This window comes from Heterodontus francisci, chromosome 35 (genome assembly GCF_036365525.1).
Source record: "Heterodontus francisci isolate sHetFra1 chromosome 35, sHetFra1.hap1, whole genome shotgun sequence".
Lineage (NCBI taxonomy): Eukaryota > Metazoa > Chordata > Chondrichthyes > Heterodontiformes > Heterodontidae > Heterodontus > Heterodontus francisci.
The window spans coordinates 29,232,863-29,304,951 of NC_090405.1; the positions used below are offsets into that span (position 1 = coordinate 29,232,863).

Genomic DNA, 72,089 nt, shown 5'->3' on the forward strand with positions numbered 1-72,089 from the left:
CCAGGATGAACATTTACCATCAACCACCACCCTCTGTCTTCTTTCAGCTAGCCAATTTCTGATCCAAAGCACTAATTCACCTTCAATCCCATACTTCTGTATTTTCTGCAATAGCCTACCGTGGGGAACCTTATCAAACGCCTTACTGAAATCCATATAGACCACATCCACGGCTTTACCCTCATCCACCTGTTTGGTCACCTTGTCAAAAAACACAATAAGGTTTGTGAGGCACGACCTACCCTTCACAAAACCGTGCTGACTATCTCTAATGAACTTATTCTTTTCAAGATGATTATAAATCCTATCTCTTATAACCTTTTCCAACATTTTACCCACAGCCGAAGTAAGGCTCACAGGTCTATAATTACCAGGGCTGTCTCTACTCCCCTTCTTGAACAAGGGGACAACATTTGCTATCCTCCAGTCTTCCGGCACTATTCCTGTCGACAATGACGACATAAAAATCAAGGACAAAGGCTCTGCAATCTCCTCCCTGGCTTCCCAGAGAATCCTAGGATAAATCCCATCTGGCCCAGGGGACTTATCTATTTTCACACTTTCCAAAATTGCTAACACCTCCTCCTTGTGAACCTCAATCCCATCTAGCCTAGTAGTCTGTATCTCAGTATTCTCCTCGACAACATTTTCTTTCTCCACTGTAAATACTGACGAAAAATATTCATTTAACACTTCCCCTATCTCCTCCGATTCCACACACAACTTCCCACTACTATCCTTGATTGGCCCTAATCTAACTCTAGTCATTCTTTTATTCCTGATATACCGATAGAAAGCCTTAGGGTTTTCTCATTTAGTACCTCGCCCATTTCCTCTGGCTCCACGCATAGATTCCCTCCTCTGTCCTTGAGTGGGCCAACCCTTTCCCTGGCTACCCACTTGCTCTTTATATACATATAAAAAGCCTTGGGATTCTCCTTAATCCTATTTGCCAATGACTTTTCATGACCCTTTTAGCCCTCCTGACTCCTTGCTTAAGTTCCTTCCTACTTTCTTTATATTCCTCAAGGGCTTCGTCTGTTCCCAGCCTTTCAGCCCTTACGAATGCTTCCTTTTTCTTTTTGACTCAGCTCACAATATCCCTCGTTATCCAAGGTTCCCAAAACTTGCCAAACTTATCCTTCATCCTCACAGGAACATGCCAATCCTGGATTCTAATCAACTGACGTTTGAAAGACTCCCACATGTCAGATGTTGATTTACCCTCAAACAGCCACCCCCAATCTAAATTCTTCAGTTCCTGCCTAATATTGTTATATTTAGCCTTCCCCCAATTTAGCACCTTCACCCGCGACTACTCTTATCCTTATCCACAAGTACCTTAAAACTTATGGAATTAGGGTCACTGTGCCCGAAATGCTCCCTTACTGAAACTTCGACCACCTGGCCGGGCTCATTCCCCAATACCAGGTCCAGTAGGGCCCCTTCTCTAGTTGGACTATCTACGTATTGTTTCAAGAAGCCCTCCTGGATGCTCCTTACAAATTCTGCCCCATCCAAGCCCCTAGCACTAAGTGAGTCCCAGTCAATATAGGGGAAGTTAAAATCACCCACCACAACAACCCTGTTGCTTTTACATCTTTCCAAAATCTGCCTACATATCTGCTCCTCTATCTCCCGCTGGCTGTTGGGAGGCCTGTAGTAAACCCCCAACATTGTGACTGCACCCTTCCTATTCCTGAGCTCCACCCATATTGCCTCGCTGCATGACCCCTCCGAGGTGTCCTCCCGCAGTACAGCTGTGATATTCTCCTTAACCAGTAATGCAACTCACCCACCCCTTTTACATCCTCCTTTATCCCACCTGAAGCATCTAAATCCCGGAACGTTTAGCTGCCAATCCTGTCCTTCCCTCAACCAAGTCTCTGTAATAACAACAACATCATAGTTCCAAGTACTAATCCAAGCTCTAAGTTCATCTGCCTTACCTGTTATACTTCTTGCATTGAAACAAATGCACTTCAGACCACCAGTCGAGGAAGGGAAGGGAAGTGTCGGAGATAGACCATTTAAAGGTAAGAGAAGAGTGGAAATCAGAAGCAAAGTTGATAAAGTTTTCCAGTTCCAGGCGGGAGCAGGAAACAGCACCGATACAGTCATCAATGTACCGGAAAAAGAGTTGGGAGAGGAGGCCTGAGGTGCAAAAACTTTAGGGTGGTTACAATGGGGGCCATTAGTTATCCTAATATAGACTGGAATAGTAATAATGTAAAGGGCAGAGAGGCGGAAGAATTTCTAAACTGTGTTTAAGAGAGTTTGCTACAGCAGCATGCTTCTGCTTCTATGAGGAAGGAGACATTGTTGGATCTGGTTCTGGGGAATGAGGTGGGTCAAATGGATGAAGTGTCAGTAAGGGAACAGTTAAGGCACAGTGATCATAGTATTATCAGGGTTAGGTTAGCTATGATGATCAATACAAATGGCGCCACCAGCTGTGGGCAGGAATTCGCCATCAAGATGTCATATGGTTTCAGAAACTCCAAAGCAGATGCCAGCCCTGCAAACAAGGTGGCAGCAGAGTCATTCTGCACCACGGGCAAGGGGCAAAGTCTTGTGTGGCACTTGTGGCAGACTTCGCCTTTCCAGAGTCTGCTTTTTCAGCCATCAAAAGAAGTGCCGCTGATGATGTCATCTGACCTCGGCAACGTTCTGAGGCTGCCTTCCCAACATCTCTTGCAGACGGAAGGATGCCAAACCAATCACCAATCAGATTAGCTTGGGAAAAGGACAAGGAGACATCCAGAGTAAAGATAAGTAATTGGGGGAGGGCCAATTTCAATGGGGTGAGAACGGATCTGGCCCAGGAAAATTGGAATCAAAAACTGGCAGGAAAATCTGTAACTGAACAATGAGCTACCTTTGAAGAGGAGATAGATTGGCTACAGTCGAGGTATATTCCCACGAGGAGAAAAGGTAGGACAAACAAAGTCAGAGCTCTCCGGATGATGAAAGAGATACAGACTAAGATGAGGCAGAAAAGGGTGTGTATAACAGATGTCACATTAGTAATACAAGTGAAAACCAGGCTGAGTATGGAACGTTCGTAGGGGAAGTGAAAAAAGAAATTAGAGAAGCAAAGACAGATTATGAGAAAAAACTGGCAGCTAAGGTAAAGGGAAATCCAAAAGTCTTCTAAGGACATATAAGTAGTAAAAGGGTAGTAAGAGGAGGAGTGGGGTCAATTAGAGACCAAAAAGGGGGTTTATGCTGGAGGCAGAGGGCATGACTGAGGTGCAAAATGACTACTTAGCATCTGCCCTTACCAAGGAAGAAGATGCTGCCAAAGTCAGAATGAAGGAGGAGGTGGTAATTGAGACACTGGATGGGTTAAAAATTGATAAAGAGGAGGTATTAGAAAGGCTGGCTGTACTTAAAATTGATAAGTCACCAGGATCAGATGAGATACATCTGAGGATACTGAGGGAAGTAAGGGTGGAAATTACAGAGGCACTGGCCATAATCTTCCAATCCTCCTTAGATGCAGGGGTGGTGTCAGAGGACTGGAGAGTTGCAAATGTTATATCTTTGTTCAAAAACGAGTGTAAGGATAAGCCCAGCAACTACAGGCCAGGCAGTCTAACCTCGGTGTGGGAAAGCCTTTAGAAATGATAATCTGGGGCCAAATTAACAGTCGCTTGGAGAAATGTGGATTAGTTAAGGAAATCCAACAAGGCAAATCATGTTTAACTAACTTGTTTGAGTTTTCTTTTGATGAGGTAAAAGAGAGGGTTGATGAGGGTAATGTGGTTGATGTGGTGTACACGGAATTCCAGAATGTGTTTGATAAAGTGCCACATAAGAAGATAGGACCTAGAAGCAGGAGTAGGCCATTCAGCCCTTCAAGCCTGCTCTGCCATTTGATAAGATCATGGCTGATCTGATGGTGGTCTCAACTAGAGGTCTGCTACCCGACCCGAACCCGACGGGACCCGACGTCATGTGGCGGGTTTGGCTCGGGTCGGGCCCATCTTCAGGGTATGGCTTTCGGGCTCGGGTCGGGTCGGGCCGAGTCCAGGTCGGGTTGGGTCGTGTCGGGTCGCGCTGGACACCCGTGGTAAGTGTTCTGCTGGTAAGTATTGAATATAGAAAACTTACCTGAGCTGGGAGTCCAGGACGAAACTGAGTCTGCGCAGTGAGCGAGTGACGTCACGATGACGTCACCACTCATGCGCTGCAGCTTCCTGCAGGTTCGGTGTCAGGAAGATAAGCAAAGGGATGGTCGGGTCGAGCTCGGGTCGGGTCGGGTTGGGTCGGGTCGGAATGGGGCAAAATCGGAGGGACTCGGCCGGGTCGGGCTCAGGTCTGCTGTGGTTCGATCGGGTTCAGCTGGGTTCTTTTTTCATGACCTGAGCAGGCCTCTAGTCTCAACTCCATTTTCCTGTCTGCCCCCCTATAACCCTTGACTCCCTTGTCTATCAAAAATCGAACCTAACATAACAGATGGAAAGATAGAGAGATGGATTGATGAGTAGGTAGATAGATAGATGGATAGAGTCATAGACAGACTCATAGAGATAGACACAGAGATAAACAGACAGATAGATGAAGAGACACAGATTTAGAGAGATAGGTAGATCAATGGATAGATAAACCGACCAGATTAGAGGCCTGATTTACACCTGCTCGATTTGAGTCCATGACGACTTCAATACAACAGAGAGTGAATTGGACAGGACGGGACAGGGTGTAACAGAGAAGGAGACTCAATTTCATCCATTCCCCACTGGCCAGGTTAACTTTGAATGCATCAGTGGGAGAACATGTTGGTTCTCCTGTAACAAGCGGCTGTAATCCTTAGATCCTGAAATAACATCGCTTGCCCTTGCATCAAATTAGTGGATTTGACCAGATGCAGAATACATTTTACTGAGAACAGTCATTAAACCGTGACTGGGTCCACTCTCTTCCATTGACACTAGTATGAGTGTAATGTGTGTAATACCTATACAGTGCTGTCAGGTCTTTGCAGATCAGAGGCATGTACTGTAAGAGACTCAGCCCCACACTGACAGATAACGAGCCATTTTCCGCTTCGTCTGGGGATCTAAAATGGACCGGGTCCGGAGGGACACGATGTTCAAATCTCTGGACATGGGCGGGAAAAATGTACCCAACGTGGCCCTCATCCTGATGACCACCTTCGTGTGCGGCTGCATCAAGCTATGTGTAGATCCCCAGTACGCAAACTCCAAGTGTCACTACGTGCTGAGGTTCTATCTGTCCCCGGTGTTGCGAAGGATGGGCCTGGTCACATTGCCGCGGAACGCTCCGTGCAGTTGGGACGTGCCGTACCACCTATCCTTCGTGGAGCAGTTTCTGCGGAAAAACACCTTTGACCACCGGTCCATCAGGCAGTGGTCTGCACGGAATGTCCTCAAGGCCCTACGGGAAAAGGAAACGGTGGATCCTGTCGGATGGTTCCCCGAGCAGACCGTCAAAGTCATTTGGCGGAATGCCTCATCACCAGAACTTTCAAACAAGCACCAAGACGTAGCTTGGCTGGTGGTGAGAAGGGCCCTCCCCGTCAGATCCTTCATGCACACCCGAAGTCTCGCCCCCTCCGCACAGTGCCCCCGCGTTGGCTGTGGTGGGGAAGAGACGGTCGCCCACCTCCTCCTGGAATGTGCCTTTGCAAAGCAGGTGTGGAAAGAGATGCAGTGGTTTTTGTCAAGGTTCATCCCAAGCAGCTCTGTAACACAGGAGTCTGTGCTCTACGGGCTGTTCCCAGGGACGCACACCGAGACAAACATCAACTGCTGCTGGAGGACTATCAATTCGGTGAAAGACGCCCTTTGGTCTGCCCGAAACTTGCTGGTCTTCCAGCGCAAAGAGTTGTCCACCACCGAATGTTGCAGACTGGCACATTCCAAGGTCCAGGACTACGTGCTGAGGGACGCACTAAAGCTTGGGGCAGCCGCAGCAAAGGCTCAATGGGGAAAGACCACAGTGTAAGGTTCCCCCACCAAGCTAGACTGAGGGGCTGGATCCATGGGAAACCCCTCGAACTGTATCGTTAATATTCTGAATTGCTGTAAATGTAAAACTGTAATTGACATGACAATTGAGAAACGGAAGGGTTGGGAAGAAACTCATGACAGTATTGAAGGAAACTGATCTCCCTTGCAATGTTTGTATTTTTTGGTGCTGTTTGGAAACTGTTTGGCAATGTAATTTTTACAGATTTTTATGAATAAAGTATATTTTGGAAATAAAAAAAAAAAAAAACTGAGTCATCATTCTTCCTACAGCATTTAAACAACTTGCTCCTGGAATGTCTGCAGGGAGTATGAGATCAGTGGAACTCCCAGAGAAATGGTGCCAATAGTAAACAGTGGCCTGTGTCTCCAGAGGATCCCCCTTGAAAATGGCAGCTGATATTCCCCACTGCCTGCATGGAATGCTGAATCTGAGACTGTCCCCTGACTTCCTGTACCTGTACATATTTATTGGATCCCTCGAAGGGTGTTTGTTTTGATCACCTGCTGCCGGGCCTGTCCACAGTAAAGGGACTCTTCCTGCACTCTGCTGGCTCAGAGTTGCTCACAGCCACCATTGCTCACTAATTGTGACCCTGGTGTGTCAATGGTGTGAGTTAAGGAATGTGAAGAAAAGTAGGGCGTGCAAATGTGCGGCACAGTGGCGCAGTGGTTAGCACCTCAGCCTCACAGCTCCAGCGACCCGGGTTCGGTTCTGGGTTCTTCTGCCTGTGTGGAGTTTGCAAGTTCTCCCTGTGACTACTTGGGCTTCCACCGGGTGCTCTGGTTTCCTCCCACAGCCAGAGACTTGCAGGTTGATAGGTAAATTGGCCATTGTAAATTGCCCCTAGTGTAGGTAGGTGGTAGGAGAATGGTGGGGATGTGGTAGGGAATATGGGATTAATGTAGGGTGAGTATAAATGGGTGGTTGTTGGTAGGCACAGACTTGGTGGGCTGAAGGGCCTACTTCAGTGCTGTATCTCTTTAAGAGTGAACTCTGGTCCCTCCTGCACTCGAACCACTGTACCAAATCTCAAAGATTCAAGTGACAGCAAACTGACAGTCCACCAATAAAATAGCAGCTCCCATCAGCACAAGCTTTAATTCACTGCGTGTAGACTGGACTTCCTCATCTGTTCTTTTGTTTAGCTGTAACACAGAGGAAATGAAGGAACATGATGCAAAGCTCGATGCTTTAGTGCCCTCAAGAGGAATTCTAAAGAAGTGCAAACAATATCCTTTAACTGGGAGATGCTGCTTGCTGGTTAAAGCATCTATAGATTGAGATTTCCTTGCCCATTATAATTCCCATCTTTATGAAAACCATAATTCAACATTATAAACATAGAATTAGAAACACATTAAGCATCAATTGGATCCCAGTTAAGCTTTGCTGCTATGTTTAAGTACAAGGGGCCACATTCACAAATTAAGGACGAGAGATAACAGGGAATGCAGGAGGATGTTTTTTAACTAAAAGGGAGGTAAGTCTGTGAACAGATTATCAATACCAAGGGTGAGGCAAGAAAGTGGAATGGGATCCAAGATGGAACCAGACATGTTCAAGTCGTCACGTGGGTTTCGGGGTTATTAGAAAAACAGCAAACACGGTGCACTGTGGTCAGGTGGGCTGGGAGCTCTCCTGCCTGAAACTGCTACTGTCGAGGGAATTTTACCGAACCCAGCAGGAACGAGACAAGGAGGATAAGATAACGGGGCAATAAGATGGTAGTGGGTTAGGATTTGTATAAGATGGGCATAAATGAGGATAAGATGTCCCAGGGGAGTGGAGGGCTAATTTCAATGGCAGTGTCATGTCCTCATGAGATAATATAATATATGGGGGAAGGCAGTGGCGTAGTGGTATTGTCACTGGACCAGTAACCCAGAGACCCAAGGAATTGCTCTGGGGACATGGGTTCAAATCCCACCACAGCAGAAAGTGGAATTTGAATTCAAATTCAATTAATAAAAAAAAATCTGGAATTAAAAAGCTAGTCCAATGTTCATAAAACCATTGTCGATTGTTGTAAAAACCCATCTGGTTCACTAATCCCTTTTAGGGACGGAAATCTGCTGTCCTTACCTGGTCTGGCCTACATGTGACTCCAGACCCACAGCAATGTGGTTGACTCTTACATGCCCTCTGAAATGGCCTAGCAAGCCACTCAGTTGTATCTAACCGCAATGAAGTCAATAAAAGGAATGAAACCGGACAGACCACCCGGCATCGACCTAGGCACCGGAAAAGACAACGGCAAACCCAGCCCTGTCGACACTGCAAAGTCCTCCTTACTAACATCTGGGGGCTTGTGCCAAAGTTGGGAGAGCTGTCCCACAGACTAGTCAAGCAACAGCCTGACATAGTCATACTCTTGGAATCATACCTGACCAACAATGTCCCAGACACTGCCATCACCATCCCTGGGTATGTCCTGTCCCACTGGCAGGACAGACCCACCAGAGGTGGCGGCACAGTGGTATACATTAGGGAGGGAGTTGCCCTGGGAGTCCTCAACATTGACTCTGGACCCCATGAGGTCTCATGGCATCAGATCAAACATGGACAAGGAAACCTCCTGCTGATTACCACCTACTGCCCTCCCTCAGCTGATGAGTCAGTAATCCTCCATGTTGAACAGCACTTGGAGGAAGCACTGAGGGTGGCAAGGGCACAGAATGTACTCTGGGTGGGGACTTCAATGTTCATCACCAAGAGTGGCTCGGTAGCACCACTACGGACCGAGCCCTAAAGGACATATCTGCTAGACTGGGTATGCGGCAGGTGGTGAGGGAACCAACAAGAGGGGAAAACATACTTGACCACGTCCTCACCAATCCACCTGCCACAGATGCATCTGTCCATGACAGAATTGGTAGGAGTGACCACCACACAGTCATTGTGGAGATGAAGTCCCGCCTTCACATTGAGGGTACCCTCCATCGTGTTGTGTGGCACTACCACTGTGCTAAATGGGATAGATTTCGAACAGATCTAGCAATGCAAAACTGGGAATCCATGAGGTGCTGTGGGGCATCAGCAGCAGCAGGATTGTACTCAACCACAATCTGTAACCTCATGGCCCAGCTTTTCCCCCACTCTACCATTACCAACAAGCCAGGAGACCAACCCTGGTTCCATGAAGAGTGCAAGAGGGCATGCCAGGTGCAGCACCAGGCATACCTCAAAATGAGGTGTCAACCTGGTGAAGCTACAACACAGGACTATCTGCGTGCCAAACTGCGTAAGCAGCATACGATAGACAGAGCTAAGTGATCCCATAACCAACGGATCAGATCTAAGCTCTGCAGTCCTGCCACATCCAGCCGTGAATAGTGGTGGACAATTAAACAACTAACTGGAGGAGGTGGCTCCACAAATATCCCTATACTGAATGATGGGGGAGCCCAGCACATCAGTGCGAAAGATAAGGCTGAAGCATTTGCAACAATCTTCAGCCAGAAGTGCCGAGTTGATGATCCATCTCGGCCTCCTCATGAAGTCCCCAGCATCACAGATGCCAGACTTCAGCCAATTCGATTCACTCCGCGTGGTATCAAGAAACGACTGAAGGCACTGGATACTGCAAAGGCTATGGGCCCTGACAATATTCCAGCAAAAGTACTGAAGACCTGTGCTCCAGAACTTGCCACACACCTAACCAAGCTGTTCCAGTACAGCTACAATACTGGCATCTACCCTGCAATGTGGAAAATTGCCCAGGTATGTCCTGTACACAAAAAGCAGGACAAATCCAACCTGGCCAATTACCGCCCCCTCAGCCTACTCTCAATCATCAGTAAAATGATGGAAGGTGTCATCAACAGTACCATCAAGCGACACTTGCTTAGCAATAACCTGCTCAGTGACGCTCAGTTTGGGTTCCACCAGGGCCACTCAGCTCCTGACCTCATTACAGCCTTGGTTCAAACATGGACAAAAGAGCTGAACTCAAGAGGTGAGGTAAGAGTGACTGCCCTTGACATCAAGGCAGCATTTGACCGAGTATGGCATCAAGGAGCCCTAACAAAACTGAGGTCAATGGGAATCAGGGGGAAAACTCTCTGCTGGCTGGAGTCACACCTAGCGCAAAGGAAGATGGTTGTGGTTGTTGGAGGTCAATCCTCTCAGCTCCAGGACATCACTGCAGGAGTTCCTCAGGGTAGTGTCCTAGGCCCAAACATCTTCAGCTGCTTCATCAATGACCTTCCTTCAATCATAAGGTCAGAAGTGGAGATGTTCGCTGATGATTGCACAATGTTCAGCACCATTAGCGACTCCTCAGATACTGAAGCAGTCCGTGTAGAAATGCAGCAAGACCTGGACAATATCCAGGCTTGGGATGATAAGTGGCAAATAACATTCACGCCACACAAGTGCCAGGCAATGATCATCTCCAACAAGAGAGAATCTAACCATCTCCCCTTGACATTCAATGGCATTACCATCACTGAATCCCCCACTATCAACATCCTAGGGGCTACCATTGACCAGAAACTGAACTGGAGTAGCCATATAAATACCATGGCCACAAGAGCAGGTCAGAGGCTAGTAATCCTGCAGCAAGTAACTCACCTCCTGACTCCCCAAAGCCTGTCCACCATCTACAAGGCACAAGTCAGGAGTGTGATGGAATACTCTCCACTTGCCTGGATGGGTGCAGCTCCAACAACACTCAAGAAGCTCAACACCATCCAGGACAAAGCAGCCGGCTTGATTGGCACCCCATCTACAAACATTCACTCCCTCCACCACCAACGCACAGTGGCAGCAGTGTGTACCATCTACAAGATGCACTGCAGCAATGCACCAAGGCTCCTTAGACAGCACCTTCCAAACCCGCGACCTCTACCAACTAGAAGGACAAGGGCAGCAAATGCATGGGAACACCATCACCTGCACATTCCCCTCCAAGTCACACACCATCCTGACTTGGAACTCTATCGCTGTTCCTTCACTGTCGCTGGGTCAAAATCCTGGAGCTCCCTTCCTAACAGCACTGTGGGTGTACCTACCCCACAAGGACTGCAGTGGTTCAAGAAGGTAACCCACCACCACCTTCTCAATGGCAACTAGGGATGGGCAATAAATGCTGGCCTGGCCAGCGACGCCCACATCCCATGAATGAATAAAAAAAATATATAATGCGTACCTGCCATTTTAGCGGCCATTTCACTAAGGTGCCAGAGAATGCCAATGACTCCCAGGGTCCTGCTCACAGGAGGACCCGATCAGTATTTATTACAAATATTCCTCATGGGTCAAGAGAAGCTGGCGTGCTGACCCCACAATATCATCCTGGATCTCCCCTCCCTCCCCGATTGCAGACTTCCTGACCTGTCCCAGCCGCACCCCACTACCCACCCCCAGATTTATGCTCACCTCACCAGGGACCGTTTTCCTGGGTCTGTTTCTGGTGGGAGTGTTTATGTGGGGACCGTTTCCATACTGTCCATTCCGTTAGAACCGTTTCCATCGTTACTTTTGCTATGGGTCCCAGTGACTGCTTCAACCCCCACCCCTTGGCTTCAGGTGGGAGTCAGTGTTGGCCCCGAGAGTTAAAATCTACCCAGGCCTCACGGACCTGAGTTAAAATCTGCCCAATGTGGCATTTAAGTTGGTTGATAAACAGGCAGTTCACAGAATGGAGTGAACTGGGCCTGGAGCAGGGCAGAGAGCCTGAGGACGCTTTCAGCAGAATTGGAGAGGTATTTGAAGGAATGGGTGAATGAGGGCAATTGTTTTTTTTTGTGCACGGCCCAATGAATGGCAGTCTTTCTGGCTCTGTAATGTATGTTATATATGATATGACATTTACAACAAGTAGATCCTTAAAAATCATCCCTGTGCTTTTGGGAGGAAGATCATTTTACACGCCTAATTGGAAAGGCAACAGTGAACTTCTGCCTGATTGCTATGTCTCTGCCTTAAACTCTTCCACACAGCATCCGACAGAACTTACCAGACTGTGTAAAACTGCCATCTAAATATCAATCTGTTCTTTAAATACTGTGGACATGTTTTTGCGGTTATGTTTTTTTATCGTGAAGCATTCAATACAGACATCACCCTGCTTCTACCAGAAACATGTGTGCGCCCCTTTCTCGCTGCTCTCTCAGACTGAGTCTGCTGGCACACAGCCGTGGTTCCCTTAACTCTCAGCTCAAGATCTAGCTATTCCTTCAGTCCACTGTCAGATCTTTATCTGTCTATATCCCGACAATACCTCCTTAACTGCCTAAACCTTCATCCACCATGACCTCACTCCAATACCAAGCAAAATTCTCACCTATTCTCATCGCCTTTCTTTAAGGACTTACCTTGTCAGCTCCTGAACTTGGTGATTTGGAAACATGTTTTCCGTCTTGGATTTTATCCCATGTTAAAAACCATACTCCTCCCCTCCCCACTCCGTCCTTTTTGGCTTCTATTGGCTCTCCGTCTTCAGTGCCTCAACTTTTAAATCCTTATCCTTGTTTTAAGATTTCTCCAAACTTCACAACCTCACCAATGCAACCTTCTCCGCCCCAAGTCCATACCTCAACTCATTTCTCTTCGAATCCTGGTTAGTGTTGGTGGGGGGCCGGGGGGTTGCTTCCATGCTGTCAGCTGTGGCTCAGTTGGGAGTACCCCTGTCTCTGAGTTAGATGGTTGTGGGCTCAACTCCCACTTCAGGAGCACATAATCCAGGTTATCACAGTGGGAGTGCTGTACTGTCAGGTGCCATCTTTTAGAGATGTTAAATCAAGGTCCCACCCTCTCCCTCAGGTGGATGTAAAAGATTCCAAGGTAGTATTTGAAGAGTAGCACTTTAAAACGTTAGAACTATTTCATTGGTGGCAAGTGCTTTGAGACATCCTGAGGTTGTGAAAGGTGCTATTGAAATGCAATTCAATCTGTCCTTCCATCATCCCCGACATCACTGTCCTAGGCCCAACCATCTTCAACGGCTTCACCAATGACCTTCCCTTCAACATAAGGTCAGAAGTGGGGATGCTCGCTGATGATTGCACAATGGTCAGCACCATTCGCAACTCCTCAGATACTGAAGCAGCCCGTGTAGAAATACAGCAAGACCCGGACAATATCCAGGCTTGGGCTGATAAGTGGCAAGTAACATTCGTGTCACACAAGTGCCAGGCAATGACCATCTCCAACAAGAGAGAATCTAACCATCTCCCCTTGACATTCAATGTCATTACCATCGCTGAATCCCCCACTATCAACATCCTGGGAGTTACCATTGACCAGCAACTTAACTGGACCAGCCATATAAATACTATGGCTACAAGAGCAGGTCAGAGGCTGGGAATTCTGCAGAGAGCAACCCACCTCCTGACTCCCCAAAGCCTGTTCACCATCTGCAAGGCACAAGTCAGGAGTGTGATGGAATACTCTCCACTTGCCTGGATGGGTGAAGATCCAACAACACTCAAGAAGCTCAACACCATCCAGGACAAAGCATCCCACTTGATCGGCACCTCACCCACTACCTTAAATATTTCCTCCCTCCACCACTGGTGCACAGTGGCTACAGTGTTCCACATATACAAGATGCAATGCAGAAACTTGCCAAATCTCCTCTGACAGCACCTTCCAAACCTGTGATCTCCACCACTTAGAAGAGCAAGGGCAGCAGGCACATGGGAGCACCTGCAAGTCACACATCATACCGACTTGGAGCTCAATCGCCGTTCCTACACTGTCGCTGGTTAAAACACCTCGGGCTCCCTTCCTAACAGCACTGTGGGTGTGCCTACACCACATGGTCTACAGTGGTTCAAGAAGGCAGCTCACCACCACCTTCTCCAGGGTAATTAGGGATGGGCAATAAATGCTGGCCTTGCCAGCAACGCCCACATCCCATGAAAGAATTTTTTAAAACTGCCTCTTTCTGACCTGTGCCAAAACATAGCTCATTTACCCTATGACCTCTCTGCACCCACTTCTATTTCCTGCTCAGGCACACAACCTGCAGTGATGATTAGTTATATGAAAGGCATTATTAAAGTGTCAGTTCTTATTGAACCAGGAATTTGAGATTTTTTTTGAAGTATTTCTATTTAGTTATTTGTTGCTTTCATGTAATATTTGTAGTTGTTTACCAGGTGAATATAAAAGAAAAGGAAGGAACTGAAGGAATAAAGCACCGTTCAAAGCTTCAAGATGTCCTAAAATGCTTCACACCCTGTGTCACTGTCATAACGTAATAAACACAGCAGTCAGTTTCTGCACAGCAAACGCTCACAAACAGCAATGTGATAATGACCAACAATCTAGTTTTAGTGAAGTTGGAGGAATGATTTCACAGGATGTGGCCATAACTGTACAAAACGCTAGTTAGGCCACAGCTGGAGTACTGTGTACAGTTCAGGTCGCCACACTATAGGAAGGATGTGATTGCACTGGAGAGGGTGCAGAGGAGATTCACCAGGACATTGCCTGGGCTGGAGCATTTCAGCTATGAAGAGAGACTTGGATAGGCTAGGCTTGTTTTCCTTAGAGCAGAGCAGGCTGAGGGGGGATCTGATTGAGGCATACCAAATTATGAGGGGCATTGATAGGAGAGATAGGAAGAAATGTTTTCCCTTAGCGGGAATTATTAGTCAATAACCAGGGAGCATAGATTTAAGGTAAGCGGCAGGAGGTTTAGAGGGGATTTGAGGAAAAATGTTTTCAACCAGAGGTTGGTTGAAATCTGGAACACACTGCCTGAAAGGGTGGTAGAGACAGGAACCCTCAGAACATTTAAGAAGTATCTAGCTGAGCACTTGAAAGTCCATAGCATACAAGGCTATGGGCCAAGTACTGGAAAATGGGATTAGAAGAGATAGGTGCTTGATGGCAGGCACGGACACGATAGGCCGAAGAGCCTGTCACTGTGCTGTATAACTCTAAGACTCCATGATAAATATTGGCCAGGGCGCCAGGGAGAACTCCCTTGCTGTCTTCCAGAATCGTGCCAGCAAACAAGACAAAGAAGATGGGCCTCCGTCTTAACTGAAAGACAGAACATCTGACAATGCAGCACTCCCTCGGTCCTGCGTTGATTCTGTGGAGTGGAACTTGAACTCAAGCCCGTATGGACTCAGAAATGAGTGTTACCTGCTGAGCCACAGCTGACAGTCTCACCAGACAGGCTCATGGAAGGCGGAGACAGAAGGAAGGTGCAATTTATTAGGACTCAGTAATACACTTAGGGAGGGAAAACAAGGAAAGGGGTCAAAGATGGAATGGGAAGATACAGCAGTGTGAGGGGGCAGAGAAACAACAACTTGAATTTATATAGAACCTTTAACATTGAGAAACGTCCGAAAGGATTCACGGAAGTGCAATCCCAAAAAAGTGCACAATCACCCGCCCACATCTCCACCGCCACTATCCCCCTCCCTCACCATCCACCCTCCTCCACCAACCCCCTCCCCTCCCCCACCTTCCCCCTTTCTCACAATCGCCCTCCCCTACCCTCCCCCTCACTCACCCTCACCCCTCCCACAATCTCCATCCCCTGTCTACCTTCCCCTTTCCCGCAATCACTTACCCCACCCCTACCCTCTCCCTCCCCCACCATCCCCTCCCCTCTTCGCGATCCCCTTCCCCTCCCCCACATACAGTAATGCATCACACTGGAAATTATTTCATGCATTTGTTTAAACTAATTCAAAGTATTTGTTATAATTGGTCATTTATCCATGTTACAACTTACAAAACAAAAAATAGACATGCAATTATTTAAGATTTACAATGAGACATATACCTGACTAAATTTATACACAGAATGATAGAACTATATAAGATTGCATCGCGAAAGAGGCCACTTGGCCCATTATGTTGATGCTGGCCCTTTCCTAAGGCAGTCCAAAAATAATCACTCTCTCCCACTCCCCCCCCCCTTATCTTTCTCTGCTGAAAATATTTATCTAATTTTGCCTTAAAAGTTGGAATTATCTCTGCCCCCAACTTCTCCCTGTTGCAAAACATTCCACACTCCAACAGCCCTTTGTGTAAAACCATTCCTCCGAATTCTCCCCCTTTCTCACGGTGACAATTTAAAATTGATGATCCCTGTCACCAACTCCCTACCAAGGGAAATCATCTTTCCCTGTTCACTCTATCAAAACCCTTCATAATTAAAAGTGGTTAGCGGTGGTTAGCACCGCAGCCTCACAGCTCCAGCGACCCGGGTTCAGTTCTGGGTACTGTCTGTGCGGAGTTTGCAAGTTCTCCCTGTGACTGCATGGGTTTTCTCCAGGTGCTCCGGTTTCCTCCCACAGCCAAAAGACTTGCAGGTTGATAGGTAAATTGGTCATTATAAATTGCCCCTAGTATAGGTAGGTGGTAGGGGAATTGTGGGGATGTGGTAGGAATATGGGATTAATGTAGGATTAGTATAAATGGGTGGTTGATGGTCGGCACAGACTTGGTGGGCCGAAGGGCCTGTTTTCAGTGCTGTATCTCTAAATAAATAAAATTTTAAAAAATTTGTACAAATGGTGATTATTGTAGACGGGCTTACAACCAAGAGCTTGTGTTTTGGGAGCAAACAGGTTTTACCAATCATAAAGGCAAACCCATAAAACACAAGTCATTGTGGGAAGATATTCTCCATTTGCGAAAGGAGAAATGTAATTGTCAGGTAATTCATGTACCCGGGCATGCCACAGGTTCAGTACATTCAAAGGGCTACAGTCTTGCAGATGGACAGGCAAAACATTCAGTCTGCATGACTCCCCCCCTCGAGAGGGGCCTGCCATAGTTCATGTAATCACTAGGGCAGAACGGGCAGCTAATCAGGATGAGGGACTGATTCAGCTATTAGACCCGACAAGAGAGAATCCAAACGAATATCCATCAAAGTACTTCTATTCGGAGACCCCGACTGGTATTGTACTGGTTAAGGGTGTCCAGGAGGTACCGCCGAATCACAAACGAAAACAGCTTGTAAAAGAAGCTCACAAGGGTATAGGTCAGGCACATAGTGGTGCCCGAACAACATTCTGTAAATTGACTCCTTTATATTGGTGGCCAGGTATGCTTAAAGCCTGTAAAACATACGTGGCAAATTGTGAGCCAGGTAATTCGATCAACAAATCGTCACGTATTAAACTGCCACCATTGGCTCCTGTGAAGCCTATAAATTAATGGAGAAATGATTTCATTAGACTACTTCCCCATCAATGGGGTATAAACATATTCTCGTTTGTGTTGATGCCTGCACTTCTTTCTGTTGGCTGGTCCCCACAAAAACTGTTTTGGAAACTGCACTTGTCAATGCTATTGCTGACATTATTACTGTAGCTGGTGCACCCAAAATCCTACACTCTGATCAAGGTGGAGCCTTCGTTTCCAAGGTTTTCAAAGACTATTGTGTGCAAAAGGGGGATTGGGTTAGAGCACAACACACTGCATTCTGTGGGACTGGTGGAACGTAATAATGCTATTGACCAAACTGTTGAGAATCACAGGGAATAAGTGGGCCGCCATCATTCTGGAGGTACAGTTATCACTAAATAATGTGCACATGTGTGCATCAGGGACAGTATTCCCTAGAACACTATTATTTAATGTATGGTGTTGAACTGCATACACACTTACTGTTCTCTTATTGCTTCTACGCTTTCTGACTCCTTGACCCAACGGCAACAATTAGATTTGAAACAAGAAATATGAAATTGATCAGAGGATCAGAGAGAAGAATAGACAAAAACAGGTAACTAACAAAGCTTGGCTTTGTTCAGGAAAGTTTGAAACAGAAACCTGATTTGAGACCTAAGTGGAAGAAACCTGTTCAAATACATTCTGCTATTAATGAAAGAACTGTCAAAATATTTACTAACCAGCCGAATGGCAAGCAGTCTTTTAAAATAGTCTCTGTAGACAACCTGAAGAGGTGTCCTGAAGGGTACAGGAATGAAGGAATAGTACAAGGTGCAGTCGTACACTGTCTTTCAGGACCCAGTCTGGAAGTTACCATTGGGAACAATGCTAGTCAAACTGCAACCAACTGCGTCAATAACTGTTCCTCCCCCTCGCAGGACCTCGTAGCACCTCAAAGATTGATTTCACAGGGAACCACACTCGGCGCAGCAAGCAATCGTCAAGTCACAATGAAGGAAGGAAAAAGCACTGTGGGAAGGGAACGAAGCACTGCAGACTCTTGGTGATAAGACTTGCTCTGGCATAAAGCAAGGATGAAGGTACTGGAGGATTCTTTGTTCCAGGTCTTCTGGCTGCAGGCAGTGCATGTGACCTGACAGAGATGTCTTACTGCTTGAACACCTCACTATGCGATTTCTTGCAGAGAAGCAGGAATAGAACATTTTACTGCATTTGCCCTGAGTGACATTTGGAAGGGAGGTAATGCAAGTGATGCTCTTATTCATCGTAACATTGGAAGAGTGCAATGGTGCAAAGGAAAACATGGTGGAATGGCTTTTCTTTGTATCGTCACATTACATTCTGATGGAAAGTACGCCTGTTATAAAGATAATCAGGTTCTGAATAACATTTCTATCCAGGTGACCTCAGAATTCCCTGATGTTCAGCTCTTTTCATTTTGCTCCTGGTATGAGGACGTTGCCTGGAATGTGACTGAAAACGGACTAAAGCACATTTTAGTTTATCTCAACAGGAATTTATTGGTTCAAGATCAAGCAGCAGCTTGATGTTCGACATGCCGAGATACAGTCATCTTATTGAACATCTTGCGAACTCAGATCGTGGACGCTTTGCATAGTTTTATTCTGAACTTTGTGATAGAATTAAAAGATTTATTTTTGGAGAATTTAGATGACCCATGTAACAACATGGATTATTATTGTTGTCGATGTAATCTTTTGCATTATTGCACTGTTTCACATAATAGTTTATGACACTTTAATGAATGTTTAGATTTTAGGCATTACTTAGTTTAAACAAACAATTTTTTTTTTGTTCGCCTTTATTCGGGTCAAGAGAGGGGTGTGATGGAATCTGGGTATAATAGGCTTAATTAGGTAGAATGTAGAAATAGTTAATATATTATACTCTTTAGAATTAAAGATTGAATAAATGGTCAGTTTTCAACACTGACATTCCCCTTTAAGAACATAAGAGTTAAAAAATTTCAAGGTCCCTGTTAGAATAGAATTTCTGTTGACGGGGATTTGGAAGATAAACACACACATTGAAATATCCTGTGTGATAAGAGGTAGCAATACGCTTAATTAGTTTATGGGGTCGTTGATGCAGACAGATCACTCAAAAGTTTGCTTCAAGGTACCATAAAAAGGCAATTATAAATAATAAAACAATAAATGGAAAGGACTTACAAGAACAAGAGGTCAAGTAAACACAATTATAAACATTTTGACCAGATAAATGCTCACAACTTCAAAAACAGGGGATTTCCAGAAAAACATTAAGTAGAGAGTTAGTTAATGATACTATCAAATGTGGATCTTTAAAGCAAGAGAATCACACACAGAAAGGTAGCACCTATATGCTAAGAGGTCATATGACACCTTAGAAACAGTATAAACATGAGAGGTTCTGAAGTGAAAATTAGAAGTGTTGAATTCCTCAAACAATACTTCTCACCCTATGCATTACTTGGGGAATTTAAGGTAAAAATTTGCTTTAAATTTTGATGGATATTCTAAGATATTTTGCTGTAACATTAGCAAGATTAAACTTTTGGATTCTATATTAGAAATAAGATTATGTGTTACATCTCCCAGTAATATTTGATATTGTAATATACTTATCCACTTAGAAGTGTATTGCATGTTAAATTCTTTAATATATAAAAGTTAATAAATCATCTCATATAGTATTCTGTAACTACAAGAACCCCCCTCTCTGTGTCTCTTTAGGTGGAGAGATACATATTGAAGAGAGTTCCCCAGGCCCTTATATCTGGGATATTTATGACATAGACATAATTATTAAAAATAGGCTATCTGAAAGATGGTAATATTTTCTGTTAAGTTTTCTTTCTTTGAGGGAAAGCTAGTTCAATTCTTTGGACCCAAATAAATGTCTATAAGAGTTTATCTGGTTTGAACTTAGTTAAAGGAGATTCATAGGGATGTACTCCTGATTTGGTTTGGTCCCTATAAGGAGTTAAAATCATAAATCACTTCAACACTAAGTGACAGCTGATGGAAGGGACTCTTTAAGGTGATACACAGCTGCGTTTGGCCAAATCTACCGCAGCTTTCAGTCCAATTCTTTGGGATATTTTGTCAGGTTTTGTTTCCACATTCGCGTTTAGTCACTTGATTCGCAAAAGACAAATTGGTGCAGGGACACTCAGATGATGAGACATGCTGTGTAATCAGGAAAAGCTAAGTGGCAGTAAATTTACAGAGCAATCCAAACCTGTCCGATATGAGAGCTGCAATTCACAGGAGCCATTTGATTCAAGTACCCGTTAAACCCTCACCGCAATATGGAGAGAAATTAGATTTCAGTAGCTCATAGCTTGTGGATCCTGCTCACACTGATCGGATGCTTAGATACAGAACAGCAATTAATACTGAGCAGATTGAAGGCAGGCCCTGATCTCCTCTCTCTCCCTTTCGATGATGGAAGCATTAGTGAACAGTGACTCAAAACACTCAAAGGCTCCTGTCCCCACTTTATCACAAGATGTTTCTAGGTGAAGGCTCAGTCCATCTAATTTGTATCTTTCCCATTACCAGCCCCAGCCCTAGTAAAGAGCTTCAGGGGTGCTGGCAACTGTCTGAGGCTTTGTGCTGTATTCGACCCTGAAATGAGCTTCCGATCACATATCAGCTCCACTGATAAGACTGCCTACTTCCACCTCCATAACATCACCTGATTCTGCCCATGCCTCAGCTCATCTGCTGCTGCAACCCTCGTCCATGCCCTTTGCCCCTGGAAATTTGACTATTCCAGTGCTCTCCTAGCTGGTCTCCCATCTTTTCCCCCACACAAAATTAAGCTCTTCGAAAACGCTACTGACTGTATCCTAATTCGCACCAAAGTCTCAATCATCCATCTCCCTGTGCTCATTGATTTACACGGGCTCCCAGTTAAGCCTCGAGTTTAAAATTCGCATCCTTGATTCAAAGCTCTCCAATGCCATGCCCCTTCCTATCTCTGTAACCTCCTCCAGCCCCACACCATAGGAACATAGGAATAGGTGTAGGCCATTTAGCTTTGATAAAATTCCATACCTTTTCCAATCTATCAACCTTAGATTTAAAATTAACAGTTGATATAGCAACAGTTGTCATTTGCGGAAGAGGGTTCCAAACCTCTACCACCCTTTGTGTGTAGAAGTGTTCCCTAATTTCAATCCTGAAAGTTCTGGCTCTAATTTTTAGACTACGTCTCCTGGTCCTAGACTCTCCAACTAACGGAAATAGTTTCTCTCTATCTACCCTATCTGTTTCCCTTAATACCTTGAAAACTTTGATGAAATCACTCCATAACCTTCTAAATTCCAGGGAACACAACGCTAGTTTGTTTAATGTCTCCTTGTAATTTAACCCTTGGAGTCGAGGTATCATTTTGGTAAATCAGTGCTGCACTCCCTCAGTGCTATAGTAAGGTGAATAAGTCTTTCACTGAGCACTGTGAGAGGATTCCTCTGTAGATAGAGTGGGCCCACTTTCACTGCCTCTGTCTTGGATACAACTTAACTTGCATAGATACAGAATTTCTTACCTGATATGCCGAGTGGGTGGGCTGGGTGGGGGAGAGGGGGTGGTGGTACAGTCATCCCTCCCCACAGTCCTGCTCAAAACCTGCCACTGTAAGATGCCCAGAGTGAAAGGTTCACACAGTTGATGCTGCTGTTAAATGTGAGACTGCAGTTTCAGAGATGCAGCATTATTATTCCACTGTGTGTTATGCAATCGACTTTTCATTTCAGAGACTGTTATGGTAATCATCCAATTTCTTTATTTCATATAAAAAGGCATCCTGCCTTGGAAGCAGATGCATTTGCTGACTAAGTACAGTACTGTACAAAACATTTTATATATGTGCTGCAAACATCTTAACATGTAAATCTGCTGCCTCGAGTTATGAGCAAACAACCTGTGCTACTGAAAGAATGGGATCCATTTGATTTCAAACCCCAACAACAGCATACAAATGCAAGGAGGTGAAGCTCAACTTTTAGCTTTATTTCCAGTTAGTATTAATCTATTTGGGGCTCTTCAAAGATTTACTGATTGACGATAGAGAATTTTTCACGCACAATCTCGTTATGGTTTACTATTGTAATACTTGACTCTAACACAAACAGAATGAGGAAGGTTAAGTGGTTCAATCTAACAGGGGCTCCATGCAGCTCCTATGTAGTAATTATTGGTAGTTAAAAGCAGGGTGATACAGAATTGGAACTCCTGTCTGCGACGTCACATTTAATCATCTCCTCCACACAGGGCCAGCAGAACACGTTGGTAATCACCTTTGGTCGCAACCTAAAGCAGAAGGATAAGAACTGGTTACATACGGCTGATCAGAAATGTCTGAAAGGCTAAAAGGTAGACATATTAACGGAGCCAGCTATTCAGCTCAGGCCTGTACACAGGGAATGAGTGTTAATGCCAATATTCCCACTGCATGAGCACAAAGCTCCTGTCACAAAAGACCACAGCTTAACTCAGAGAGAGGTTCAGTAATACAATTAATAAGCGCACAGACCAGTACAGACTCTCCCCCGATACAGATTAATCCCCCGATACAGACACCACCCCCGATACAGACACCACCCCCGATTTATATTTCCAGTTTAACTGCCGGGTGGTTTTTTGAAGATTTGGTTCTATGTCATGAATTGCCCTGGCACTGTGAAATTCTACTCCATGCCTTGCTCAGTGGGCATTGCTGGGAGCTGCACCTGGTCAAAGGAAATGAATGGCAAGCTGATACAAGTGCGAGTTCCAGATTAAACCCTGATTGACTCCAAGCTGCAAGTCTAAAGCCCAATAACTCTAGAACGGATGACTGAGGAACAGCAGTATCATCTCCCAGTGAATGGTCATCAAAGCAAGGCAGATTGATACTGGGAAATGGGATACTGTCCCAGTTAGCATGGATCTTATTAAGGAGGCCCAGGTTAGATGTGGCCAGGGTCGGATACAGACTGAAGGCCCCAACAATGTCCCCTCCTATTATTGCAGTTAGGTTTAATCCAGCACCGATAACTGGCACTAAGCAGAAATAGGAGAACAGGGTGATGTTCCCTGCTCTAATCAAGAGATGCGGATGTCAACTGCTCCCACAGCTCAGCTGAAATCGGCAACAGACTGGGGACTAACCCTAGGTCCTTCCCGGACTCCGTGGCTCAGTTCCTCATTCAGCAAACTTGTTAAACACTGGGCAGTCCTGCATCAATACACTGGAATCATCCAACACCATTGCACAGCTTCTGCTGCAGTTAGCAGCTGTCACTGGAAATGCAATCCCACTTGTTTGTGTCAGCCGTGTCTCATAGAGAACATTCCCGCCTCTGGGTATAAGGTTCAAGTCCCACTCCTGGGCCTGAACACAAGAATCCAGGCTGAGGGAGTGCTGCACTGTTGGAGGTGCTCTTTCAGATGAAATGCTAACCTGAGGACCAGTCTGCCCTCTCATGTGGATGCAAAAAGATCCCATGACACTATTTCCCAGAAGAGCAGAGATATTTATCCCAGATCGCAGAAACAGATAATCTGGTCATTATGGTATTGCTGTTTGTGGGAGCTTACTGTGCACAAATTGGCTCCTGCATTATAACAATTCATTAGTACTTAAATGGCTGTAAATTGCTTTGAGATGTCTGGTGGTCAAGAAAGGTGCTATACTAATGCAAGTCTTTGCTTTCTACTCTGTTATATGTTCCAGGGTGTAGCAAACGCCCACAGTAACCTTTAAGAAAGATGTGACAGTGCAGGCGGGAACCTTCCCCTTTGATGTGCAAAGACAGACAGACACTTACAGTTAGAAACTGATGCAGCGATACACCAGTTTTCTTCTTGAATTCTTTCCTGATTTGTAGCAGGTCGATTTCACAGCGAGTCACCATTATCCTGGTTAACACATCCTTCTTCAGGTCCACCTTCAGCTCTGACTTCTTGTCTCTCTACAAACAGTAAATCTCAGCTTAGTTTTCATTCCCCCTGTAAGCGGCTCGCTAGAGCGGACATTGGTTCTGTCAAGAAGATTGTTAGGACAAAAGGGGTCTAGCAGGAGATGAGATCTTTTACCTTCACCATCTGGGCTAATTTGTCAGCAAAAAACCCGGGAGTGTTCTGGATACATTGTACTGTAGAGAGACATGGAAACAAGGCAGGTTTCAGACAAACATTATCGATCATAACTATTGGGCGTACATCAAAATAAACCTGCCCCACACCACCCACCCCCACCACCCCCCCACCCCTGTCAGAACTTGTGCAGGAATACATGCTCAGAATCGGGTGGAGTTTCCAGGCCCGTAGCAACAGTGGAACTTTTCGGAATGGGTCTGCTTCACACCAGCTGCTTCTATTGGTCGTTTCACTTTGCGACGAGACAGGAGGCGTCTCCATGGTTACCAGAGCGCACACGGCCGTGAGCTTCACACCAGGAGCGTGGTTCTGACACTCCCGCGAGAAGGTGAACGTGCTGAGCCCAGACCTGTTATTCAGCCCCTCAATTCTGTTACACAGGAACAGAAGGAGACCATTCAGTCCATCAAGCCTGTTCCGCCATTCAATTAGATCATGGCTGATCTGTATCTTAACTCCAGCCTCTCGGCACTATCGGTATTCAAAGCCCCGAGCTGGGGAGTGGCGGGTGATGACATGTCCCACACTTGGCAGGAACACAGGTCAGAGAGAGACTCAATGAGAGTCAGAACTCAGACCCAGTAACACTGCTGCAAAATATTCACCCTTTCACCCTTCTCTCTCTCCCTGGGCTATTTGGTGTCTTGTACCTCCCTGAGTAGACATCCCTGGCAGCTTGAGTCCCAAGTTGCCCCTGTGTTGTCAGCTGGGGTGAGCAACTAACAAGCCAAGAACACAGTGATCAGTTTCCTTGCTCCGTTTGCAAAGGAACACTGTGGAAAAGGCCACAGTTGGCCCTGGGATAGCTTTACCCCCATTTCAGGCTCTGCAGAAGGCAACACATAGCTGTGTATCCTCAGAGCATATCACAAGACTAGACTGGGTGCTACCCAGGGAGACGCAGTGGCAAGGTGCACAGGCCAAAACTTCAGGATTTCAGGGTCTGACGTTGAGAGCCGAGGCAATTTCTGAAGGATGGTTAATCAATGACACATGTCATTTCCCTCTCAACCAAGAACTTAAACTGAGATGTGGAAGGCATTGGGAGAATAAAGTCCATGACAATCGTGCGAAAGATGAAGTGAGAGAGTCAAACTTACCCAGCGCCAAAAAATTATTTTTTAGATCTCCCTTGACTTCAATATCAATGCTGCGAATCATATCGTACTGACTGTAGGAATTATATCGCCCGAAAACTAAGCAGAGGAACAATCAAATTAGAACATTGCTTGTGAAAACAAAACAATTACTAATGAAAGTGAACAATTACTGGTGAAAATGAACCATTGCTACAGAAATCTAACCATTCCCAGTGTTGTTATATAGAGAAATACAAACAGTTTACATCATATCCATCTACGAAAACCCAAAGCGTTCATGTCGAGCATGATGGCACTGATTGAAGCACAGTGTGTGCTGGTTCACTATTTCCTGTACCGTGTGTGTGCTGGTTCACTATTTCCTGTACCGTGTGTGTGCTGGTTCACTATTTCCTGAACCGTGTGTGTGCTGGTTCACTATTTCCTGAACCGTGTGTGTGCTGGTTCACTATTTCCTGTACCGTGTGTGTACTGGTTCACTATTTCCTGTACAGTGTGTGCTGGTTCACTATTTCCTGTACCGTGTGTGTGCTGGTTCACTATTTCCTGTACAGTGTGTGTGCTGGTTCACCATTTCCTGTATCATGTGTGTGCTGGTTCACTATTTCCAGAACCATGTGTGTGCTGGTTCACTAATTCCTGAACCATGTGTGTGCTGGTTCACTATTTCCTGTACCATGTGTGTGCTGGTTCACTATTTACTGTACAGTGTGTGTGCTGGTTCACTATTTCCTGAACCATGTGTGTACTGGTTCACTATTTCCTGTACAGTGTGTGTGCTGGTTCCCTATTTCCTGAACCATGTGTGTGCTGGTTCACTATTTCCTGCACAGTGTGTGTGCTGGTTCACTATTTCCTGTACCGTGTGTGTACTGGTTCACTATTTCCTGTACCATGTGTGTGCTGGTTCACTATTTCCTGAACCATGTGTATGCTGGTTCACTATTTCCTGTACAGTGTGTGTGCTGGTTCACTATTTCCTGCACCGTGTGTGTGCTGGTTCACTATTTCCTGTACCATGTGTGTGCTGGTTCACTATTTCCTGAACCATGTGTATGCTGGTTCACTATTTCCTGTACAGTGTGTGTGCTGGTTCATTATTTCCTGTACCGTGTGTGTGCTGGTTCACTATTTCCTGAACCATGTGTGTGCTGGTTCACTATTTCCTGAACCATGTGTGTGCTGGTTCACTATTTCCTGTACAGTGTGTGTGCTGGTTCACTATTTCCTGAACCATGTGTGTGCTGGTTCACTATTTCCTGTACAGTGTGTGCTGGTTCACTATTTCCTGTACCATGTGTGTGCTGGTTCACTATTTCCTGAACCATGTGTATGCTGGTTCACTATTTCCTGTACCGTGTGTGTGCTGGTTCACTATTTCCTGTACCATGTGTGTGCTGGTTCACTATTTCCTGAACCATGTGTATGCTGGTTCACTATTTCCTGCACAGTGTGTGTGCTGGTTCACTATTTCCTGCACCGTGTGTGTGCTGGTTCACTATTTCCTGCACCGTGTGTGTGCTGGTTCACTATTTCCTGTACCATGTGTGTGCTGGTTCACTATTTCCTGAACCATGTGTATGCTGGTTCACTATTTCCTGTACCGTGTGTGTGCTGTTCACTATTTCCTGTACCGTGTGTGTGCTGGTTCACTATTTCCTGAACCATGTGTGTGCTGGTTCACTATTTCCTGAACCATGTGTGTGCTGGTTCACTATTTCCTGTACAGTGTGTGTGCTGGTTCACTATTTCCTGAACCATGTGTGTGCTGGTTCACTATTTCCTGTACAGTGTGTGCTGGTTCACTATTTCCTGTACCATGTGTGTGCTGGTTCACTATTTCCTGAACCATGTTTATGCTGGTTCACTATTTCCTGTACCGTGTGTGTGCTGGTTCACTATTTCCTGAACCATGTGTGTGCTGGTTCACTATTTCCTGTACAGTGTGTGCTGGTTCACTATTTCCTGTACCATGTGTGTGCTGGTTCACTATTTCCTGAACCATGTTTATGCTGGTTCACTATTTCCTGAACAGTGTGTGTGCTGGTTCACTATTTCCTGTACAGTGTGTGTGCTGGTTCACTATTTCCTGAACCATGTGTGTGCTGGTTCACTATTTCCTGTACCCTGTGTGTGCTGGTTCACTATTTCCTGTACAGTGTGTGTGCTGGTTCACTATTTCCTGAACCATGTGTGTGCTGGTTCACTATTTCCTGTACCCTGTGTGTGCTGGTTCACTATTTCCTGTACAGTGTGTGTGCTGGTTCACTATTTCCTGAACCATGTTTATGCTGGTTCACTATTTCCTGTACAGTGTGTGTGCTGGTTCACTATTTCCTGTACAGTGTGTGTGCTGGTTCACTATTTCCTGAACCATGTGTGTGCTGGTTCACTATTTCCTGTACAGTGTGTGTGCTGGTTCACTATTTCCTGTACAGTGTGTGTGCTGGTTCACTATTTCCTGAACCATATTTATGCTGGTTCACTATTTCCTGTACAGTGTGTGTGCTGGTTCACTATTTCCTGTACAGTGTGTGTGCTGGTTCACTATTTCCTGTACAGTGTGTGTGCTGGTTCACTATTTCCTGAACCATGTGTGTGCTGGTTCACTATTTCCTGTACCCTGTGTGTGCTGGTTCACTATTTCCTGAACCATGTGTGTGCTGGTTCACTATTTCTTGTATCATGTATGTTCCCTGGCTGTTTTATTACCTCTATTGAGATGAGGGATACTTCTCTGAGTCATTATCGAGGTCCATTTGTCAACATTTGTTTTTGGATTCTTCACTCCAGCTTCATAGAGTTCCTGAGTAGCGAAATATGAGGAATGTCATTAATGAATCACCTCACAAAATAAATCTGCCCCGGGCCTCCCTCTCTCACTCCGTCCCCGGGCCTCGCTCTCTCACTTCGTCCCCGGGCCTCGCTCTCCCACTCCGTCCCCGGGCCTCGCTCTCCCACTCCGTCCCGAGTCTTTTCCTCTGTAACTCAGCCCAAGGATGAATAAAACAAAGTGGGGGAGCTGCCGAACAAAATTAACAGCCGCTTGAACAAATATGGATTAATTAAGGAAAAGCCTGCACAGATTTGTTCGGGGCAAATCAGGTTTAACGAATTTGCTGGAGTTTTTTGATTAGGCAAGAGAGAATTGATATGGGTAATGTGGTTGATGTGATGTACATGGACTTCCAAAAGATGTTTGATAAAGTGCCACATAACAGGCTTGCAAGCAAAACTAAAGACCAAGGTATAAGAGGCACAGTGCAGCATGGGCTGAGTGACAGGAAACAGAGAGTCGTGGTGAACGGCTGGTTTTCCGGACTGGAGGAAGGTATATAATTGGGTTTCCCCAGGGGTCGGTGTTCGGACCCCTGCTTTTCTTGATATATATTAATGACCCTGACTTGGGTGTGCAGGGCACAATTTCAAAATTTACAGATGACAGTAAACTTGGAAGTATTGTCAACAGTGAGCAGAATGGTGATTGACTTCAAAAGGGTGGTGGACATGTGGCAGATGAGATTTAATGCAGAGAACTGTGAAGTGATACATTTTGGAAGGAAGAATGAGGAGAGGCAATATAAAATAAAGAGTACAATTCTAAAGGGGTTGCTGGGGCAGAAGGAGCTGGGGGTATATCTGCACAAATCATTGAAGGTGGCAGGGCAAGTTGAGAAAGTGGTTAAAAAGGCATATGGGATCCTGTGCTTCATAAGTAGTGGCACAGAGTACAAAAACAAGCAAGTTATCGTCAACCTTTATACAAATACTGGTTCGGCCTCAGCTGCAGTATTGTGTCCAATTCTGGACACCATATTTTAGGAAAGATGGGAAGTCATTGGAGAGAGTGCAGAAAATATCCAAGAAAATAGTTCCAGGGATGAGGGACTTCAGTTACCGGGTTGGATTGGAGAAGCTGGGGCTGTTCTCCTTAGAGAAGAGAAGATTGAGAGGAGAATTGATCGAGGTGTTCAAAATCATGAGAGTTCTGGACAGAGTAGAGAGAGAGAGAGAGAGTGTTCCCATTGGCAGAAGGGTCCAGAACAAGAGGACTCCAATCTAAGGTGAATGGCAAAAGAACCAATGGTGACATGAGGAAAAACTTTTTTACTAAGCAAGTGGTTAGCATCTGGAATGCACTGTCTGAGAGTGTGGTGGAGGTAGACTCACTCGAGGTTTTCAAAAGGGAATTGAGTGACGATCCGAAGAGAAAAAAATTGCAGGGCTACAGGGAAAAGGCAGGTGAGTTGCTTTTGCAGAGAGCTGGCCTAAACAGGACAGGTTGGATGGCCTCCTTCTGTGCTGTAACCATTCTATGGTTCCATAATACTATAGGCCTGAGCTCCGTGACCCGGCCCCGGGCCTGAGCTCCGTGACCCGGCCCCGGGCCTGAGCTCCGTGACCTGGCCCCGGGCCTGAGCTCCGTGACTTGGCCCCGGGCCTGAGCTCCGTGACCCGGCCCCGGGCCTGAGCTCCGTGACCCGACCCCGGGCCTGAGCTCCGTGACCCGGCCCCGGGCCTGAGCTCCGTGACCCGACCCCGGGCCTGAGCTCCGTGACTCGGCCCCGGGCCTGAGCTCCGTGACTCGGCCCCGGGCCTGAGCTCCGTGACTCGGCCCCGGGCCTGAGCTCCGTGACTCATTATGGAATGTGAGAACCTTGTTAGGAGAACAGCACAGAGAGATCACTGCCCGTGCCCCCACCCCCACCAGTTAGAGTCCTAACAGGAGGAGTTGGACTTCCTGCAATCTGGTGGCAATGTGCCTCAAACGCCCCAAACACTGGCCTCAGTTACCCAAACTAGCCGAAGCCCTAACCAAGAATCCCCAGGCCATAATGGCATCAGTCATTGTTTCAATGATGGTCACAGTGAGTGTCAGCGTGAGATGGAGCTTCCATGTAATCTACATTCACCACGCACTATTGAAGAGTACCTACCCGGGCATCTCCATCAATCAGGTCCATATCAACCACATTGGTGGGTTCCGATCGGGTGCCCTGTACACAGAAAGACCATTTGAAATGTCATTCATTTAAGGGCACAATCAGTTTCAAATTCATGTTACAGGGCACATTTTGCAGGATCTGGTTATTCCAGAAAAGCCTTGGTCAGCACGATAACCCAGTGATGCTCACATCTACCACCTGATCACCTTGTAATGATTGCTCTGTCATCTGCTTTGGACATGTTCCCCCTTTATACTCTTTTACCATTCACAGCCTCCTCTCTCCCTCAGTAGAACTGCTCAATTCCTTGACATTTTTTGCTGTTCTTCTCTCTTGTTTGGACTCTTGCAGTCTTAGTGAGATCTTAACCATTCCTTGTGGTTATTCCTCGCCCCTGTTACAGGCTGACAAGGAAGAGAGGTATTGACAGAAATTCAGTGTCCCTGAGGAGGAGGAAGCAATGCAAGACCAGCTAAGAACACAAGAAGCAGGAGTAGGCCATTCGGCCCCTCGAGCCTGCTTCGCCTTCAATAAGATCATGGCTGATCTGATTGTGGCCTTACCTTCACTTTCCTGCCTAACCCCATAACCCTTGACTCCCTTCAGCATGAAAAATCTAACCCATCTTTGAATATATTCAATGACCCAGCCTCCACTGCTCTCCGGGGAAGAGAATTCCAAAGATTAACAACCTTCAGAAGAAATTCCTCCTCATTCCCATCTTAAATGGGAGACCCCTTATTTTGAAACTGTGCCCCCTATTTCTGGATTCCCCATCAGGGGAAACATCTTCTCATCATCTATCCTGTCAAGCCCCCTCGGGATCTTACATGTTTCAATAAGATCACCTTTCATTCTTCTAAACTCCAATGAGTATCGGTCCAACCTGCTCAACATTTCCTATAAGGCAACCCTTTCATCCCAGGAATCAATCTAGTGAACCTTCTCTGAACTGCTTCCAATGCAAGTATATCCTTCCTTAAATAAGGAGACCAAAACTGTACACAGTACTCTAGGTGTGTTAGCTCCAATATCATCAAATCAGATCAGTTTTTAGCGCGAAGGGACTCTTTGGGACATTATATCCACAGTGGATTCCCTGCCTCCCGCCCTGACCTTAGGAAATCGAGGTAAATCCCACAGAGAAGTCCGGAATCACTGATCCCCTGACAGACGCAGTGCTCAATCACCCTGTCATTCCTGGATTGCAATCCCAGTGTTGCACAGCTGACAACCAATCCCAAGAAACCATCTCACCAGCACAGCCAGACATCGCAAAGCTCCTCGATCAGAGCAAGAAACATATAATTAAGGTCTTACCTTTGATAAAGCACAAAGAAGCTTGCAGAAATTTCCAGAAGTATCTCCTTCGAGGTCCTTCTTCATTTCTTTCTTGTAATCTGTAAAGAGGAAGGTTATAGCATCGCTGTTAGTGCAGATGCTATTCTGTGTTTTAATACTGGCTGGATTATTCCTCCCATTACAATCACGCTACCATCCCTAGTAAGGGCTATGTCGACCATTATAAACTTGTTTCTCTAATATTCCTGTGCCCACTGTTTAATAGAGACGTAAACAAGATAATGTCGCCATCAATCAATCTAATCATCTCCCCATGACATTCAATGGCATTACCATCGCTGAATCCCCCACTATCAACATCCTGGTGGTTACCATTGAACAGAAACTGAACTGGAGTAGCCATATAAATACTGTGACTACAACAGAAGGTCAGAGGCTGGGAATTCTGCAGCGAGTAACTCACCTCCTGACTCCCCAACGCCTGTCCAACATCTACAAGGCACAAGTCAGGAGTGTGATGGAATAGAATACTCTCCACTTGCCTGGATAGGTGCAGCTCCAACAACGGTTAAGAAGCTTGACACCATCCAGGACAAAGCAGCCCGCTTGATTGGCATCCCATTCACCACCTTCAACATTCACTCCCTCCACCACCAATGAAGTGGCAGCAGTGTGTACCATCTACAAGATGCACTGCAGTAATGCACCAAGCCTCCTTACACAGCACCTTCCAAACCTGCGAACTCTACCACCTAGAAGGACAATAGCAGCAGATGCATGGGAACACCACCACCTGCAAGTTCCCCTCCAAGTCACACACCACCCTGACTTGGAACTATATCGCCATTCCTTCACTGTCGCTGGGTCAAAATCCTGGAACTCCCTTCCTAACAGCACTGTGGGTGTACCTACCCCACATGGACTGCAGCGGTTCAAGAAGGCAGCTCACCACCACCTTCTCAAGGGCAATTCGGGATGGGCAGTAAATTCTGGCCTCGCCAGCAATGCCCACATCCCACAAACAAATAAATTTTTAAAAACAGAGCAAAGCATCATCACACCCGAGCTCCACAGTCTGTGCCTGCCTCTGAATTTGTCTAGATTACAAAGGGGTGGAGGGTGATGCTTCAGTTGTATAAATCTCTGGTCGGACCCCATCTGCAGCAACTCAGCTCAGTCCTGAGCACCACACTTCAGCAAGGATATATTAACCTTGGAGGGGGAACAGCGGAGATTCACCAGAACATTACCAGGGCGAAGAGAGTTAAATTATGAGTACAAGTTAATAGACTAGTCTTGTATTCCCTCGAGTAGAAAATATGAAGGAGGTATTTCAGCTGATTTACGAAGTTGATAGGTAGATAAATAGCAACTAATTCCTCTGATTGGGGAGTCCAGAACAAAGGGGGATATCCTTAAAATTATAGCCAGGCCATTCAGGGGTGATGTCTTCACACAAAGGAGAATGGAAATCTGGAACACTCTTCCTGAAAAGCTGTACAGACTGGGATTCAATTGATAGATTGTTGTTGGGTAAGGGCATTAATGGATAGGGAAGCTAGGTGGGCAGATGGAGTTAAGATACAGATCAGCCATCATCTAACTGAATGGTAGAACAGGCTCAAGGGGCTGAATGGCCTCCTTCTTTATTCAGTAAGAGCTTTTATGACTGATTAAAATAGTTATAGCTTCAGAGTGTCTGACCGAGATGTAATCTGACAACAAGTGATATGAGGAGGTGATCAAAAGCTTCATCAAAGAGGTGAGTTTTAAGGTGTTTCGTGCAAGAGGAAAAGGAAGTCAGGAGAGCAGCCAGGAGTACATTGGAATAGTCAAGGGGCAGAGTTGCGTAATGTTCTGGAAGTGAAAATAAACAGTCTTCGTGACTGAGATAATTTGTGGTCAGAAACCCATCTCAGGGTCAAACTTGACACCAAGGTTGCAGACAGTCTGGTTCAGCCAGGCACAGCGATGGAGTCGGTGGCTAGGAAACGGAGTTTATGATCGGGATCGAAGACAATGGTTTCAGTCTTCTCAATATATAGCTGGAGGAAACATTTTCTCATCTAATACTGAATGTTGGACACGCAGTCTGACAATTTAGGGACAATGGAGGGGCTGAGAGAGGTGCTGGTGAGGTAGAGCTGGGTGTCATCAGTGGAACCTGAGTCTATGTTTTCGGACAACGCCACTGAGAGGCAGGATATAGGTGAGAAACAGGAAGAGGCCAAGGATAGATCGTTGAGCACACCAGAACTAACTGGATTTAATTTTGGGAAATGAAGCTGAGCAGGTAGAAGGGGTAAATAGGAGAATATTTTGGCAGTAGTGATCATAATTCAGTTAGATTTAGTGTAGTTATGGGAAAGGACCGGAAGGCTCTGTCCAGTGGGGTTCCACAGCGCTCAGTACTGGGGTCCCTTGCTTTTTGTGGTATATATTAATGATTTGGACTTAAATGTAAGGGGTATGATTAAGAAGTTTGCAGACGGTACAAAAATAGGCCATGTTGTTGATAGTGAAGAAGAAAGCTACAGATCGCAGGAAGGTATCGATGGACTAGTCAGGTGGGCAGAACAGTGGCAAATGGAGTTCAATGTGGAGAAGTGTGAGGTAATGCATTTCGGGAAGGCTAATAAGACAAGGGAATACACAATTAATGGTCAGCTACTGACATGTGTAGAGGAACAGAGGGACATTGGAGTGCAGTGGAGCGCACTAAAGGTGGCTGGAGAAGTAGATTAGGTGGTCAAGAAGACATATGCGATACTTTCCTTTATTAGCTGAGACATAGAATATTAGAGCAGGGAGGTTATGCTGGAACTGTATAAAACACTGGTTAGGCCACAGCTAGAGTACTGCATACAGTCCTGATCTCAACATTACAGGAAGGATGTGACTGCACTAGAGAGGGTAAAGAAGAGAGTTACAGAGGATGCTGCCAGGAATGGAGAACTTAAGTTATGAGGAAAGATCAGATAAGCTGGGGTTGCTCTTCTTAGCAGCAGAGGAGGCTGAGGGGAGATTTAATTGAGCTGCATAAAATTACGAGGAGCCCAGTTAGAGTATGTGCTTAGACCAGATTCCTCCTCACTCACCCTCAAGATAAGCCTTGTTCAGGTCGTGGATTTCCTTGTTTGTGCGAGAGCACAAGATCTCAATCAGAGTGGCTTCAGTGGTTCCCAGCCCCTGTGGAAAGAAGATTTGAAAGTCTGTTCCCCTTTTGTTGCAAAAAAGTGTAAATATTTATCACAAGTTCAGCAGCAAAATTTACTGAGTGGAAATGACAAACTGTTAATAGCTCACACCAAAAATTTAGCTGCAGCAAAGGAGACTGAGAGACTAAACCATGGGATCTTTCTGTACCTACTGAAGCCTGTCCTTCACATGGGCATGTGACCTGCACATTAACAATTGCAGCAAACATCAAATCCACCTCCTGCTGTTACAGCCAACAGCCACCAGAGGGCACATTGGGACTAGCTGGCTGCCAAACACTGGGACTGTTCACTGTGAGACACTGGACAGCAGACTCACCTCCTGGAAAAACAACTGGCAAACTAAGCAACACGCCCAAATTCATTTATAACATGGCATTCAGTCCTCTGATTAATAAACACTGTGTTACCAAGCCAGGACCATGCTTGTTTTAGGTCTCTATGCTGAACCGACCGATCTAAGGAAAGCAGCAATGGATTGACGATCAATGTGAGTGAGTGAGTGGGGGTGGCAGTGTGTGAATAAAAGTGAATCAGTTTGTGTGAGTGTGTGTGAATCAGTGTGCGTGTGCGTGCATGTATGTGTGAGTGTGAATCACGTTGTGTGAGCGTGTGTGTATCAGCGTGTGTGATCAGCTTGTGTGTGTGCGCATGTGAGAATCAGTTCGTCTGTGTGTGTGTGTGAGAATCAGTTTGCGTGAGTGTGAATCACTTTGTGTGTGTGTGTGAATCACTTTGTGTGTGTGTGAGAATCAGTTTGCGTGTGTGAGTGAATCAGTTTGTATGTGTGTGAGAATCAGTTTGCGTGTGTGTGAGAATCAGTTTGTATGTGTGTGAGAATCAGTTTGCGTGTGTGAGTGAATCAGTTTGTATGTGTGTGAGAATCAGTTTGCGTGTGTGTGAGAATCAGTTTGTATGTGTGTGAGAATCAGTTTGTATGTGTGTGAGAATCAGTTTGCGTGTGTGAGTGAATCAGTTTGTATGTGTGTGAGAATCAGTTTGCGTGTGTGTGAGAATCAGTTTGTATGTGTGTGAGAATCAGTTTGCGTGTGTGAGTGAATCAGTTTGTATGTGTGTGTGAATCACTTTGTGTGTGTGTGAGAATCAGTTTGCGTGAGTGTGAATCACTTTGTGTGTGTGTGAGAATCAGTTTGCGTGTGTGTGTGAATCAGTTTGTATGTGTGTGAGAATCACTTTGTATGTGTGTGAGAATCAGTTTGCGTGTGTGTGTGAATCAGTTTGTATGTGTGTGAGAATCAGTTTGCGTGTGTGTGTGAATCACTTTGTATGTGTGTGTGAATCACTTTGTATGTGTGTGAGAATCAGTTTGCGTGTGTGTGTGAATCAGTTTGTATGTGTGTGAGAATCAGTTTGCGTGTGTGTGTGAATCAGTTTGTATGTGTGTGAGAATCAGTTTGTATGTGTGTGAGAATCAGTTTGCGTGTGTGTGTGAATCAGTTTGTATGTGTGTGAGAATCACTTTGTATGTGTGTGAGAATCAGTTTGCGTGTGTGTGTGAATCAGTTTGTATGTGTGTGAGAATCAGTTTGCGTGTGTGTGTGAATCACTTTGTATGTGTGTGAGAATCAGTTCGTCTGTGTGTGTGTGTGAGAATCAGTTTGCGTGAGTGTGAATCACTTTGTGTGTGTGTGAGAATCAGTTTGCGTGTGTGTGTGAATCAGTTTGTATGTGTGTGTGAATCACTTTGTATGTGTGTGAGAATCAGTTTGCGTGTGTGTGTGAATCAGTTTGTGTGTGTGTGAGAATCAGTTTGCGTGAGTGTGAATCACTTTGTGTGTGTGTGAGAATCAGTTTGCGTGTGTGTGAATCACTTTGTGTGTGTGTGAGAATCAGTTTGCGTGAGTGTGAATCACTTTGTGTGTGTGTGAAAATCAGTTTGCGTGTGTGTGAGAATCAGTTTGCGTGTGTGTGTGAATCACTTTGTATGTGTGTGTGAATCACTTTGTATGTGTGTGTGAATCAGTTTGTATGTGTGTGAGAATCAGTTTGCGTGTGTGTGTGAATCACTTTGTATGTGTGTGAGAATCAGTTCGTCTGTGTGTGTGTGTGAGAATCAGTTTGCGTGAGTGTGAATCACTTTGTGTGTGTGTGAGAATCAGTTTGCGTGTGTGTGAATCACTTTGTGTGTGTGTGAGAATCAGTTTGCGTGAGTGTGAATCACTTTGTGTGTGTGTGAAAATCAGTTTGCGTGTGTGTGTGAATCAGTTTGTATGTGTGTGTGAATCAGTTTGTATGTGTGTGTGAATCACTTTGTATGTGTGTGAGAATCAGTTTGCGTGTGTGTGTGAATCACTTTGTATGTGTGTGTGAATCACTTTGTATGTGTGTGAGAATCAGTTTGCGTGTGTGTGTGAATCAGTTTGTATGTGTGTGAGAATCAGTTTGCGTGTGTGTGTGAATCACTTTGTATGTGTGTGTGAATCACTTTGTATGTGTGTGAGAATCAGTTTGCGTGTGTGTGTGAATCAGTTTGTATGTGTGTGAGAATCAGTTTGCGTGTGTGTGTGAATCACTTTGTATGTGTGTGAGAATCAGTTCGTCTGTGTGTGTGTGAGAATCAGTTTGCGTGAGTGTGAATCACTTTGTGTGTGTGTGAGAATCAGTTTGCGTGTGTGTGAATCACTTTGTGTGTGTGTGAGAATCAGTTTGCATGAGTGTGAATCACTTTGTGTGTGTGTGAGAATCAGTTTGCGTGTGTGTGTGAATCAGTTTGTATGTGTGTGTGAATCACTTTGTATGTGTGTGAGAATCAGTTTGCGTGTGTGTGTGAATCAGTTTGTATGTGTGTGAGAATCAGTTTGCGTGTGTGTGTGAATCAGTTTGCGTGTGTGTGAGAATCAGTTTGCGTGTGTGTGTGAATCAGTTTGTATGTGTGTGTGAATCACTTTGTATGTGTGTGAGAATCAGTTTGCGTGTGTGTGTGAATCACTTTGTATGTGTGTGTGAATCACTTTGTATGTGTGTGAGAATCAGTTTGCGTGTGTGTGTGAATCACTTTGTATGTGTGTGAGAATCAGTTTGCGTGAGTGTGTGTGTGAGAATCAGTTTGCGTGTGTGTGTGTGTGTGAGAATCACTTTGTGTGTGTGTGTGAGAATCACTTTGTATGTGTGTGAGAATCAGTTTGCGTGTGTGTGTGAATCACTTTGTATGTGTGTGTGAATCACTTTGTATGTGTGTGTGAATCACTTTGTATGTGTGTGAGAATCAGTTTGCGTGTGTGTGTGAATCACTTTGTATGTGTGTGAGAATCAGTTTGTGTGTGTGTGTGAATCACTTTGTATGTGTGTGTGAATCAGTTTGTGTGTGTGTGTGAATCACTTTGTATGTGTGTGTGAATCAGTTTGTGTGTGTGTGTGAATCACTTTGTATGTGTGTGTGAATCAGTTCGTGTGTGTGTGAGAATCAGTTCGTGTGTGTGAATCTGTTTGCGTGTGTGTGAATCACTTTGTATGTGTGTGAGAATCAGTTTGCGTGTGTGTGAGAATCAGTTCGTGTGTGTGTGTGTGAGAATCAGTTTGCGTGCGTGTGAGAATCAGTTCGTGTGCGTGTGAGAATCAGTTCGTGTGTGTGTGAGAATCAGTTCGTGTGCGTGTTTGTGAGAATCACTCAGTATGTGTGTGAGAATCAGTTTGTGTGTGTGTGTGAATCAGTTTGCGTGTGTGTGAGAATCAGTTCGATGTGTGTGTGTGTGAGAATCACTTTGTGTGTGTGTGAGAATCAGTTTGTGTGTGTGTGAGAATCAGTTTGTGTGTGTGTGAGAATCAGTTTGCCTGTGTGTGAGAATCAGTTCGATGTGTGTGTGTGAGAATCACATTTTTATTTATTTAGAGATACAGCACTGAAACAGGCCCTTCGGCCCACTGAGTCTGTGCCGACCAACAACCACCCATTTACACTAACCCTACAGTAATGCCATATTCCCTACCACCTACCTACACTAGGGGCAATTTATATTGGCCAATTTACCTATCAACCTGCAGGTCTTTGGTGGTGGGAGGAAACCGGAGCACCTGGGGAAAACCCACGCTGTCACAGGGAGAACTTGCAAACTCCGCACAGGCAGTACCCAGAATTGAACCCGCGTCGCTGGAGCTGTGAGGCTGCGGTGCTAACCACTGCGCCACGGTGCCGCTGAGGGGTGGGAGACGAGTGGGTGAAATTAGCAGGCCTGAAAACCCTGCTTCTCTGGGACACTTCCTGCATGGCAGGTGGGCCAGGGTTTGGAGCAGAAGCCGGTTCTGCTGGATTCTGAGTTGTGGAGAGGGCCTGGATATTGTTTGACATTCAGAAGGAGGCACCATTGCCCCAGTAGACATTCCACTCCTTTAGCAACTGCAGGCAAATCAGGGAGACATTTGCTGTGCTCAGGATGGGCCTCAGCCAGTACTGGTCTGAATTACCCCTCAATCCACAGCCGCCTGCCTCAAACATGGTAAGGACCTCTCTCTCTGGCAGTGATGGGTCCTCTGTCAACAGAGCAGTGGCATTTCAGTCCCTGTGCTTTTATAGTCAGCTGTCACAGGACAATGGGAGGCAGTGAATCATAGAGTGGTAACAGCACACAAGGCCATTCGGTCCGTCGTGTCCATGCCAGCCACTCAACTTCTCCCACTGCCTCGCCTTTACCCCGTAACCCTGCAAACTTTTTCTGATCAGGTAATTATCCAATTCTCTTTTGAAAGCCTCGATTGAATCTGTCTCCACCGCACTCTCAGGCAGTGCATTCCAGATCCTAACCACTCGCTGTCCGAAAAGGTTTTTCCTCATCTCGCCATTGGTTCTTTTGCCAATCACATTAATTCGGTGCCCTCTGGTTCTCGACCTTTCCACCAATAAGAACAGTTTCTCTCTATCGACTCTGCCTCGACCCCTCCTGATTTTGAAAGCGTCTATCAAATCTCCTCTCAACCTTCTCCAAGGAGAATAGTTGTTTCAATCTATGCACATAATTGAAGTTCCTCATCTCTGAAAACACTCTCATTAATCTTTTCTGCACCCTCTTTAAAGCCTGAAGTGTGGTCCCTGAACTGTTGACCCTCAACAGGGTGGGGTGGAATACGAGCCTGGTCTACACAGTCTGCCTTCTAATTTCACTGAATCCTCCGAACCCCAGTATCGGCAGGAACAGTGAGAGGGAATTCCAGGGCTCCGAGTGGAACTGTCAGGTTCCAGAGCACTCACCTCCCAATTTCCAGTCTTCTCCACTATCATTCCACCCAAAATCCTCACCAAACAGAGAGGCTCCAGATTAAATCCTCACCAAACAGAGAGCCTCCGGATTAAATCCTCACCAAACAGAGAGGCTCCGGATTAAATCCTCACCTTGATGGCTCCCCTGACCTCAGAAGCATCATACTTGGCTGGAGTTTTCAATAGCCCCAGGATGACAGACCTCAGCGGCTCCGAGAGGGCAGAGTGCAGGACACTCTCCAGTTTCTGTAGGTACAAGAGGCATTTCATGGTGAACATAGTCACTCAGCACAAAGACCGATCTGCTGTGGGGAAGAGAAAGGCAGCATCGTGTTACCAGTGTCGGAAACCATGGGATATAGAGAATGAGAGAAGGGGCAGAGGAGAGCAGAGATCCACAAGGGAGAAGGTGGGAAAACAATCGTGGGAGTTTTGAGCTCAAAGTTTGAGGATGGAGCTATTGTACAGATGGGTTTTTAGAAAAGGTCCAGAAATATGTAGGTGAATGACAAGAAGTCCAATGTATATTCATATAGTGCCTTCAATATAATAAACCGTCCCAAGGCACTTCACATTATAAAACAAAGTATGACACCGAGCTGCCTAAGGAGATATTAGGCTGGGTTTTCCCATGGGCTTCAGGACTAAATATATAATGGCACAGTTCTAAGGAATGGACAGGGACAGAGGGACCTGCGAGGGGGTTCATGTGTATCAATCTTTGAAGGTGGCAGGACATATCGAGAGAGTGGTTAGTGAAGCATGTGGGATCTTGTGCTTCATAAACAAAGATATTGAGTATAAAAGCAGGGAAGTTATGCTGAATCTTTACAAAGTTCTGATTAGGCCTCAACTGGAGTATTTCATCCAGCTCTGGTTACCACACTTTAGGAAGAATGTGAGGGTCCTTGAGAGAGTGCAGAAGAGATTTACCAGAATGGCTCCAGGGATAGAGGGATTTTAGTTACAAGGTTCGGTTGGAGAAGCTGGGTTTGTTCTCCCTGGAGCAAAGGAGATTGAGGGGAGATTTTGATAGAGGTGTACAGAATTAAGACAGGCTTAGATAAGGTAGACAAAGAAAAGCTGTTCCGAATAGCTGACGGTAAAAGGACTGGGGGACACAGATTTAAGGTTCTGGGGAAGAGATACAGGGGGGATTTGAGGAAGAACTTTTTTACGCAGGAACTTGCTGCCTACGAGGGTGGTGGAAGCGGAGATGATGAATGATTTCAAAAGGAAATTGGATGGAGATTTGAGGGAAATGAACTTACAGAGCTACGGGGATAGAGCGTGGGAATGAGACTGATTGCTCTGCATGGAGCCGGCATGGGCTCGATGGGCCGAATGGACTCCTTCTGTGCCGTAATGACTCTATCACACTAAAAATGGCACTTTCCGCAGTGGGAACAGTGGCACAATCCTCCAGGAGACAGTCTCCTGATTGGCTGCTCCAAGCTCGCCATCTGATTAGGCACGGCGGGTGGGCCTCTGATGCTGCCAGTCCAAATAGAGGGCAGGCAGCCCCGGAGACTCAGCAGCTCTGGAGGCTCGGCAGCCCTACTGGGAGAGGTGGGCGCTGCTCATGCAGGTCAGAGGCACTGAGGCCACCTCAATGTGGCCTTCACTGGCCAACACAGAAGGGCTGCACTGAGGACTCCCGAAGCCGGTACAGACATTGGGATGGAAGGGAAACCAATCCAAAAGGTTCAGCCGCGGCTGTGATTGCAGCCTTTCATTCATGCGGCCCTGGCCTTGGAGCATGGACCTTCTGGCCCTGATGACCCACTCCCCCAGTCTGTCGCAGGAAGGCGACCTCCAATGAACAGGCGGCCTCCGCGTGCGATAGGGGGACTGCTCTGCTACTGGAAAAGTTCCAACTGCAAAACTGCAAAATTGGGGCCCTAACCACCCAAACTGGCTGCCTGCCCCAGTGGAGCGGACAACCAATCCTGGGAAAGATCCCCGGAGGTGGGAATGTATCAGGGTGCCATTCCCACACAGCTCCCCCTATTTTCCCAGCACCCCCACCCACCGACCCAGTTTCCACGGAGCTGGGAAAACCCAGCCTATTAGGTCAGGTGACCAAAAGCTTAGCGAACGAGGCAGGTTTTAAATAGTGTCTTGAAGGAGGAAAGCGAGGTGGAGAGGCGGAGAGGCGGAGGGAGGGTATTCCAAAGCGTGGGGCCGAGGCAACCGAAGGCACAGCCACCAATAGAATTAGAGGAGTGCAGATATCTCGGAGGGTTGTGGGGCTGGAGGAGATTACAGACAGAGGGATGGATGAGGCCATGGAGGGATTTGAAAACAAGGAAGAGAATGTTAAAATCAAGACATTACTTGACCGGGAGCCAATGTAGGCCAGCGAGCGCAGGAGGTGATAGTGAAACAGGACTTGGGGTGATTTAAGCTATGGGCAGCAGAGTTTTGGATGACCTCATGTTTATGGACAGTAGAATGTGGGAGATCATCCAGGAGAGCATTAGAATAGTCAAGTCTAGAGGTAACAAAGGCAGGAATGAGGGTTTCAGCAGCAGATGAGCTGAAACAGGAGCAAAGTCAGGTGCAGTTATGGAGGTGGAAATAGGTGGTCTTAGTGATGGCACAGGTACATGGGTAGAAGAACATCTTGGGATAAAATATAGAGTCAGAGTGTTTGGTTCTGGGCTGCAGTGACATTAACTGATGTGACACTGGCCCTCAAAATTCCTGTTAGAGTTACATTCATCCTATCAATCTGAAATTAGTCACCTTCACATTAATCCCCTCTACTCCGGAAATATTCTGTTTCATCCACATTGGGTTTTTTGCCCCTTCATTGCATTCCTCCCTTCTCCCTCTCCAATTCTCTGCTCCTCCCCTCTATTCCTCCATCCTCCCACCCTCTCTCCTACCCTCCATTCCTTCCCACTTCCCCTCCACTCCTCACTCTGCCACTCCATTGCTCCCTCTTCCCACTTCCCCTCCTCCCTCCCTCTCCTCCCCTCCATTCCTTCCCACTCCCCCTCGATTCCTCACTCTGCGCCTTCATTCCTCCCCTCTCCCTCTTTTTCCTCCCCTCCATTTCTTCCCACTTCCCCTCCATTCCCCCCTCCTCCCAGTCTCTCCATTCGCCCCCCCCCCTCCCCGTCTCTCCACTTCTCCCTCCTCGTCTTCCCGGAAAGACTCAATGTGTTAACTCTAGTCTGGCCTCTGACCTCACGGTACCCTCCCCCACATGGGCTGCTATGTTCTGTGCCCAACAGGGAATGATGGTCAGTGCTGACCAATAACTAGGACAGTTCACATTCTACACATTCACCTGATTGAATGTTGAATGCTCCACTACAAAGGGAAACTCACTCACCTTCTGCACCTTCCTTTCGAATGCAAAGGCAATATCCTGCCTTTGTGCATTGCTGCGCTTGGTCAATACATCAATGATGGAGTACTCATCGACACCTGCAAGACAGACAGAATATTACAGCTTCAGATCACAACATCCGGGGCTTTACTACACTCTAGAGGTATCTATCTGTATAGGACAGGAATGTGTATCAGTGTCTGTACAGAAAAGGGCTATGTATCTAACTGTACAGGACAGGGCTGTGTATTTATCACACAGGGCAGGACTGTGTATTTATCTGTACAGGATGACTGTGTAACTATTTGTACAGAACAGACTGTGTATCTATCTGCACAGGACAGGGCTGTGTATTTATCACACAGGGCAGGACTGTGTATTTATCTGCACAGGACAGGGCTGTGTATTTATCTGTACAGGACAAGACTGTGTATCTATCTGTACAGAACAGACTGTGTATCTATCTGTATAGGACAGGGCTGTGTATTTATCTGTACAGGACAAGACTGTGTATCTATCTGTACAGAACAGACTGTGTATCTATCTGTATAGGACAGGGCTGTGTATTTATCTGTACAGGATGACTGTGTAACTATTTGTACAGAACAGACTGTGTATCTATCTGTACAGAACAGACTGTGTATCTATCTGTATAGGACAGGGCTGTGTATTTATATGTACAGGACGACTGTGTAACTATTTGTACAGAACAGACTGTGTATCTATCTGTATAGGACAGGGCTGTGTATTTATCGCACAGGGCAGGACTGTGTATTTATCTGTACAGGACAGGGCTGTGTATCTATCTGTACAGGACAGGGCTGTGTATTTATCACACAGGGCAGGACTGTGTATTTATCTGCACAGGACAGGGCTGTGTATCTATCTGTATGGGACAGGGCTGTGTATTTATCTGTACAGGACAAGACTGTGTAACTATTTGTACAGAACAGACTGTGTATCTATCTGTACAGAACAGACTGTGTATCTATCTGTATAGGACAGGGCTGTGTATTTATCTGTACAGGACAAGACTGTGTAACTATTTGTACAGAACAGACTGTGTATCTATCTGTATAGGACAGGGCTGTGTATTTATCTGTCCAGGACAGGGCTGTGTATTTATCACACAGGGCAGGACTGTGTATTTATCTGTACAGGACAGGGCTGTGTATTTATCTGTACAGGACAAGACTTTGTAACTATTTGTACAGAACAGACTGTGTATCTATCTGTACAGAACAGACTGTGTATCTATCTGTATAGGACAGGGCTGTGTATTTATCTGTACAGGACAAGACTGTGTAACTATTTGTACAGAACAGACTGTGTATCTATCTGTATAGGACAGGGCTGTGTATTTATCTGCACATGACAAGACTGTGTAACTATTTGTACAGAACAGACTGTGTATCTATCTGTACAGAACAGACTGTGTATCTATCTGTACAGGACAGGGCTGTGTATTTATCTGTACAGGATAAGACTGCGTAACTATTTGTACAGAACAGACTGTGTATCTATCTGTACAGAACAGACTGTGTATCTATCTGTACAGAACAGACTGTGTATCTATCTGTACAGGACAGGGCTGTGTATTTATCTGTACAGGACAAGACTGCGTAACTATTTGTACAGAACAGACTGTGTATCTATCTGTACAGAACAGACTGTGTATCTATCTGTACAGGACAGGGCTGTGTATTTATCTGTACAGGACAAGACTGCGTAACTATTTGTACAGAACAGACTGTGTATCTATCTGTACAGAACAGACTGTGTATCTATCTGTACAGGACAGGGCTGTGTATTTATCTGTACAGGACAAGACTGTGTAACTATTTGTACAGAACAGATTGTGTATCTATCTGTACAAGACAGGGCTGTGTATCTATCTTTACAAGACAGACTGTGTACCTATCTGTACAGACAGGCTGTGTGTCTATCTGTACAAGACAGAGCTGTGTGTCTATCTGTACAAGACAGAGCTGTGTGTCTATCTGTACAAGACAGGGCTGTGTGTCTATCTGTACAAGACAGGGCTGTGTGCTTATCTGTACAAGACAGGGCTGTGTGTCTATCTGTGCAAGACAGGGCTGTGTGTCTATCTGTACAAGACAGGGCTGTGTATTTATCTGTACAAGACAGGGCTGTGTGTCTATCTGTACAAGACAGGGCTGTGTGTCTATCTGTACAAGACAGAGCTGTGTGTCTATCTGTACAAGACAGAGCTGTGTGTCTATCTGTACAAGACAGGGCTGTGTGTCTATCTGTACAAGACAGGGCTGTGTGTCTATCTGTACAAGACAGACTGTGTACCTATCTGTACAGACAGGCTGTGTGTTTATCTGTACAAGACAGGGCTGTATGTCTATCTGTACAAGACAGAGCTGTGTGTCTATCTGTACAAGACAGGGCTGTGTATTTATCTGTACAAGACAGGGCTGTGTGTCTATCTGTACAGACAGACTGTGTACCTATCTGTACAGACAGGCTGTGTGTTTATCTGTACAAGACAGGGCTGTGTGTTTATCTGTACAAGACAGGGCTGTGTATCAATTTTATCTTGCACCTTTCAACCTCAGGACATTCCAAAGCACTTTACAGCCAATGAAGTACTTTTGATGTGTAGTCACTGTTTTGATGTAGGAAACGCAGCAGCGAATTTGCGCACAGCAAGCTCCCACAAACAGCAATAAAATAGTGAGCAGATATTTTGTTTTTTTCTGCTGTTGGTTGAGGGGCAAATATTGTCCAGGACACCAGAGAGAAATCCCCTGTTTGTCTTTTAATAAAGGGATCTTTTACATTCATCTGAGAGGACAGATAGGACTTCAGTTTAACATCTCATTCAAAGATGGCACCTCTGACAATGCAGCACTCCCACAATACTGGCACCAGGGGTGTGTCGGGCCTGGATTATGTTGCTCTAGTCTGTGGAGAGGTGCTTGAACCATGTCTTACTGACTCGATGGCGAGAGTGAGACAGAGACTGAGTCGTGCTGACCCCTGGACTCAGCACAGTATGAACACTCTGCAGTTTGAAGGTGTTGCACTCCAAATGGTTACACACAAAGAATAATCCTCCACCAGTGCTAGCTCATTCACAGAGGCCCACGTCAGCACAAACCCAAAACTGTGAGCTCACCTTTGGTTTTAATCGCTCGTTCCAGCTCTATGGCATCAGTCGCGGCATCAAAATTAGGAAATGGCTTCACTGTGGCCCCAGCAGATAGCTGAAATACAAGACAAGAGTTCAACCCCTCCACCACAATCCGCGGGATCGCCTCAGCTACAGTCCTGGGAATCCCCTTATCCCAACCCTAGGAATGCCCTCATCTCAATTATGAGAAGCCCCTCTTCCACCATTCTGGGAATCCCCTCAACCCAATTTTGGGAATTGCTGCATTATAAGCCTGGGAGTCCTGTCATTCCAACCCTGGGAATCCCCTCATCTAAATCCTGAGAATGCCCTCAGCTACAATCCGCAGAATTGCCTCATTTCAACCCTGGGAATTCCTTCATCCCAATCCTGGGAATCCCCTCATCACAATCCCAGGAATCCCCTCATCCAAACCCTGGGAATCCCCTCATCACAATCCTGGGAATACCCTCAGCAAGAACCCTGGGAATTCCCTCATCCCAATCCTGGGAATCCCCTCATCCCAATCCTGCAAATCCCCTAATCCTGATCCTGAGAAACCCCTCAGCAACACCCTGGGAATCTTCTAAGCCCAACCCTGGAAATTCCCTCAGTCATAATCCTTGGACACCGCCCCCCCCGCAAAAAAAGACCCCGTCACCAATTTCCTACCAAAGCAGCTGCTTCTTGCTAATTGATTTTGGAATAAGGTTGCCAACTTGCCAGGAATTAACAATTAATCCCCCTGGACACAGTTTGAGAGAAACCATAGGGGCATTAGAGAAATATAGTTTTATTAATTTGCTTTGAACACTTTTGTTTCTTGGTTTTAAAAATGTTGGACAAGGAAGAAAAGGTTGTTTGACTGACAGTGGAAAATCAACCAATCAGGCAACAAGGAGTCTATTTGCTTTCCAATTGGTGAGGGGGTGGGGCAGCATGAGTTGGGCAGCCAATGATTAGAGTGTGGAGGGAGGTGGGGTGGGGAAGTGAGATGGGACACTATGTGATGACACTCCAGGAATACGTCCAACCAGAACTGGCAACCTTATTTCTGAATATAATTAAAATGAGGCAAAGAGATTGCATTTGAAGGAGCTTGAAGCCGAGACAAGGTTAAGGTAAAAAAAAATCAGGGTTTTCACAGTGGACTGCGTATTTCTTGTGAGCCGTGCTTTTAGTTCTGTTCATGTCAGTGTATGATTTAAATCAGAAGAGACTAAAAAGTTGGAAAAAGTAACTTGAAAGACAAAGACTGTAGTTGTATCCTGACCTCTTGTTCTAGCTCACACGAGTCAGAATTTGGCAGCTCACTTTAAAATCATCCTCACTTTATTTTATATTGGTGTCATTATTCAACTCCCGAGTGAGTCCCAGTCTGTGAATAGCTAACTGATCTCCATCTGATGGCCCCCCACCCCACCCTGTAAATGCACAGTTGAAACCAGGAGTTCAGAGTCTGCAGGATGTGACAAACCCCTCTCTCAACCTCCTCCATAGCACTATTGACTTGAACGAGATGTCTGTCACTCTGTAACCTTCCTTACAGTGCAAGGGAGGAGTACTTTCAGTTCAGTCTGGTCCCTCTGACAGCCCCTCTGTTTTGTCTGGCCCTCATCTCAACTGTTCCTAAAATTAGACGCAGAGTCCTCCAAACCTACAAGCTCACAGACCCAATCGCACCCAATGACATCTCAAACCCTAACAACAAAAAGCCCCGAGGAGTCCCAGCTCACACCCAACCTAGCTCTTTCCCCATGTGATCACAAACATCATAATATAACCTCTTTCCCAACTTCCCGAGTCCTCGTTAATGTCGTCGAGTGTGATTCCCAGCTCCTAGGCAGCCTCCCATGCCTGATCCCAGTTTCCCCACTTCCATCCTGGCTGCCAGCCTGCTGGATGCCCAGAGCTTTACGAAGGTAGAGATTGAATCCAGGACCACAGCACAGGAACATAGCGAGGTGGAGAATAGAGAAGAGGAGATGGCAAGAAGGTGAGATTTACAGAGAGAGAGACAGACAGACAGAAAGGAGGCAGAAACAAGCGCAGAGAGACAGAGAGCACATCAGCAGGTAAAGGGGCAAGGGTCAGAGTGGGGCAGAGAAAATTGCCAATAAACAGATAGAAGGAAAATGGGAAAGAACTGGATACTTGTTGAAAGTTTCTATCCTTGAGCTCTGCTTTATTTTAACTGCAAAAATTCAAGTCCTTTCCTATCAAAGTGCCAAAACTAACAAAAGGAAAGGGCGTGTCACTGAAAACAAAGACTGACAGGAGCAGTGGAAAGTGTGTGCGTAGCCATGGGTTTTACCTCTCACCTTCGGTGTAGGACAACGGGACAGCTCGATGACAGAAAAATAACTTAACATCTGGGGAAGAGGGGAAACAGGATGAGCAATCCTGTGCTCAACTTTCCAAAGACCCTCGGCAGATTGGGAGTGCTGGGCAGGAGCCAGAATTGCAATGTTCTGTTTGTGAGCTGAGAATTCAGGCTCTGGGAGCCCCCTCATCACCACAATCGGACTTCAGGTATCAGTGGGTGACTATACCGATGCCAAAATCAGCACTTAACCAAATTCAATGTCACAATGGCATGTGGTTTTGGCAAGGCAAATCTTGGGACTGAGAAACATCCCAGAGAGAAACTGCATTGGGAAATCTAGAGTTGAGAACATCAGTTTCCACAAAGAAGTCCCAGTCACTGTGAATGTGGGGAGTAACCCAGAGGATATACAGAAGAAGTGTTACCCAGAGAGTGGAAGGATTAAACTCCTACACAGCTCCTCAATACCTGTTTGAATCTTCAGGGTAATAAAGGAGGGTATGAGTGATGTTTTGCTAAATATTTATCCGGATGTTATAGATACTGGATTATGGGCTTAATAGTGCAAACTGGGTCCAGTTATTACAGGCTAGCTAATTGGTAGTAAGTAGATCAATTGTGAGGCCAGTTCTACAACACAGGGTTTTGGGGACCTCACCTCAAACAGGATATAGAAAGGATTCAGAGAAGAATGAGTGGGGAGATGCCATGCCTAAGGGGCTAAATTACAGAGAAAGACTCAAGCAAATAAACTTATTTTCACTGGAGAAAATACAGAGAGTGAATACAATCCAGGTCTGTAAGTAATGAAAGGCGTAGATGAGGCTTAAGTAAGCAAACTAACCCAGGCAGTGAGACTAGGGGACACAAAGATAAAACACACCGGGTTTGCAGATTAGAAGCCGCTGTATTCGACACTAAGTGCTAGTTCACAGCGCAGCTCCAACTATTAAAACAAAAGGAAGCAAAGACTTGCAAAATTAGATTGCAAAGTAAGCGGTGAGGACGCAAAGAGGCTGCAAAGGGATCCTGACAGGTTGAGTGAGTGGGCAAGAACATGGCGATAGAATATAGCGTGGAGAAGCATGAAGTTATTCAACTTGGAAGGAAAAATAGAGGAGAATATTTTTGAATGGTAAGAGAATGGAAGTGTTTGTCTTCAGAGGACCATGGGTATCCTTGTACATGAAGCACAGAAAGTTAACATGCACGAAAAGCAAGCAATTAGGAAATCAGATGGTATTTTAGCTTTTATTACAAAGGGATTGGAGTGCAAGAGTGAAGAAGTCTTACTGTAATTATGTAGAGCCTTGGTGAAATCACATCTGGATTACAGTTTTTAAAGGATATACTAGCCTTGGAATAAGTGCAACAAAAGTTCACTAGACTAATTCCTGGGATCAAGGGATTGTCCAATGGGAAAAGGTTGAGTAGACTGGGCCTATATTCTGTGGAGTTTAGAAGAATGAGCAGTGATCTGATTGAAAAGTATAAAATTCTTGGGGTTTAACAGGATAGATGCTGGGAGGTTGCTTCCCCTGGCTGGAAGTCTAGAACTAGGGGTGTCAAGAAAACATTCTTTGCCAAATGAGGATTTTTCATTCATTGGTTGGAAACCAACATTAAACTTTTAAGAAAGGAAAGCTGGGATCCGACAGTTAGCTTTTAAAAGGTTGACAGCCAAGATGGCCACTGCAATTTGCATTAAAATACCTCACATTCCAGGACATCGAATTGGAGACATGTCTAACAAGAATCCCATCCAGGATAACGGTTTGACTAACTGAGTAGATTATCCATATCACCCTTGTTAGCGGGACATTCAAAGCCATCTCAAAGCATTCATGAGCAGAGACGTACCTCCAGGGGGAAAACACTGACAATACCACCTGAGAGGGGTTTGGGTTTTACGTTTTGGACTTCATTAAAAACAAAGGGGATTGAGAGAACCATGTGACAGTCTCCCCAGGATGTGTAAAACTGGGAGTTTTATTACACACAGCAGATAAGCTGCGAGTGCCAATCAGGCAGAACCCCAGTGGGGCTCTGTGAGTTTCTCTCTTTTTCTCCAGATACTGCAAGTTTTTGAAATCTGTCTGTGACTACAGAACATCCAGGTCTACCATTGCCACAGACAGAGACCCTGGGAAGAAAGCCACCTACATCACTGTCTCCAAGAAAAACCTGAACCAGGTGGGCCATCTGCAAGAATACTTCTACCAGCCAGAGACTTCGGAATTACAACCTCAGCCAGAAGACAACTGATTTAACAGACACCTCAAACTGTATATTATTTTTAGTTGTTTTGCACTCTAATCCAACCCTCATCACTCCATAATCTATTTGTGTGTGTGTGTGTGTGAATGAAAGTGTAGCATAATTTATTATTTTATCTAGATTGGGTTTAGATTTTTAAGTGCAATAAACTCACCTCATTCTTGTTTAAACTCAAGAAAACCTGTCCAATTGGTTCTTTTATGCTCACAACAAAGGCAAAGGGTTAAGCACTGAAGTGGTAAGCACAGCCATTGTTTAAAAAGGAATAAGCCCTGTTGTGGTCAAACAAGGAGAAGGGCAAATGGGGAGCCTTGCAACCCCTTCTAACCTGATCGTAACAGGAGTCACAGTCTCGGGATAAAGGGTCGGCCATTTAGGGCTGAGATGAGGAGAAATTTCTCCACTCAGAGGGTGGTGAATCTTTGGAATTCTCTAACCCAGAGGGCTGTGGATGCTCAGGCATTGAGTATGTTCAAGAGAGCATTCAATAGATTTTTGGACTCTCAGGGAATCAAGGGATATGGGGATAGTGTAGCAAAGTGGAGTTGAGGTAGATGATCAGTCATTATCATAATGAATGGTAGAGCAAGCTCAAAGGGCTGAATGGCCTACTCCTGCTTCTATTATGTTCTTATTTCTATAATGCCTTTCATGACCTCAAGATGTCACAATGCACTTCACGGACAATGAAGTTACTATTGAAGTGTTTTCACTGTTGTATTGTAAGGAACTCTTCAGGCAATTTGCACACAGGAAGAAACTGCGACGTGATAACGACAAGAACAATATCAACAACTTGCATTTATGTATCGCCTTTAATGAAATAAATTGTCCAGACAATTCAGATAATCTGCTGTTTTAGTGACATTAATTGATGAATAAGTGTTGGCCAGAACACTGGGGAAAACTCCCCTGTTCTTCAATTATATTTATACACCGCCTTTAACACCCCAAGACTCTTCAGGGAATATCAAACAAAATTTGACACTGATTCACACAAGGCGATATAAGAGCCAATGACAAAAAACTTGGTCAAAGAGGTATGTTTTAAGGAGTGCCTTAGAGAAAAGTGAGGTAGAGAGGTGGAGAGGTGTCGGGACGGTATTCCAGACCTTAGGGCCTAGACAACTGAAGGCACGGCCAATGGTGGACCAATTAAAATCAGGGATGCACAAGAAGCCAGAATTAGAGGAGCACAGATATCTCGGAGGGTTGTGGGGCTGGAGGAGATTGCAGATATAGGGAGCGATGAGGCCATGAAGGGATTTGAAAACAATGGTGAGAATTTTTAAATCGAGGCTTTGCAGGATGGGGAGCCAATGTAGGTCAACAAGCAGAGGGGGTGACAGGGGAACAGGACTTGGTGCGAGTAAAGACATGGGAAGCAGAGTTTTGGATGACCACAACTTTACGGAGTGGGAGGCTGGCAAGGAACACGTTAGCATACTCAATTTTGGAGGTAACAAAGGCATGAGTGAGGGTTTCAGCAGCGGGGACAAAGTTGGACAATGTTACAGAGGTGAAAATAGGTGGAATTTAGTGATGGCACAGATATGAGATCAGAAGATCATATTGGGATCAAATATGACACCAAGGTTGCAAATGAGCTTGGTTCAGCTTTAGACAGTTGCCAGGGAGAGGGATGGAATTGGTAGCTAGGGAACAGAGTTTGGGGTGGGGACTGAAGACAGTGGCTTCAGTCTTTCCAGTTTAAAGTGGAGGACATTTCAGCTCATCCTGGACTGAACATCGAACAAGTCATCCGATGATTTAGAGACAGTGGAGAAGTCGAGAGAGGTGGTGGTGAGGTCGAGCTGGGTGTTGTCAGCATATATGCGGAAACTGGCACTGTGTTTTCGGATGATGTCGCCAAGGGGCATCATGCAGATGAGAATTAGGAGGAGAGCCAAGGATAGATCCTTGGGGGACACCAGAGGTAATGGTGAGGGAGCAGGAAGAGAAACCATTGCAGGTGATTCTCTGGCTACGAATAGATAGATAAGAGTTGAACCAGTTAAGAGCCAGCTGGACAATACTGGAGAAGCGTTGCAGGAGGATGGTGTGGTTAACCATGTCAAAGGCTGTTTCCATACTGTGGTTGGAGTTAAAAACCTGACAGGGAGGATTCAAACAAGGATTTGTGAGGCAACAACATGTCAAAGAGAGGACATGGAGGTAAGTGATGGGGCAGTAGTTTGCACGGATAGTGTGGTTATGGGTTGGTTTCTTGAGGAGACGGTTGATGAAGGCAGTTGTTTTAAATAGTGCCCCTCCTGAGAGGGTCGCTAGGGTCATGTACTACAAAGGGATATTACACCGGGAAATGAACTCTCGTACAGTGTAGTTGAACTGGGAGAGATCCTGGCTCTGTGATCTGTATCCGGGAATGGGGAGCGGAGACTCTGGTTGCTCAGACAGATGAAAGGCATGTTATTGCCACTGCTGCATCTCCTGTTCAGCTGTGGGAAAGGACATCAATGCTCCTGAGCTTTGCAGTGCTCAAATGGCTGAGTACAATGGGATTGTGGTGGACAGTATTTGGTGGGAGTTGATTCCAAGACAACATGTTGTGAATGCAGTGTTGTTTTTGAGGAGCTCTGAACCCCTGATTGTGTCTGAGGTTAGACTCTGTGGACGAGCCATGTGAGATTGTTTGTAGGAGGGAATTGTCTGCTCACAGGTCACCAGCTTCACATTTTATACTGAGAGGGAAGAGGTGATCAAAATGTTACAAGAGACCTGTCTGATATTCGGAAAAGCAATCATTGGCCCAGGGTGGAGCTCAGAGAGGAAGAGGATCATCTGATTAATCATTGGGAACGGAGAAAGCAGCTGAAATCTGGTGTTCCCGTTTCTTGTGCAGCTTCTGGGTAAGTGAGTAAGTCAGAAATAACAAAGGAATTTGTCATAATCAGAAATGGAGCGTCAGCCGAACATGACAGCTGGAGGTATCCAACCAGCAACCCAAAACCCTGCCCACAGACCACAGCCCCTCCTTCAGACCTACCCCAGCTCAAAGCCCACCCACAGCCCAAAGCCCCACCCCATTCACCACTCCAGCCTCACCCAAACAGTTTGAGATTAGAGTCAGGTACTCACCTCATCACAACCCAGACTCACTTGAGACAATATGTCGTGGATTTCTGCCATTTTGCTTACAGAACAAACTAGGACGAAAAGAAAAGAAAATCTCACCACAGTTTTCGACAGGCGGCATCCCACAATAACGTGGATTTAACAGCATTCCGAGCAGGGACTGCAGCTTTATTAGGACCTCGGTCAGGGGAGCATTCCATTTCAAAATGAAAAGCTTAGTTTTAGAGATACAGCACAGAAACAGGCCCTTCAGCCCACCGAGTCTGTGCCGACCATCAACCACCCATTTATACTAATCCTACACTAATCCCATATTCCTACCACATCCCCACCTGTCCCTATATTTTCCCTACCACCTACCTATACTAAGGGCAATTTCTAATGGCCAATTTACCTATCAACCTGCAAGTCTTTGGCATGTGGGAGGAAACCGGAGCACCCGGAGGAAAGCCACGCAGACACAGGGAGAACTTACAAACTCCACACAGGCAGTACCCGGAATTGAACCCAGGTCGCTGGAGCTGTGAGGCTGCGGTGCTAACCACTGCGCCACTGTGCCGCCCAGCTCCTCCACCAAATTGCTCTATTAAAACCCTAATACTGCACAGTGTGTGAGACTGTGATCTGTTTGAATCTGGGAGAGATGGTGGTGTGGTGGTAATGCCATTGGACTAGTATATATAGAGATACAGCACTGAAACAGGCCCTTCGGCCCACCGAGTCTGTGCCGACCATCAACCACCCATTTATACTAATCCTACACTAATTTCATATTCCTACCAAATCCCCACCTGTTCCTATATTTCCCTCCCACCTACCTATACTAGGGGCAATTTACAATGGCCAATTAACCTATCAACCAGCAAGTCTTTGGCATGTGGGAGGAAACCGGAGCAAACCCACGCAGACACAGGGAGAACTTGCAAACTCCACACAGGCAGTACCCGGAATTGAACCCGGGTCCCTGGAGCTGTCAGGCTGTAGTGCTAACCACTGCGCCACTGTGCCGCCCAGTAATGCAGAGGCCCAGGCTAATACCCTGGGGACACAGGTTCAAATCTCACCAGGGCAGTTGGTGGAATTTAAATTCAATTCATTAATTTTTTTAAAATCTGGAATTAAAAGCTAGTCTCAATAATGGTGCCTTGAAACTATCATTGATTGTTGTAAAAACCCATCTGGTTCACTTATGTCCTTCAGGGAAGGAAATCTGCCATCCTTACCTGGTCTGGCCTACATGTGACTCCGGGTACACAGCAATGTGGTTGACTCTAAACTGCCTTCTGAAATGGCCTAGCAAGCCACGCCCACATCCCATGAAAGAATTTTTAAAAATAAGACTCAGTGTTTGACCAGTCATTCTCCCTTCACTCCACTCTTCTGAAGCAGTGATGTTTCACCAGGTTTTTAGTGCAGTGGATAAGTAAAAACCCTTTGTCAGTTAACAATGAAAGTCACATTGTTCCTCAATGTCTGAATCAAGCTACTTGGAAGCCCGCGAGTGATGCTTGAACAAGCTGAGGAGCAGATTAAAACCTGTACAGGCCCAAGCATTCTGAAAACACTCCCTATTACTCAGGCCGAATGGAATGTGTATGTGGGCGAATTTCTCTAAAACCATAGCAACGCTTCAACTGAAAACTTCAACTGTTGCTGGCACAGATTGCTGGCAAAACTCATAAACCTCAAAATATGAGCAAACCAGCAGACATCGGGATGAGAATAAAAACTGCACTTGGGTCTAACTCATAATCCTCCAGTTAAAATCAAATCAAATGTCACATCTGTGTGCCATTAGTTAAAGAAAGCACTGAGAATCAATAAACGGAGTGGGGCCAAATTACTTCAATCCTAATTGAAAACAAGAGCAAATGCAATAACTGTTCTGGTAATTATCTTTGAAGAGTGTGGACCAGTGTGGTGAGAGACTTGTTCAAAAACAAAGGACGCTGTCATTCACTCACAACAGTTTAGCAATCTAATTCACACTTTCCAATCTCTTCAAAATACTGCAGCTCTTCCTGACCCCGTGTTTGTACTTTCTGCAATATCAGTATCAAACCTCAAATCAGTGTATTCACACCTATTCTGTACTAATGCTTTGTCTTTCAACACACCATTAACATATTGTTTGCCTTTGCTCCGTGACCTTATGGTCAGCTATGTGGCCTGGTCCAATCTGCACCTTCTCCTTTGTTATCTCTTGCCCCACCCCCACCTCACTTGTTTATAATCTGTGACTTTTCTAATATTTGTCAGTTCCTAAGAAGGGTCACTGACCCGAAACGTTAACTCTGCTTCTCTTTCCACAGATGCTGCCAGACCTGCTGAGTGATTCCAGCATTTCTTGTTTTTGTTTCAAACCTTAATCTGTTCAGACTTTGTTCTCATTTCAAAAACTCTACATTTCACTGATTAAATATCGGGGCCGCTAACAGCTGAAACAGCAAAACCTGTGGTTAAACAACATTCTCCTTCAAAAGCAAAATACTGCGGATGCTGGAAATCTGAAATAAAAACAGAAAATATTGGAAATAATCATCAGGTCTGGCAGCTTCGGTGGAGAGGAAAACAGAGTTAACGTTTCAGGTCTGTGACCTTTCATCAGAACTGGGAGCAGGTCACAGACCTGAAACGTTAGCTCTGTGATTCTTCTTTTCTTCGTCACTTTCAACGGAATATTTGTCAAACGCAAACCATTTCTTGTCCGAACTTGAAATGTTTGAAATTATGAAGAGAGGGGACAGGGTGTGTCAAAACAGACTGTTTCCAGTGATTGCATCTAGAACAATGGGACACAGAGATTAAATGAAACAGATTTAGGACAGAGAGCAGAGGCCGTGGAATGCACTGTTGGATTTGGTGGTTGAAGCAGAGACCAAGTTAACTGTTAAAACCAGGTTAGGTAGAAAAGAAAAGACAATAAAAGGATAAAGAAAGAAAGACATGCATTTATATAACACCTTTCATGGTCTTAGAACATTCCAAACTGCTTTACAGCCAAAGATATGGGAACAGAAAGAGAAAAGCAGGTTGACACCAAGGCTGCAGACCATCCCCAGAACTCTTCCAATGGGAGTATAAGGGGAGATCTCGAGCACTTAGTCCCCCCGCCCCACCCAATCCTCAGGAGTGTCAGCACACCCACCCCCTCTGTACCTCACTGCCAGCACCTACAAGCCAGGGAGACAATGGGAGCAATAGGTCTATGGTCTGAAGTTGTGAAAGTCAATGTTAAGGCCTGAGATCTGTAAAATGCCCAGGGGAATTGACGAGGGGAGTTAAAGAAGGAACTTGACAAGGTCTGTTCCTCTAGCTCGTGTTGAGCTTCACTGGCACAGTGGAGGAGGCCGAGTTCAGGGAGGTCAGATTGGGAGAGGAACAGTGGCTCAGGATTGCTCCCGTTCTTCAATGTGCTTGTACTTTGCTCGCATTAGAATCTGTAAGTTCAGAATTACATTTTTAAAAAGATTTCCCCGTGTTCTGGGGTCAGGCAGTAACCTCCTGTTTAAAAGGAGAGAATATTATTCACTGGTAAACCTGCTCCTCTCGTCAAACATCCCATTTGGCAATTTGGACGATTGGGTCTCATTCGTGGCCTAAATCCAAAACCAACTCTCACAATGTTCTGTAACATCGCCCGTCCCTGCCCCGCCTCAGTCTATTTCTTCCTGAAAGGCTTCGCCATGCCTTTGTTACCTCCACACACGACAGCACCAATACTCTCCTGACCAGTCTTTGGCCACCTTGAGCTCATCCAAAGCTCTCCAGCCTAAATCCTACCCCGCACCAAGTCCCATCCGCCAGACGCCTCCGAACCCCTCAGCGATATTGGCTCCTGGTTCCCCAACATATCAAATTTAGAATTCTCATCCTCTGTAACCTCCTCCAGCCTTACAACCTACCCCACCCTGGAACTCTCCACTCCTCTGACCACCACATGCTTCTTGTACAATCTCCTTTATTAAATTACAACTCTATGAAGTGCCTTAGGGCATTTTTTTTATGCTGAAGGTCCTATATAAATACAAGTTGCGTTTTGTCCGACTGCTGTAAGACATAATAAAATTTGTCCCTGAGGCATGTTGGAATGGAACATTTGGAACAGTTCACCAAGTATTCCCACTCCACCCCTCTCGCTTATAACAACTGAGCAGAAGAATCACAAGTTCCAGCATTATACAGAGGCACAGCCCTTACTACAAACAACAAACTCTTAGTTCTGCAAGCTATAGTGGGGGATCTTACAGTCACTAATGCACAAGCTTCATTACTTAAACTCTGCTCACTGCAGTTTTATAACGTTGATAATCATTGGCACTAACCCAGGGCTCTTCCAGAGGGTGCGGCATCCGATAGATCACTTTAGCCACACATTACTGTATTTAAGATTTCACAGTCACCGAACAAACCCTAATCTGTTACTTTCCAGAAAGGAGTTTAAGTCTTTTCATTCTGATCAGACAACGCAACTTAAAAGTTTGAGATGATTAGACACTTGGACAATTCACTGCATCGTGTCTTAAATCAATCAATGCTGCTTTAATAATGTTGCTTAATTTACTGTAGCTCACATATCCTGGATTCTATTGTAGCAAGGGCCAGAAATACAGACTTACCTGACTGCTCAGCTACTGAATAGAGACTAACTCTCCTCCAAACTTCACTCCAGATTCAGGGTGTGGTTTTTAAGTAGCAGCTGACTGTGGCCACATCAACACTTCAGTGATTCCCCACCCCTCAGCAAGCCTAGCCTCAGATATAGCTCCAAATCCGCTCAGGAGATTCAATCATTTCCTACCGAAACAATGATCCTTAAAACAGTCGGATGTATAAACCCCAAACTTACAGTCCTTCCAGTAAACGCCACCTCAAAGGTGGGGAAAAAATTGCCCCAAAAATACAAACCATACTGTTGCTGTGGATATGGAAGGTCGGTTTTTATAAATTTGAAGGAGCTTCTCTGATTAAAATTGGTTAAGATGTACTTTCCTCTTGCATTTTCTTTTACATTTGTCGCTGATTTCCTCGCCCATTTCTAAATATGTGTCATTTTCTACCAGAGCTTTGTTTCTCAGTCACTGCCCACACTCAGCAACCCTCTCTGAACAGCACGGAATGCTGCTCATTGCCATAACCTCAGGCAGAGGGAGGAAGTGACTGAGCATTCCCATTGCCCTTCAATTCGGCAGTCAGTGTGCAAACATAATCTCCATCTTCAGATCCTAAAACGTTCCTGCTACATCTGTTTAATCATAAAATAATTTCACCAACTTCCCTGCAACAATCAGGACAAGGCTGATTGACATAGTTTCCTTAGCAAACGCTGAGCTATAAAAGTCAGGTCTGGCTCAGTTTGAACCTATAAACTCGTCTTAGCTGAGACTGGGACATTTAATATGGGGCCCTGCTACAGGGAATAAGTCAGTGTTTAAAGAAAAATTGCAGATATTTAAATACTGTACAGGGAACAGAAATGTATCAAACTCGAAATTTCCAGTAATGCACAACACCGCCCCCCAATCTGATGCTCCTTCAGATCCTCTTTTGTGATTAAACTTTTGTAAAAATTTTTCCCCAGTGCACACATTGTGAAAGGTTACACCCGAGTGAGAAAGCTATCTCTCCCTGCACCACAAACTGGTCATCACAGAGCCACTGCGAAATCACAGCCAGAGGGGAAACACTGCCAGTGAACTGGGGAAGGGGAGGGGGGGGGGGGGTGGGGGTGGTGAGCTGTGCCATTGAACTGGGGGAGGGGGGGAGCTGTGCCATTGAACTGGGGAAGGTGGGAGCTGTGCCGGTGAACTGGGAGAGGGGGGAGCTGTGCCGGTGAACTGGGAGAGGGGGGAGCTGTGCCGGTGAACTGGGGGAATGGGGAGCTGTGCCGGTGAACTAGGGGAGGAGGGAAGCTGTGCCGGTGAACTAGGGGAGGAGGGAAGCTGTGCCGGTGAACTAGGGGAGGGGGGGAAGCTGTGCCAGCGAACTGGGGGAGGGGGGGAGCTGTGCCAGTGAACAGGGGAAGGTGAAAGCTGTGCCGGTGAACTGGGGGAGGGGGGAGCTATGCCGGTGAACTGGGGGAGGGGGGAGCTATGCCGGTGAACTGGGGCAGGGGGGAGCTGTGCCGGTGAACTGGGGAAGTGGGGGAGCTGTGCCAGTGAACTGGGGAGGGGGGGGAGCCGTGTCGGTGAACTGTGAGAGGGGGAGCTGTGCCGGTGAACTGGGGAAGGGGGGGAGCTGTGCCAGTGAACTGGGGAAGGGGGGGAACTGTGCCAGTGAACAGGGGAAGGTGAAAGCTGTGCCGGTGAACTGGGGGAGGGGGGAGCTATGCCGGTGAACTGGGGGAGGGGGGAGCTATGCCGGTGAACTGGGGCAGGGGGGAGCTGTGCCGGTGAACTGGGGAAGGGGGGGAGCTGTGCCAGTGAACTGGGGAAGGGGGGGAGCCGTGTCAGTGAACTGGGAGAGGGGGAGCTGTGCCGGTGAACTGGGGGAGGGGGGGGAGCTGTGCCAGTGAACTGGGGAAGGGGGGAGCTTTGACGGTGAACAGGGGAGGGGAAGCTGTGCCAGTGAACTGGGGAAGGGGGAGCTGTGCCGGTGAACTGGAGGAGGGGAGGAGCTGTGCCGGTGAACTGGGGGAGGGGGAAGGTGTGCCGTTGAACTGGGGAAGGGGGGAGCTGTGCCAGTGAACTGGGGAAGGGGGGAGCTGTGCCGTTGAACTGGGGGAGGGGGAGCTGTGCCGTTGAACTGTGGAAGTGGGGACCTGTGCCGGTGAACTGGGGGAGGGTGTCAGCTGTGCCGGTGAACTGGCGAGTGGGGAGCTGTGCCAGTGAACTGTGGAAGGGGGGAGCTGTGCCAGTGAACTGGGGGTGGGTGGCAGCTGTGCCAGTGAACTGAGGAAGGGGGGAGCTTTGACGGTGAACAGGGGAGGGGAAGCTGTGCTGGTGAACTGGGGGAGGGGGAGCTGTGCCGGTGAACTGGAGGAGGGGGGGAGCTGTGCCGGTGAACTGGGGGAGGGGGAAGGTGTGCCGTTGAACTGGGGAAGGGGGGAGCTGTGCCAGTGAACTGGGGGAGGGGGGAGCTGTGCCGTTGAACTGGGGGAGGGGGAGCTGTGCCGTTGAACTGTGGAAGTGGGGACCTGTGCCGGTGAACTGGGGGAGGGTGTCAGCTGTGCCGGTGAACTGGGGAGTGGGGAGCTGTGCCAGTGAACTGTGGAAGGGGGGAGCTGTGCCAGTGAACTGGGGGTGGGTGGCAGCTGTGCCAGTGAACTGAGGAAGGGGGGAGCTTTGACGGTGAACAGGGGAGGGGAAGCTGTGCCGGTGAACTGGGGGAGGGGGAGCTGTGCCGGTGAACTGGAGGAGGGGGGGAGCTGTGCCGGTGAACTGGGGGAGGGGGAAGGTGTGCCGTTGAACTGGGGAAGGGGGGAGCTGTGCCGGTGAACTGGGGGAGGGGTTGGAGCTGTGCCAGTGAACTGGGGGAGGGGGGAGCTGTGCCGTTGAACTGGGGGAGGGGGGAGCTGTGCCATTGAACTGTGGGTGTGGGGAGCTGTGCCGGTGAACTGGGGGAGGGGGAGAAGCTGTGCCAGCGAACTGGGGGAGGGGGGGAAGCTGTGCCAGCGAACTGGGGGAGGGGGGGAGCTGTGCCAGTGAACAGGGGAAGGTGAAAGCTGTGCCGGTGAACTGGGGGAGGGGGGAGCTATGCCGGTGAACTGGGGGAGGGGGGAGCTATGCCGGTGAACTGGGGCAGGGGGGAGCTGTGCCAGTGAACTGGGGAAGGGGGGGAGCTGTGCCAGTGAACTGGGGAAGGGGGGGAGCCGTGTCAGTGAACTGGGAGAGGGGGAGCTGTGCCGGTGAACTGGGGAAGGGGGGGAGCTGTGCCAGTGAACTGGGGAAGGGGGGGAGCTGTGCCAGTGAACTGGGGAAGGGGGGGAGTCGTGTCAGTGAACTGGGAGTGGGGGAGCTGTGCCGGTGAACTGGGGGAGGGGGGGGAGCTGTGCCAGTGAACTGGGGAAGGGGAGAGCTTTGACGGTGAACAGGGGAGGGGAAGCTGTGCCAGTGATCTGGGGGAGGGGGAGCTGTGCCGGTGAACTGGAGGAGGGGGGGAGCTGTGCCGGTGAACTGGGGGAGGGGGAAGGTGTGCCGTTGAACTGGGGAAGGGGGGAGCTGTGCCGGTGAACTGGGGGAGGGGTTGGAGCTGTGCCAGTGAACTGGGGGAGGGGGGAGATGTGCCGTTGAACTGGGGGAGGGGGGAGCTGTGCCGTTGAACGGTGGAAGTGGGGAGCTGTGCTGGTGAACTGTGGGAGGGTGGCAGCTGTGCCGGTGAACTGGGGAATGGGGAGCTGTGCCAGTGAACTGTGGAAGGGGGGAGCTGTGCCAGTGAACTGGGGGTGGGGGGAGCTGTGCCGTTGAACTGTGGAAGGGGGGAGCTGTGCCAGTGAACTGGGGGAGGGGGGAGCTGTGCCGTTGAACTGGGGGAGCGGGGAGCTGTGCCGGTGAACTGGGGGAGGGTGGCAGCTGTGCCGGTGAACTGGGGGAGGGGGAGCTGTGCCGTTGAACTGGGGGAGGGGGAGCTGTGCCGTTGAACTGGGGGAGGGGGGAGCTGTGCCGTTGAACTGGGGGAGGGGGGGAGCTGTGCCGGTGAACTGGGGGAGGGGGGAGCTGTGCCGTTGAACTGGGGGAGGGGGGGAGCTGTGCCGGTGAACTGGGGGAATGGGGAGCAGTGCCGGTGAACTGGGGAAGGAGGGGAGCTGTGCCGGTGAACTGGGGGAATGGGGAGCAGTGCCAGTGTACTGGGGAAGGGGAGAGCTTTGACGGTGAACAGGGGAGGGGAAGCTGTGCCAGTGATCTGGGGGAGGGGGAGCTGTGCCGGTGAACTTGAGGAGGGGGGGAGCTGTGCCGGTGAACTGGGGGAGGGGGAAGGTGTGCCGTTGAACTGGTGGAGGGGGGAGCTGTGCCGGTGAATTGGGGGAGGGGTTGGAGCTGTGCCAGTGAACTGGGGGAGGGGGGAGCTGTGCCGTTGAACTGGGGGAGGGGGGAGCTGTGCCGTTGAACTGTGGAAGTGGGGAGCTGTGCCGGTGAACTGGGGGAGGGTGGCAGCTGTGCCGGTGAACTGGGGAATGGGGAGCTGTGCCAGTGAACTGTGGAAGGGGGGAGCTGTGCCAGTGAACTGGGGGTGGGGGGAGCTGTGCCATTGAACTGTGGAAGGGGGGAGCTGTGCCAGTGAACTGGGGGAGTGGGGAGCTGTGCCGTTGAACTGGGGGAGCGGGGAGCTGTGCCGGTGAACTGGGGGAGGGTGGCAGCTGTGCCGGTGAACTGGGGGAGGGGGACCTGTGCCGTTGAACTGGGGGAGGGGGGAGGGGGGAGCTGTGCCGTTGAACTGGGGGACGGGGGGAGCTGTGCCGGTGAACTGGGAGAGGGGGGAGCTGTGCCGTTGAACTGGGGGAGGGGGGGAGCTGTGCCGGTGAACTGGGGGAACGGGGGAGCTGTGCCGGTGAACTGGGGGAATGGGGAGCAGTGCCGGTGAACTGGGGGAGGGGGGGAGCACTGTGGGGACTAAATTGGATATCCCCTAAAAACGGTGTCAGGAAAACCCTATATGCCAAAAGCGACATATTAATTTGATCAGCTGGAAACTTACATTCAACTTTTAATGGAAAAATCCTACAGGTTAACTTTTTAAAAAAAATCTAGCAGTCAACATGGCCATGACAATTTACATTTGAAACACCAGGAGTTTGGACTGGAGACAAAGAATCTAATAGAAGCTCAGCCAGAACAATGGGTTGCTCGAAGTGATTTAATTACCTAGAATGGCTTTCTTAGCATGGCCTCAAGGCCATTCCCACCCATTGACTTTGAAAGAGTAACTGAGGGTATAGCAATGAAGATGACAGCTGCACCCCGTGTCTCCCTCTCCCTCTCCCCAGAAATATCAAGAAAAGAACCAGCTGCGACTGGTTGCCCTCCAAGCCTAAAGACTGCGACAGCCAGCAACCAGGGGAAGAGGATCAACAGCTAATTCTGCCTTCAGCAACTTTGAGCAAAGCAAGCCAACCACAGTGCACGTGGACCAGCGAGGGCTTAAAGACTACAGCTTCAACTGAGGACTACTGGATTTACAAATTGTATTTAAATTCCAACCACCAAATCGGTTTTCCTCTGTAATCTATTTTATGTGTCTGTGACTCTTGTGTGAATGTGGGCGTGAATGTGTAGCGTATTTTTAGTATTTATAATCGGATTAGAGTGTTAAGTGGAACACACTTAACCTCTTTCTTGTTTAAACTCAAGAAAACCTGTCTGATTGGTTCTTTTGAAATTACATTAGAGGAACAAGGTCAAACAATCACTGAGGTGGTAAGCACTGTTTTAAAAAAAAGGGATAAACCCTGTTGCGGTCAGACGAGAGGAAGGGTGAAAGGGGCGCCTGAGATCCCCTCCTCACCTGGCTGTAACAATAGGGAGGGGTCACGATGTGCGATTAATTCAGTCCTGATGATTACAATGCAGACAGCACACCAACTTCATGCTGTCTGCTCAATTCAATGTTTTCAGTTGCCAGTCAGCGCTAACCACGCTGTTGATTGGCTGGAAGCAGCAGCTGACAGCCCATAGGGTGAGTGGCTCGCACCACTTAAAATGAGCCTGCACCTCTTAAAGGGAAGCTGCATTGTGGCAGGATCAAATGCTGGCTGTCGTGCAAGAAGTGTCTCTGACCTGGGAAACAGTGAAGAACTGAAAAAGGTTTTTGGATGCTGCACTGGAGGCCTTGGTGGAGGAGGTAGAAAGGAGGATAAATGTCCTGTATCCACAGGGGGCCAGGAGACCCTCCAGAAACACAAGTCAGAAGACAGTGAGAGCAGATAGCTGTGGAGTGTAAGGCAGGAGTCAAGCCCCAAGGGCCTGGATGCAGTGCCGTAACAAGTTCAATGACCTCATATGAGTGGTCAAGGTCACTGAATGCCTCTTCAAATGCTTACATATCTGTTCCTCTATCTCTCCCTGACTGTTTGGAGGCCAAGTGATTGCCCCCTTTTTGTTTTTAAGTTTTACCCATATGGCCTCATTTGAGGAGCCTTCTAAGATATCATCCCTCCTTACTGCAGTAATTGACTCCTTGATCAACAGTGCAATGCCACCTTCCTCTTTTATCCCCTCCCCTATCATGCCTGAAGATTCTATACCCTGGAATATTGAGTTGCCAGTCCTGCCCCTCCCTCAGCCATCTCTCTGTGATAGCAATAATATCATAATCCCATGTGCTAATCAATGCCCTCAATTCATCTGCCTTATTATTAAGACTCCTTGCATTAAAGTATATGCAATCCAGCCTTGCATTTTTCATGTGCCTTAACAGGTCTATATTTGCTCTGCCTTCCAGACTGACTCAGTTTCTCTTCTATATTTGACTGTGCCTCACCCCGTACTGTACCTCCACTCTGTATCCCATCCCCCTGCCAAATTGGTTTAAAACCACCCCAACAGCACTAGCAAACCTCCCAGCAAGGATGTTGGTCCCGTTCCGGTTCAGGTGCAACCAGTCCAACTTGTACAGGTCCCACCTTTGCCAGAAACAGACCCAGTGATCCAGGAACCTAAAGCCCTCCCTCCTGCACCATCTCCTCAGCCACGCATTCATCTGCTCTATCCTCCTATTCCTATACTCACTAGCACGTGTCACAGGGAGTAATCCAGAGATTACAATCTTTGAGGTCCTGCTTTTTAATCTGCTACCTAGCTCCCTAAATTCTTGTTGCAGGACCTCATCCCTCTTTCTACCCATGTCATTGGTACCAATGTGTATCACGACCTCAGACTGCTCACCCTCTCCCTTCAGAATGTCCTGCAGCCGCTCCAAGACATCCTTGACCCTAGCACCAGGGAGGCAACATACCATCCTGGAGTCTCGTTTGTGGCCACAAAAATGCCTATCTGTACCCCTTACGATAGAATCCCCTATCACTATAGCTCTTGCACCCCTTTTCCTCCCCTACTGTGCGGCAGAGCCCTCCGTGGTGCCATGAACTTGGCTGTTGCTGCTTTCCCCTGGGAGGTCATCCCCCCCAACAGTATCCAAAGCGGTATATCTGTTTGAGAGGGGGATGACCACAGGGGAATCCTGCACTACCTGCCTGCGCCTCCTACTCCGTCTGGTGGTCACCCATCTCTTTTCTGCCTGTGCAGCCATTACCTGCGGTGTGACCACCTCACTAAACGTGCTATTCACGATGTTCTCAGCATCGCAGATGCTCCACAGTGAATCCACCCGCAGCTCCAGCTCAGTAATGTGGGTAGCCAGTAGCTGCAGATGGATACACTTCCTGCACACATGGTCGTCAGGGACACTGGAAGTATCCCTGATTTCCCACATAGCGCAGGAGGAGCATATCACAGGGCTGAGCTCTCACATCACATTGGTTTTGTCATATGAACATTGATTTTTAACCGAGGACCGAGGAAATGACTTGTTGAACAGATCAACCATGGTTGGATAAAACATTTGCATACTAACAGACAGTGCTTCTGTAGACAAAGGACCATTCCCTGATACATTCGACCCACAATGGATGTTGATCACCGGACAGTGAGGGGTGGGGAAGCGCATTCCAGGACATGCTGAGGTGATGCAATCCTCAGAGGCCAGGATTGGTGGGACCAGCTGGTCACATGACTAACTGGCTGTTCCAGGGTTTTTTTTTGAACTAGCCACAGAGTGTTTGAGCTGCAAGACTGTTTGCTCCTGGACTGAGAAGATCTCTCCTGTCTGCTCCCATCTCTTTCTCACAAGCCTCTGAATCCACTGAAGAAACATGAACCCCAAGAGAGAACAGTCTGCTACAGCAAACAAGGTTTAAGAAGGATACTGGCCCAACGAAAAGCAAGATCTACCCACAATCAAGGGCTCTACTGTCAGCTCAAACAACCGTGACAAAAATTCTTCCGATATTATCTCAAACATTTCCATTTTATTTATCTTCTGCTCTTTTCTGTCTCTATGTGTTTATTACATATGCATGCTAGCGTGGGCGTGTCGTGTATCCATAGGCATCAACTGAATTAGAGTTTAAGTTCAAACTTAATAAATTCCAACTTCTGTTCTTTAAATCTAAAAAAATCTGTTTGTGCTGGTTTCTTTGCCAGCGGGAAAGCGGGAACAAGGATTCACCAAAGGGGAGCTAAAAACACAATGTGTTTAAAATTAAACCCTGTTATGGTAGGACCAGGTGAAGGCTGAGAGGGACCCCGAGATACCTTTCATACCTGGTCAGAACAACAGTAGGGGCTAAATTGGGCTCTGAACTCCTCCATAGCTCTCCATCATTTTTAGGCACTAAACAGCCACCTAATGCTCGAAAATGGGGTCTGTGTTGTGCATGTACACTTCCAATGGGAACTGCTTTGGGCGCCATCTTGGTAAAGGGGTTTGTGCACATGGACTGAAAGAATGCTGGCAACATATAGAGCAGACAGATTATGGTGTCAATCAATGTGCAATGCTGAACAGACACCAACACCTTCGTGTGCGGCTGCATCAAGCTGTGTGTAGACCTCCAGTACGCAAGCTCCAAGTGTCACTACATGCTGAGGTTCTATCTGTCCCCAGTGTTGCAAAGGATTTGTCAGTTCCGAAGAAGGGTTACTGACCTGAAACGTTAACTCTGTTTCTCTTTCCACAGATGCTGCCAGACCTGCTGAGTGATTCCAGCATTTCTTGTTTTTGTTTCAGATTTCCAGCATCTGCAGTATTTTGCTTTTATATTATTGCAAAGGATGTGCCTGGTCAAATTGCCGCGGAACACTCCATGCAGTTGGACCATGCATTAACACCTACCCTTCGTGGAGCAATTTCTGCGGGAACACCTTTGACCACCGATCCATCAAGCAGTGGTCTGCACGGAATGTCCTCAAGGCCCTACGGGAAAAGGAGAAGGGGGATCCTGTCGGATGGTTCCCCGAGCAGACTGTCAAAGTCATTTGGCGGAATGCCTCATCACCAGAACTTTCAAACAAGCACCAAGATGTAGCTTGGCTGGTGGTAAGAAGGGCCCTCCCCGTCAGATCCTTCCTGCACGCCCGAAGTCTCGCCCCCTCCACGCAATGCCCCCGCGGTGGCTGTGGTGGGGAAGAGACGGTTGCCCACCTCCTCCTGGAATGTATCTCTGCAAAGCAGGTGTGGAAAGAGATGCAGTGGTTTTTGTCAAGGTTCATCCCAAGCAGCTCTGTAACACAGGAGTCTGTGCTCTACGGGCTGTTCCCAGGGACGCACACCGAGATAAACATCAACTGCTGCTGGAGGACTATCAATTCGGTGAAAGACGCCCTTTGGTCTGCCCGAAACTTGCATTGTCTTCCAGCGCAAAGAGTTGTCCACGACCGAAAGTTGCAGACTGGCACATTCCAAGGTCCAGGACTACGTGCTGAGGGACGCACTAAAGCTTGGGGCAGCCGCAGCAAAGGCTCAATGGGGAAAGATCACAGTGTAAGGTCCCCCCACCAAGCTGAACTGAGGGGCTGGATCCATGGGAAACCCCTCGAACTGTATCGGGAAAATTTTGTGTGCTGTAAAATGTAAAAATGTATATGGCATGACAATTAGAATTAGAATTAGAATATTACAGCGCAGTACAGGCCCTTCGGCCCTCGATGTTGCGCCGATCATCTGACCTACACTATTCCATTTACATCCATATGTCTGTCCAATGACCACTTAAATGCCCTTAAAGTTGGCGAGTCTACTACTGTTGCAGGCAGGGCGTTCCACGCCCCGACTACTCTCTGCGTAAAGAAACTACCTCTGACATCTGTCCTATATCTTTCACCCCTCAACTTAAAGCTATGTCCCCTCGTGTTTGCCATCCTCATCCGAGGAAAAAGACTCTCACTATCCACCCTATCTAACCCTCTGATTATCTTGTATGTCTCTATTAAGTCACCTCTCCTCCTCCTTCTCTCTAACGAAAACAACCCCAAGTCCCTCAGCCTTTCCTCGTAAGACCTTCCTTCCATACCAGGCAACATCCTAGTAAATCTCCTCTGCACCCTTTCCAAAGCTTCGACATCCTTCCTATAATGCGGTGACCAGAACTGCACGCAATACTCCAGGTGCGGCCTCACCAGAGTTTTGTACAGCTGCATCATAACCCCGTGGCTCTGAAACTCGATCCCCCTACTAATAAAGGCTAACACACCATATGCCTTCTTAACAGCCCTATTAACCTGGGTAGCAACTTTCAGGGATTTATGTACCTGGATACCAAGATCTCTCTGCTCATCTACACTACCAAGAATCTTCCCATTAGCCCAGTACTCTGCATTGCTGTTACTCCTTCCAAAGTGAATCACCTCACACTTCTCCGCATTAAACTCCATTTGCCATCTCTCAGCCCAGCTCTGCAGCCTATCTATGTCCCTCTGTACCCTACAACACCCTTCGACACTATCCACAACTCCACCGACCTTCGTGTCATCCGCAAATTTACTAACCCACCCTTCTACACCCTCATCCAGGTCGTTTATAAAAATGACAAACAGCAGTGGCCCCAAAACAGAACCTTGCGGTACACCACTAGTAACTAAACTCCAGGATGAACATTTGCCATCAACCACCACCCTCTGTCTTCTTTCAGCTAGCCAATTTCTGATCCAAAGCTCTAAATCACCTTCAACCCCATACTTCCGTATTTTCTGCAATAGCCTACCGTGGGGAACCTTATCAAACGCCTTACTGAAATCCATATACACCACATCCACGGCTTTACCCTCATCCACCTGTTTGGTCACCTTCTCGAAAAACTCAATAAGGTTTGTGAGGCACGACCTACCTTTCACAAAACCGTGCTGACTATCGCAAATGAACTTATTCTTTTCAAGATGATTATAAATCCTGTCTCTTATAACCTTTTCCAACATTTTACCCACAACCGAAGTAAGGCTCACAGGTCTATAATTACCAGGGCTGTCTCTACTCCCCTTCTTGAACAAGGGGACAACATTTGCTATCCTCCAGTCCTCCGGCACTACTCCTGTCGACAATGACGACTTAAAGATCAACAACAACGGCTCTGCAATCTCCTCCCTGGCTTCCCAGAGAATCCTAGGATAAATCCCATCTGGCCCAGGGGACTTATCTATTTTCACTCTTTCCAAAATTGCTAACACCTCCTCCTTGTGAATCTCAATCCCATCTAGCCTAGTAGGCTGTATCTCAGTAATCTCCTCGGCAACATTTTCTTTCTCTACTGTAAATACTGACGAAAAATATTCATTTAACGCTTCCCCTATCTCCTCTGATTCCGCACACAACTTCCCACTACTATCCTTGATTGGCCCTAATCTAACTCTAGTCATTCTTTTATTCCTGATATACCTATAGAAAGCCTTAGGGTTTTCTTTGATCCTATCCGCCAATGACTTCTCGTGTCCTCTCCTTGCTCTTCTTAGCCCTCCCTTTAGATCCTTCCTGGCTAGCTTGTAACTCTCAAGCGCCCTAACTGAGCCTTCACGTCTCATCCTAACATAAGCCGCCCTCTTCCTCTTGACAAGCGCTTCAACTTCTTGAGTAAACCACGGCTCCCTTGCTCGACAACTTCCTCCCTGCCTGACAGGTACATACTTATCAAGGACACGCATTAGCTGCTCCTTGAATAAGCTCCACATTTCGTTTGTGCCCATCCCCTGCAGTTTCCTTCCCCATCCTACACATCCTAAATCTTGCCTAATCGCGTCATAATTTCCTTTCCCCCAGTTATAATTCTTGCCCTGCGGTATATACCTGTCCCTGCCCATCGCTAAGGTAAACCTAACCGAATTGTGATCACTATCGCCAAAGTGCTCACCTACATCTAAATCAAACACCTGGCCGGGTTCATTACCCAGTACCAAATCCAATGTGGCATCGCCCCTGGTTGGCCTGTCCACATACTGTGTCAGAAAACCCTCCTGCACACACTGGACAAAAACAGACCCATCTAAAGTACTCGAACTATAGTATTTCCAGTCAATATTTGGAAAGTTAAAGTCCCCCATAACCACTACCCTGTTACTCTCGCTCCTGTCGAGAATCATCTTCGCTATCCTTTCCTCTACATCTCTGGAACTATTCGGAGGTCTATAGAAAACTCCCAACAGGGTGACCTCTCCTCTCCTGTTTCTAACCTCGGCCCAGACTACCTCAGTAGACGAGTCCTCAAACGTCCTTTCTGCCACTGTAATACTTTCCTTGATTAACAATGCCACACCCCCCCCTCTTTTACCCTCTTCTCTGTTCTTTCTGAAACATCTAAATCCCGGAACCTGCAACATCCATTCCTGCCCCTGCTCTACCCATGTCTCCGAAATGGCCACAACATCAGGATCCCAGGTACCAACCCATGCTGCAAGCTCACCCACCTTATTCCGGATGCTCCTGGCGTTGAAGTAGACACACTTTAAACCAAGTTCTTGCTTGCCAGTGCCCTCTTGCGTCCCTGTAACCTTATCCCCTACCTCACTACTCTCAACAGCCTGTACACTGGCACTGCAATTTAGGTTCCCATTCCCCTGCTGATTTAGTTTAAACCCCCCCGAAGAGCACTAACAAATCTCCCCCCCAGGATATTGGTACCCCTCTGGTTCAGGTGAAGACCATCCTGTTTGTAGAGGTCCCACCTACCCCAGAAAGAGCCCCAATTATCCAGGAAACCAAAACCCTCCCTCCTACACCATCCCTGCAGCCACGTGTTCAACTCCTCTCTCTCCCTATTCCTCTCTTCGCTAGCACGTGGCACAGGCAACAACCCAGAGATAACAACTCTGGTTGTTCTCGCTCTAAGCTTCCACCCTAGCTCCCTGAATTTCTGCCTTAAATCCCCATCTCTCTTCCTACCTATG

At 46.9% G+C, this 72,089-nt stretch overlaps 1 protein-coding gene across 1 annotated transcript; it reads right to left on the reverse strand.

The window, feature by feature from the left end:
• Nucleotides 1-21,886: 21,886 nt before the first annotated feature.
• LOC137350466 (annexin A2-like) lies at nt 21,887-59,051 on the reverse strand. Its single transcript, XM_068015109.1, has 13 exons — nt 58,845-59,051; nt 54,229-54,296; nt 46,533-46,620; nt 43,388-43,482; nt 40,177-40,290; nt 34,713-34,803; nt 31,633-31,712; nt 30,304-30,363; nt 28,079-28,172; nt 25,367-25,462; nt 24,204-24,262; nt 23,936-24,079; nt 21,887-22,436 (listed from the first exon to the last, which is right to left on the reverse strand). The coding sequence occupies exons 2-13, from the start codon at nt 54,277-54,279 to the stop codon at nt 22,377-22,379; spliced, it is 1,032 nt and encodes a 343-aa protein (XP_067871210.1). The 5' UTR covers nt 54,280-54,296; nt 58,845-59,051; the 3' UTR covers nt 21,887-22,376.
• Nucleotides 59,052-72,089: the final 13,038 nt, after the last annotated feature.

Excerpts from the sequence above, each read along its gene's own strand:
- LOC137350466 (XM_068015109.1), bottom strand. The coding sequence starts at position 54,279 with ATGGCAGAAATCCACGACATATTGTCTCAAGTGAGTCTGGGTTGTGAT. Across the intron at positions 34,804-40,176 it reads AGGTCAGGGGAGCCATCAAG|GGGCTGGGAACCACTGAAGC; the intron begins GTGAGGATTTAA and ends TTCTTTCCACAG. Across the intron at positions 24,263-25,366 it reads AAATAATTTTTTGGCGCTGG|TACAATGTATCCAGAACACT; the intron begins GTAAGTTTGACT and ends GTCTCTCTACAG.